The following is a 65,146-nucleotide window of genomic DNA, read 5'->3' as shown; positions in this document are numbered from 1 at the left end:
AGAGAGATTTCCAACTGAATGGAAGGGAACAGCCTGTTAGCTCATTGGTAGACTGTTAGCTTAGCTAGCACACGTACTCGACACATTCCCAACCTAAATATGATGGAGGGGAGGAGTTTCAAAGACACATCAGATATCACAGAGATTCCAGTAGAGATGAATGGACTTCTGGTTGACTTGCCTCGAGGCGTTAAGGTCAGTCACCTCAGATAAGTCCTGTGTTTCTCCTCTGAGCGGCACACAAAGTGAACGCTCCCTTTAATCTCTTTTGGGACGCTAAAGCAGCGTGCTGTTTAATGATGGAGGAGGGGTTTAGGTATCTCTCACACAGGTGATAAGACCTCTGCATAATTACTCACGCTGTACTTTGTGATGCAGGAGAGTCAGCTGTGAGTCTGTCACCATGAGCAGCGAAATCTGACGCCTGAGCTGCTGCTACATAACACATACATAAGGTTATGAAGTGTGTGTGTGTGTGTGTGTGTGTGTGTGCTGTGTGTGTGTGTGTGTTTGTCACAGTGTGAGATTTGAGAACAGAGCAGAAAAACAGCAAACTGTACATCCAGTCGGAGACAGCGATGTGAGGACAGTTTTGGGGTTGATGCAGCTGACTCAGCCTCGTTTGGCTCTCTGCTGCGTAACTTCATTGTTGAGTTTATGAGAGTCATCTAAAGCCAAAGCTTTTGCAGCTTTATAATTAAGAAGACACAACGTACATAAAGAAAAGCTTCATAGCCTGCTGCTCCATCGTAAAGAAAGTTCAGCCACTTTTTATGTGGCTTAAAGAGTGTTAAAGTTAATTTCCCTGTTCAAATCCTCCATTGACATTTTCACAAAGATCAAGAGATTGAAGCCTGTAACCATGACAACCAGCTACCCAGATATTCTTGACGATTAAAAAAATTGATTCTGGGCCAAAAATGGTGTTAAAAAACAGAGGAAAAGGCAAAGGTACAGGACTGTGAACATGTTATTTTTTGTCCACAGTCAAGGAACTACATATCCCACAATCTTTTTAAATGTAACTGTATTCCTGACAATGTAAAAAAGAGTGTTGTAGTTTGTGGTGCCTCAGCAAGAACAAGGTTATTTACATTTACTATTAACTAACAAGCTCCCCTGTTAGTGAAACCATCAGTTCGCAATCTGTGGGAAACATTGCCATGGTAACAGAGAGCTCCACCAATCAGAGACGTCGCTGGGACACTAGGATCGTGGGTAGTGTAGTTATTTTCCCCGATATCGTGAATAAACCGTGTTGTTCTTAAGGTCGATATCAGATGAGCGTGTGTCTCCTTCAGGAGCATAAACTCAGGGAGCTCGTGGTCATTCTACCTGTGATGGTTATGACATCATGGCGAATAATCACATGCACTATGGAGATAATGAACAGGACTGTTGAGCCCTAAAGCACTGCTCAAGTTTTAGGCCTTATGAAGATTTGTTCACAACTTCCTTCCTGTCCCGCAGACAGTTGCAAAAGCAACAAAACCTCCATCAGGCTGTGAGAGAGAGAGAGAGAGAGAGAGAGAGAGAGAGAGAGAGAGAACGAGAGAGAGAGAGAGTGAGAGAGAGAGAGAGAGAACGAGAGAGAGAGAGAGAGAGAGAGAGAGAGAACGAGAGAGAGAGAGAGAGAGAGAGAGAACGAGAGAGAGAGAGAGAGCGAGAGAACGAGAGAGAGAGAGAGAGAGAGAGAACGAGAGAGAGAGAGTGAGAGAGAGAGAGAGAGAGAACGAGAGAGAGAACGAGGAGAGAGAGAGTGAGAGAGAGAGAGAGAGAGAGAACGAGAGAACGAGAGAGAGAGAGAGAGAGAGAGAGAACGAGAGAGAGAGAGAGAGAGAGGGAGAGAGAGAGAGAACGAGAGAGAGAACGAGAGAGAGAGAGAGAGGGAGAGAGAGAGAGAACGAGAGAGAGAACGAGAGAGAGAGAGAGAGAGCGAGAACGAGAGAGAGAGAGAGAGAACGAGAGAGAGAGAGAGAGAACGAGAGAGAGAGAGAGAGAACTGAGAATTAAACCGGGACAGAGCGACGGGAGAAAATTAAGGGAAAGTGATTAAAAGACAATTAAAGGTGGAAAGACGGAATTAACCTGCAAACAGGATTTTAAAGTCGTGGAGTAAAAAGGAGGGCTGAGGAGCGAGTGAGAGAGGAGAGAGAGAGAGAGAGAGAGAGAGAGAGAGAGAGAGAGAGAGAGAGCGAGAGACACTGAGTCACAACAGGAGAGAGAGAGAGAATTAACTTGCAATCAGGCCTCTCTTTAGCTGCAGTCAGCCACAATCAGCGGCCATATTAGCATTTAATTAGAACGAGAGCCACAAACCACGGCCTGCCGCTTCGCTCTGATTACCCCACACGCTGCTGTCACATCTGTGTTCTCTATGTGTGTGTGTGTGTGTGTGTGTGTGTGTGTGTGTGTGTGTGTGTGTGTGTGTGTGTGTGTGTGTGTGTGTTTTTGTGAGTACATGTGTAAAATCATTACGTGTTTCAATTTGTGTTTGAGCATTTTGTGAATGCATGAGTGCTTCTACAGGATTGTGTTTGATACCATGTATGATTCAAGCCAGAGTGTCAGCGTGTGTGTGTGTGTGTGTGTGTGTGTGTGTGTGTGTATGTGGATGTGTGTGTGTGCTAAGTATAGGAACATTGATGGTCAACAAGTCCCAGGAGATGAATCACAACTCCATACAAGTGATATTTGCAGCGTTCAGCCCTTCATCTGAGGGTTTTTGGAGTAACTGTTCATTTCCATATAGTCCATCGGGCGCTGTCTGAGGAACAAAACCATGCCGCTGACGAAACGCAGCGTGCACAGACTATGTGGAAATAGTCAGTTTAGGGCCTTTCAGATTGTGTGAGTTGGGCACCGCTCTCAAACCCATTCAGTGTTTATGTCGGGAGGCCATTTCTTTAAGCTTTTTTTGGAGGAATAATTTGCACCAGGTTTGAAAAACAAGAAGCAGGCAACATTTCCATGTAAAACAACGGCGTCATCGTTCTGTCCGTTTTGTGATGAGTGCAGCAGAGAAGACAGGAAATTAAAGATTGGTAAAGACATAAAACAAAAGGTCCCAGCTCAGGTGTTAAACAGGGAGATTCTGTTTTACTGTTTGCACTTTTTCCTCGTATAAGAAATGAGAGCACACAGAGCACAACTCCTGAGTAGTTCATTGACCATCGTCAAACAAATCGTCCGGAACGTTTTGCGGGATGAACGTCGCTGGTGTATTGATCCTCAGCGAGGTGATTGAAGGTGGTTTGCAGTGTTATCAGTTAACTCAAATCAATAAGTCGATTCTACTGACAGGAAAAGAACAATGTCACAGGTCACACTCAGCTTCAGCGTTTCAGCTGTATGTAACTCAGACCCCTAGTGTTTAAAATGGGTACTTCGGTCCAAATTCCATTGTAGAGAGCTGTCTCCCCCCGACCCCTCCTCTCTAGAGTCGATGCTCACGCAGGTTGCCATGTGGTGGACTCTGAAGCTTCAGTGTTTATCCAGCTCTGCATCGGTCTGTAAACCTTTCTGCGTTCTAACCTCTCTCCATTTTTTAAAAACATCTCCAATATTGATCCTAGTTTGAGCACGTTTCTGCTCGTGGAGCTTATTAGAAACATGCAGAGGCTTTTAGGTCGGGTACAATCACTTCTATCTGAACCAGTTCTCTTGCCCGCTTCCATCACTGCAACACCTGTTGGTTTGACCTGATAACTGCTCTCACATCTGGCAAACTGAGGGGCGTCCAAAACTGCCGTGTAGGGGGGTGCTTTAAAACCGCCTACCTTCTCTGGTCCAAACAAATCCAGAGCATTCAGGACCAGAATCTGAAGTTAGAAGGTGGACATACTGGCTGCTGCATTGTTGTCAGAGAAGCCAGCACTTCAACATAGCATGTTTCCTTAATGTCTGATCATATAGTAAGGTCGCTTCATCATTTCACTCTCTACACATCTCACTGATTGGACCTTAAAGTCGTGGCAGGTGTTTGAAGAATAACAACAGGTGGTTGCAGCCACGCAGTGTATTCTGTTTTGATGATGTGTATGAAAAAGAACCATGACGTCCTGCTGACCATGCTGCGGCTGCTCTCTCTCTGGTGTGTTTTATTATGTAAATGTCGATGATGCAACAGGAGCAGTTAAGCCTGAGCTGTAAGGGGCATGGTGCAGAAATGAGCCGTCTTTCCAACCTCACACCTTCAGTTTCAGTCCCCCCCCCCCCCCCGCAGAGCTGCAGAGTTCATTATCAGCTTCATGTTTTCAATTCATCTTTAAACTGGATGTTAATTTGAAACACGATGATCCAAACCTTTGACTCAGTTTCCATTACTGTCCAAACCCCGCTCCTACTCGAACCCTGGCGGCCCTCTTGGAGGACTATAGTACATTAGGCCTTATGAAGATTTGTATTCGCCCATGTACCTCTGTACATGGGGCGCATGCAGTAACCACTAGGCCACCGGCGCCCCACTGTTATAATTCCTGACTTGACATCACTCAACAGTTGAACAGAAGTTTTTATGCAGTGATTAAAAACGTCTCAAAATACCTTTAAAAAATGTAATTGACACAAAAGATGTTGGTAGTTGATTTGTATCTTTGGATCATTCCCCCCCGCCCTACCCTCTTTCCTCTGGTACCCCCCAGGGGGTCAGAAACCTTACTCTGAAAAACACTTCTTTAGAGAATGTACTGAATACGAGCCAAAACGCCCGTCTCTGCCTCGGGCACTTCAATCATTAAGTGCTGCTTGACCTACATGGAGGTACTTCTGGAGTGCCGCAGGGGGAAATATTGTAAGAGGGGGGTCAACACAGGACGGTAACGCCATATAGGGGGCTGCATGGCTAAGTCTGGGAAGCCCTGTGTATAGGGGGCGCTCTGCTCGCGCTCAGGTTGTCCTCGGTCCATCACACCGTGTAATAGCGGATTTGGACGTCAGCGGAAACTGAAGTTACCGTTAAAGTAAAAAGGAGTACAGACACAAAATTAACCAGAATGCATTGCTCCAAAGCCCGCCCCCCTTGGCCTCGCTCGGCTGTAAACTTTGACCTCTGCTAAAATAGAAATGAAAAGCTTCCACTAAGCACAACAAGTGGACGTCTCCACAGAAAAAAAAGTATTCCCGCATAATAAGACAGAACTTTGCATTAAAGAGAACAGCCGTCCCTGACATCCTGTGTTTGTTTTTCCTCAGCAAGAACACAGTGAACCACTTCAAATGTGTCACATACACATCTAAACGTATTAACACCTCAAACCTACAAACACATTTCTCATCAGAAAACCTGTCATCTGTCAGCGTCCTCTTCAATCTGTATCAGAAAGACTCCCAAATGTTCCCGGTAGGATTAGTATTAGAGAGGACATCAGGAGTAATGTAATGTAGCAATAAAAGCAGAATGACATCATCTGATTTCTTTATCCTGCAGACAATCTCATCACTGAACCCTGACATAACCACACAGGTCGGCAACATACATGCACCAAATACACGTCTGAATGACTCTAAGGCCTTTGCTGTTTATCAAACAAGCCGAAAGCTGTGATGACAAAGAGAGCTTTCACACCTGCAGAAAACTCCTGAAAACCTCCTAAGGTTTTCATGCTGAGCGTCATGTGTGAACACAAACAGCTGAATGTTTCTCTCTTCACCCGGAGCTTCTCCTCCAGCCTCCTCGTATTTATTCTGCAGAAAGTCAGAGTGAGCTGATGTGAGAACGCAGCAGGATATAATCAGGAGAATTCACCTGGAGCGAGTGGGAGGGGGTTGGTGACTCAGGAGTGACACCTGTCAATCAGGTCAGCTACACTCCTTATTGTGAATAACTCTTATCCTTCATCAAATCAAAACTGATGAGTCATCAAAACATTCACCCCTTGTACAGTGTGTGTCGATCGAGACATGAGATAATCAGACCTATTGGTTTTTTGTACCAGGCTGTAAACATGTTAATCTCTGCTGTAAAAACAGGCTTTTTAGAATGGGTGTGTCTGTGACTTCCTGTGCTTCTGCAGCCAGCCTCTAGTGGACACTCGAGGAACTGCAGGATTTTACACTTCAGCTTAATTTTGTTGCATAGATCGTGTCAAAGATACGTCATTACACTCTGATTGGGATGAAACGATAACTCACAACTCAGTTAAAAATGAAAACAAATACAGACAATTCAAATCGATTTACAAAAATATATGTGGAAATACTTTAAGAAATTATCAGGGGGCCTTTTAACATACGTTTCAGTTTCATTAGTTTTAGTTTACAACCTCAATATTGCAAACTATAACTCATAAATATAAAGAAGAAAAGGTAGTTTTGTGTTTTTATTGTCAGAGAATCTTAATAAATAAATCGTTTTTATTCTTATTTAGAAAACTGTCAAAAACCCTGATGAGCCTTAGACCATGGTGAGGTCAGTGCGCTGCTACAGCCGCCATGAAAACAACAAAAGCGTGCGTAAACATGACAGCAGGACTTTGCAGGATGCGCTCATGTTTCAGGTGATTTACTGACGGAGGCGTCAGAAACATCCGTCCTACAGCGGGCAGGTGACAAACGACATCTGCATTCTGTCCCATATTTTATGTATGACTCCATCAATCTTTGTGTGCTCTTAACGTGCGTATGTGTATGTGTGATTCTTACTCACCCCCATCGTCCTCGTCGAAGGAGTTCATGCAGGGGAAGTAGATGGCGAGGGCCTCGAAGGACGCCGACAGGCTGATGCGGCTCTGCGACCTCTCCATGTAGAGGCCCGCTGTCGGGCCCGGGTCGGCCGGCTTGGCCAGGCGCGGCTGGGCATTCTTCACGCGGAGTACGGCGCGCGGCGTCTTGGATGGCTGTCAGCTGCCCCCCACGGCAGATCCACCTCGAGAAGAGTCGAAAAACAAGCACCACCCCCCCCACCCCCCCCTTAGACGCTCGCACCGAAACAAAGCGGTGCTCAAACTTCAGATTCTTACTCTGCGCTTCTTACTCGACTAAATCAACGCTCTGGTGCAGAATCATCCTCCACCAATGAGTGTCTTTCTTTCTGCTCGCTCTCCTCAGATGATCAAACGTTGTAGGAGATGATGTCTTCGTTTCTGAATCTATCTGTGGCAGTGCAGCGCAGAGTTCAGTCGCTCTCTTCCTGTCATGTCGTCTCTAATGTTCACACTCTTGTTTCTCTTCTGTTCTGCTGCAGACGCTCGTTAACATCCTCCTCGTCATCCTCACAGGTCCAGCTGATCTACTGATGGACTTCTTGTTGTCTGGGGGAAAAGTCTTACCCTCTTCTTCTTCTTCTTCTTCTTCTTCTTCTTCTTCACCACGCAGCTACCAAACCTGCTCCTGCTCTCTTTGTTTTCCAGCTAAAAACTCCCTGAACTCTGCACTCTGCATGTCAATCTGACCCCCTCCGCCTGCTTGTGCATTCACCGCTCGGCTGTCTGCTCGTCCTCAGATCCTGGTGGAGGGAGGAAGGGAGGGAGGAGACGCTGCTGACTGAATCAAAGCTTTCCGTTCCTGTTGCTCGGCGCTGTCGTTTCCTCGTGCTTTGACATCACAGAAGCATCTCTTTCCCCACAGGTTAACTGACTTTTAAAAGCCTGGGAGACGTCGGGTTGCGGGAGATTTTGTACAAATCCAAACCCAGGTCAGCTGGGGGAGCATCAGTCGCAGCAACAGATGCAACCGGGGAGCAATCTGTTGCTTCTGCTCTGATGTGCACGGTCTTGCAGGCGACGCACTTCTCTAAATGTTCTTCTCAGTGTTATGTCTTCGTCCTGTGTCGCTCTGCCGCCGATGCTCTGCTGTTCTGTCTGCTCCTGAGAGAACGAGCGAGAGAGAGGCTGCTCTGTTTAACAGCTTGTGTCTGAGTGGACTCATTCACGGGCGAGCTGTGTGGAGAGCGAGAGAGAGAGAGAAACAGAGAAACAGAGAGAGGGAGGGAGCGGGGAAACAGAGGGGATGGAGAGCAGACTGTTGCTGGCAGCTAAGCCAATCAGAGTGAGGATGAGGGAATATGGGTGTGGCTTTGGAGATGTGGAGGCAAAGCAGGGCAGGGCGAGTTCACAATGTGTGTTTGTGTTTCTTCATCTCCTAATGTCGTTCAATATCGATGCCCTGCGACTGTGTCCGAGTCAAAGATCATCTGAAGCCAAGCCAACAATCCATACTGAATGTTTTTTTTTTTTTTTTATCAAAGTTTATGATGCTGGATATTTAACCCACAGATATGAAGTCCCACTTTGTTAAAGCAGCTGTGAGGAACCATCATGCATCATGCCCTGGACTCATTTGCATAGAATAGAGCTCTGGTCGATTCTTTGTCAAAACTCGCCGCAACGATCCCAACATGCACTGCGCGACTGCCTCTGCAGCTCTCCACAGGAAATTAAGAGAAAGCGTTGAGACGCTATCCGTCGTCGGGAACAGTGGAGCCGTACTGAAATGAACAGATATAAGTTAAACCGGTGATTGCATGTTTGTCCGTCCATAGGGTGGCGTTTGTATGCCTGCTTCAAGTGAGGTTGAGGTTGTTGTCCTGATATAATGTGGGCGATTTAGTGTCTGTATATAAGAACCACCGCTGACCTCTGACCTTTGACCTCAGCTTTTTGTGAAAACAGGTACTGAGGTGAATGTTTGAGAGAGGGATCTAGTGGTGCGATCGTGACCAGAGTTGTTATGATGGATCTGACAGTAAAACTTAATGGTGTGAGTGTTTGTATCCTTCTGAATATTACCGGGTTACAGCGAGGGTCGAGACAGTGTCGTGATGATGAGTATAAAGGGGAAGGTTGCCATGAATCAGATGAAGGTGCAATGGTTCCCTTTGCGGTAAGAAACCAAATTGGGAGGCAGGAGGAGATTGTTATTGTCGAATACGCTTAATTTATCAAACAAGCACGTGGAGCGAAGCGATGTGGCGCCTCTCATCCTGAGTGTGATGTCAGGAATAAATCACCGCTGTGGAGAATGTGGCTGCAACTGTTGACAAAGCAACACCTCATAACCTTTACTCTCTGATTCTCCTCTGAGGCCGACGTCCTCCTCCTCGATGTTAAACTTTGATGTGATCGAAGGCCTTTTCTGCACACACGCTGAGAATCCATTTATCGACGGCCGAGCTGGTGGCAGTGATGACAGGCATTCATAATAACGCCATGGATGTAATCAATATTCCAGCTGATGTTGTGGTTTGCTGATGTAGGGCAAACAGAGGCTTCAATATTAAATGGGCCGTTTGCTTTTTTTTATTTTATTATAACAAGACAGAAAATACTTTTTAGGTGACGACAGTGACGAATGGAAAAACAGACTCTCCTCCCTGAAGGATTCTTTCTGGGCCATTTTTGCCTTCATTAGACGAGACAGCTGGAGAGAGACAGGAAATGTGGGGAGGAGAGAGAGTGAGGGATGACATGCAGCAAAGGGCCGAGGTCGGATTCAAACCCATGCCCGCTATGACGATGACTCTATCCTCTATACATGGGGAATGCAATATAACCACTATCGTCGCCCCAGATGAGAAAACTTCAACAAAAATGTCTGAAATACAGGAGAAAAGTATTCGATGTTAGTTAAAGGAACATGATGGAGGATTTAGGTTGGGTTTGTGCTTTGGCGCCCACTGACGGTCTGCGGGTGCAACTGCACCGTCTTAAACTGCCCGGTCCTCCCCGGTGTGCATTTGTTGACAAGCAGAGGATGGCGACGCCTACAAAGACGTCAAGAGAAGCCAAGGAACCACGTCGACTGACAAGGTTCAGTAATATTACAGGAATTTCGCTTTTTCCGTTGTTTGCTAACTGTGTAGCATGTGGAGTATGTGTTGCCATGACGACAATAGGTTGAGATAGGTTTGGAAGGTTACGCTTCAGTCTGTTCTGAATAGAATCTGCAGGGATGTAATCTCTGCTGTCGGACTGTTGCTTTCCTATTGGCCGTGAGACAGATCATGATACCTTCCCTCTGAGCAATAGTAAAACCAGTTTGCAACCGTCCAACAGCGACATATGCAGCCAGGCTTTTTTGAATGGGTGTGTATGTGACTTCCTTTGCTTCTGCAGCAGCTTCTAGTGGACACTCGAGGAACTGCAGGATTTTACACTTCAGCATCGGCTCCATTTTTTAAAACATCGGAGGTTGCTGCTTGATTAAAAGTAAAAGTAACTTTGAAACAGTGGTTTTAAGTTGGTCAAGTTCCAGGTTGATGCTTCAGCAGGAGGAGGTTAAAGTATTTTGCCTGATGCCTGTTGACGTGCCTGTAGGAGAGCACTCACTTCTGATTGGTCTTCAATAACTTGTCATGAACTTGTAAACGCTGACACCTCCTCTGTTGAAGAATGTAATCATTGCTTTCAGAGTGTCGTTCCTGTCTGTCTACCTCTTCAAATAATTTCTCTCTCTCTCTCTCTCTCTCTCTCTCTCTCTCTCTCTCTCTCTGCTTCGCTCTCTCACCCCTTCCTTCCGTCCTGCCTGCGTCTTTCTCTGTTTTGTCTTCCTCTTTCTGCACTCGTTGACTCTGTTGTTTTGGTCTCCTTCTGTGATGCAGAGACGGGAGGAGGAGAGCTGTGTAATCAGCGCTGCTTCACAGGGCTCCATTCATCTCTCTGCTGCTATAGACAGAAGCCATAGGACACACACACACACACACACACACACACACACACACACACTCACACATACACGCGCATAATCAAAACAAACACACTGCACAGTTAGTGGAATACAAAGACATGCAGACAGAACAGAGAAGAGCAGCCTCAGCAGTGTCGGACCACGTGTTTAACATCACTAAACCTCGCTCTGAGCTCTACACTGCACAGCACAACACAACCGTCTTTTCTAGTTTTTGAATGAAAAGGATGTTTGAGTAGATGTACCTGTCGCCATGTGTGCCCCTATCTGAGGGCCTGGAATCAGGCGTGGTCATGTTTATTTTGGGTTTAATGCTGTCTCGAGGAAGCTGTCCGACATCAACCTGTTCTGAGTCAAAGGCAAAGTGATCCCGCTTTTTTAAAGGAGCATTCTTAGGATTTTTAAAATGCAAGTGTAGATGTACCACAATGCAATTTGCGATGCGCTGCCACGCTAGTTAATGATTGGGTTTCCACAGCGAGCGCCGCGGTCGGTCTCTGGAGCGTGCCAGCTGCGCCACTATGCTCCGCTCCGTTTTCAAATACGCTGCGAGTCTATTTCCGACGGAGTACGCTGGACAGAATATGAGAATCCAGACAAGAAGTGAGACAAGAAAAACGCACAGAGCGTCCGCTCAAACGTATGCCACCAAATCATCCTCAGAAAGACAAAGCAACATGATGTTCTATGGTTGAGGGATGAAGGAGGTATGTCCAAAGAGAGCGGTTTGATCTGCTCTGAGAGTCACAGAGTAAGTCTTATACTGATTCACGCTGCTCTTGCTGAAAAGACGCTCTACAGTTTCAATTGGTCCACACCGTTTTGTCACACATTAGTTTTAGTGATGACTTACTTGTTCCTGCTAAGAGGATATTTTATATAAAAAGATTTACCTCTCTGTCCCCTTGCCTTCAGCCTCTGCCTGCTCACAATAATCCTGCTTTGTCAGATTTTTTCTCTTGTATTATTCCTGCTTTAGAAGCGATGACATGCAGAGAACAGAATCTCTCTGAAGTGTCTTACATCATGTACCAACATGCAGCGCCGTGCAGACAGAAACATTTATAAAAACATCAGCTGATAATGAATCCTGTAGTTTGTGATTTCATTCTTTGTGCAGAAATATAATCTCTTCTGGAACCTGGTGGGTAACATTTTCTCCCTCACTGGTTTTTTCCGGCTGCTCGTCGTCTGATTTGGCCTTTCTGCTCCTGTTTGTGTTTCTCCCCGGCTGCTACCTGGTGATGTTTTAAAAGCCTCTTTACACGGCGACGCTTCGGCCCCCGTGTGCTCTGCTGAGTGCACCGTGGTCAGTGAAGTGCACCGCTATCGTGTTGACAAGCCCCCGGCCCGCTCGCTGTGAGCATGCTGTCCAAGCACACCTTATCACAGACGCACTGACCTTTTACCACACGTAGCTGCCTCTGTCTCTGTCTGCGCCCGGCTCGTGTCACTGCCTCCCCTCCATCTGCTCCTCCCTCAGACTGTTTCCTCTCTACCTCTCAGTTTTTCTGCTGCTCTCATCAGCCGTCCTTCTGTTTACTCATTTCTTTATTCATCTGCCCACCAGTTCTTCTGCTGATTCTCTTTTTGGTCTGTCTGAATCTGATCTCCACCTCTGTTCCTTCCATCTCGCTCATCTAATTTTTAGTTTGTTGACTGATTTGTTTCTCTTGATTGTTTTCCCTGCAGTTTGTCACATCTGACAAAAATCTTCTATTCAACTCTACATCACAGATCATCTTTATGTGTCTGTTTATTTCTCTTTAACTACATCCGACATTAAAGGTCAAATATTCGGTAAAATCCTCTTCACCATGTTTCTCTAACTCTAATATGTGTCTCTAGTCCATCTACAAACCCCCCAATGATGAGAAAAGTCCATCCTCTCTGTCTTTTACCTGCTCCACTTTTCAGAAAATGTGTGCTCAAACAGGCCGTTTGGAGATTTTCCCTTCATGACATCACAAAGGGCAGTAACCCCTCCCCCAGGTGGGTGACACTCCCACAGCTAGGTGTTTGTTCTGCCCTCTGAGTCTGCCTTCTCACCGTAAACAATAGGACATGGAGCGAGAAAGACCGAGTACACCCAAGCCCAAGAGAGGGGGCGTGGTCAGACACAGCTCATTTACATATTTAAAGGTACAGACACAGAAACAGCCTGTTCTGAGCAGGGCTGAAATAGAGGGGTTTATAGACATGATCAAATACAGGATCAGAGTGGATTTAGAACAAGAAACTTCACACACATGTTTTGAGGAGCTCTGAGACTTATTTACACTGGTTAAAGAGAAGGAAAATATGTGACCTTGTGCACATCTTATCATCTCGTGAATTTTGCTTTAATTTTTAGTTTTTAAACCGAAATAACGTTCATTCGTTCTGACATCATGTTATCCATCCATGTATAGAAATATTTCCATGCAGTTCATGAAATTGTATTTGCAAAAAGTCAACAAAAAACAGGAGAAACGTTTCTTTGAGTAGATCACATTTTAGCCTCGAGTTGAAGCATGTGAGCTCAGCGTCAAAGAACAGCAGGTCACAGACATCGTTCAGTTGTGTAACTGCAGGTAGAGAGCAGCAACTCTGACATTTCTGTGGGAGAAAATGTCATGGTAGCACTGCAGGTAAAGACTGCCTCCACTTCCTGTTTGAGACAAAAAACAAACTGATGATCAGAGTGACTTGAGACAGCGGTTTCTTATTTGACGGCAAAACATTCAGAAAACACAAAGAGATACTTATTGAAGATTTCTGAACAACGAATCAGTTTAAACGATGTGACAATATAGGAACCGTGTCTACAGACGGCTCTCACAACCGTCTCATAGCGCTTCTCACCAACGCTCATTGTTGCTAGGTTACCGAAGTTAACTCCTCCTTCCCTCAGTGATGTCCTTTAGGTGTGTTTTAGCTCCTTGTGTTTAATGTTTGCTTCAATTCAAAGAAATATCACCAAGAAAACCAAGAGACAATGTAAAGGATTCATGTCCTCGACGTGACGTCAAGTCTGCTTCCTGTTGGAAAAGCGGTTGACAAACACCGGCGGTTAGCTTGTGCTAGCGTGCGATCCAGCCCTGGATCTCGCAGGTGTCCGATCATTCTTCCCAGTGTGCTCGCAGCGCCATTATGTAGAAGAGTAATGCTCTTGAACAATCAGGCAGAGACTATGGCTTGTGAATTGAGGATCTGTTTATTTCTCTTAGAGAAGTTATTTTATAGCATCCCAATCATCACACTGGGCAATTACAACATGTGTGCTATATAAAGACCACTTCCTAGAAGTTTCTAGTTTCTTGGCCGGACAAACTGGTCTATAACCAGGAAAGGGCGGGTGGGTATGTGTGTACGTGTATCAGAACATGACCTTATGACCTGGCTAAATTCAGGGGTTAGATAACCATTGGTTTGTGCCTGTTGCTTACCAGATTGTGTATTTCTATGATTCAACCTTTCAAACTAAAACAGTACAAAGTGAAGCTGCTCCATCTTCCCTTCTGGGCCTCCATACATGTGTGGTGGTGACTGTGTCTGCAGAGACTCTGTCCTCTGACTGGATTTTACTCATCTGCTTTGTTCTGATTGACTCTGGACGTTTCTGGGTAGGGAGCTGGTGTGTTTCCTCCAGCCAATGACAGCGCAGCAGGTGAGTTTAGGAGTGGATACAATTCAGTGATTGGACGCCATTCAAACCGGTGAATAAGACGGACGTGGACGTAGCAGCAAAGAAGAAAAAATATAATCAAAGTGAGGAGAAAACACCAAGCGGATAAAGCTCGTTCTAAAACGACGGTGAACCTTGTGTTGTCTTTTACCTGTGGACGTGGAGTTGGTCTGCTTCCTGTTGGACAGGCAGGTGACAAACAGGCAGGTGCTAGCGTGCGTTAGCTTGCAGTGTAGGTACAAGCAGTGAACGTACACACTACATCCTGCAGGGGGCGTGGCTTCTGGGGGCGATGAGTCCAGGAGGAGGGGCCCAGTTTGATTGTTTACAAACATTTCTACTGACTCCACTTTTAAAATGTTTGACGATGGACAGATTTGTTTGCTGCACTCTTTGTGGAGATTAACAAATCATCAGAACACAGCTGATAACCAGGAAGTAATCATGGTCGATGTGTTCTGCCTGTTTTTGTTTTCAGACAGTTTTCATGACACAAAAGCCTGCTGGTACCTGATTGGTCGACACTTCTCGGACTGATAACATACCCCAAACTGACACAAACATCTCGACCCCGAGTGCACATTCTTGATTAGTGGAATAGTGTGAACCAGTTCTTATAGGCTTTAATCATCGTATTGTTGTCTGTGTCTGCTGCGGCTCACATCCTGCTCCTCCTGCAGAGACCTGAAATAACACGTTAAAGACACGTCTATAACGCCAGCCATCTGAGCCTGACCTGGCGGTGAGATCACGAGAGGGCAGGCAGGTCACGTCCATGCTGATTGCCCATTTGGCTCCCTGCCCGCCCCAAAACAGGGGACGTTGCCAAGGCAACTGCAAGCTGCAAGAGCAACGTCAGAACCGGCTGACACTGATGTGAGATGACAAGACCACCCGGCGAGGAAAAGGAGAGAGAGCGAGAGAGCGAGCGAACGGAAGAGGAAGGAGAATAATTAATGGGCCGCGTGTTTAAGGTGACAAAATGTGAGAAGAGACGAAAGACAGATGACAAGATTTCTGTGAGGGGGTCTCACGGCATTCAAAGGGTTTTTATTTGAAATAACTGTAAGCTCACACACACACACACACACACACACACACACACACACACACACACACACACACAGAGCCATGTAGTCCACTGAGATTATGCAGTTGAATTTGTGTTTTTCCATCGTAATCCCGCCTCGCTGGGTATTAACATTCTAACTTTTTTTTATTTGGAGCGGAGCGGGTCTGAAGGTTTCTCCTATGTTTTAAATCTATAATAAAATCACATTTAAAAAAAAAAGATTCTCACATCCTTTATTTTCCCCTCGGCGTCTTTTGCTCCGTCTACTTAATGGAAACAAACATAAGGCAGCATCTCCTTCAAGTCAGAGCTCTTTAATCTCGTCAACATTTTACGTTTTGGATTAAAAACCCTCTAATCTCTTGTTATACATAAAGATGCAGAATGCGTCCTCGGGAGGTCTTTATTTTTGTATACGTTTACAGATTGACCAATCACGTATGAGCAGTCTGAATGGAGAGCCAAAGCAAGAGGAAGACACTGAAATGACATCCCGTCTCCCGTCAGCGGTAACCAGGGTCGACGTCCATGCGCCCTCCCAGGAATTGATTTAAAACATATTCACATTTGATCAGAAATATTTAATGCATGCAGCGCGATATCCATCACTTGCATGCTGTTAGGACACAATGAATACGTTTACATGCACACCATATTCCTGTATTAATCGGAATAATGACAATATTCTGATTGCATAGGAGTCATGTAAACACCTTATTCCAATTGTCATAACCCGATTAAGCACATTTTCCGATTATTAAAAACCCGAATAAGACCCCTGGCATATGCCTGTATCAACCCGACTACTGGGTCATGTAAACGCGTTAGTCGGAATATGCTCTTGAATATGCCACTTAAAGGACTTGATTACTTCTGCGCATGTTCAAAATGGCGAGAAACACGCACAAGACATTACACTTTTGGGGCGAGGAGGAGACAAATTTATGTATTCAAATAATGAAAGAGTTGAATATCATGGAATACATAGATGGGCGAAAGCACCGCAATAGTGATATTTTTAAAAGAGTGTGCAACAAGCTTAATGAAGCAGGTTTTCAGCGTACTATTGACCAGGTGAAACATAGGTGGAAAACCCTGAAGGCGGCTCAAACCCAGCCAGTTTCAACTATTTGAAACTGGCTGGAAATTCTTGGACAGAGACCGTTGGCGATGGCACCAGAGAATGGAGTTGATTTGGGCTCTCAATAACATGTACCTGTAGCCGAAGGTGACCCAAGCACATTTGATGCTGAGGACAACGATGTAGGTAAGTTGGATAGTTAGCTAAAGTGAATGTATCTGAACAAGTTCACAAGCAAAACCTGTTGTCCCCCAGCCGCTGTCGTCTGAGTTTTGTCTAACGTTATTTATTTAACTGTAACGTTATAGAGAATGGAGTGGACCCAACACAGCCGACCACTCCTCTGTCTGAAGGTGAACCGAGCACAAGTGCGTCAGGTAGCCGTAGCAGCACACCATTTGAGGCTGACGACAATGATGGTAAGCAGTTATGTTACAGGTGGTAACATCAGCTGATGTTAGCTTGATAAGTTTTATTTCACGTTAGCTAACTTTGTTTATTGTAAAAAAAAGTAATGTTATTCTACCTATTTATTGGTGGGCTAGCTACCATGAGTTCCTAAATTATGTTTTATCTATAGGTATGGAGAATGGAGCAGGTTACCCTGCTACACAGCCATCCACCTCCACAGTGCCTGTTCGGGGTAAGATTTCAAAATGTTATTGTAATGCATTACATTAGTAAAGCTGTATAAACAATATAACAACTGTAGATTCAATTAATGGGTTAGAACATATAGTAATGTTATTTCATCCTTGCTACAAAAAGAGTATTCTAATAGTGCCAGCTGCTGTTTTTCTTGTCTAGGTATGCCAAGACTCAGAAGGCCTCAGGGCAGTGCTGGACTTGCTCAGCATCAAGACTTCCTGGAAAGGATGCAGCAGACACAAAACCAGTGGCTGGAGCAGCAAAGAGAGCAGAGCCATGCCAGGGATGAGGCTCTCATATCCCGACTACTTGCTGAAAGTACCCGCTCAACAGGAATTTTAGTCAACCAACTTCTTAAGGAGCTTCCTGCCCCAGCCCACTCTACAGCCACATTCCCAGCCTATGTATCCTCCACCACCTGAGATGTATCCAAGGTACAACACTTACCCACCTGACAGCCACCCTGTGCATCAGCCTCCACCACATAACCCATACCCAAAGACGCCTCAGTCTGAAGGTAATGCAGATGACAGCAGTGAACCAAGATTCTATCAAACCTTGTAGGTAGACAGTTGTTTTTGAGTCTTTCACAGTTATTTCGTTAAGACATTTGTTAATGTGGGTTTAAATTTTTGTTTTATACATGATTACACGTTGCACTTTTATTTTTTAAAGAGGACAGTTTATATTTAATTTGTATTTGAAACAAGTATTGGCCTGTGTAGAAGTATGTAAACAAGCTTTTTGTACATTGTTACAAGTTGCACTTTATTCCTGATGAAGGGGAGTCGCCTATTTTATATGAACAATTCATATTTTTGTATTTGACACAAGCGTTTGCCTTTGTAGTTGAAATAGGCCGCCAGTTAGAAGTACGAGTCAGCTGTTTAAAATAAAGCTGTGCCATTAACCAGTGACTCATATGTTGTCTTTCTTTCAAAGTGTACATTTAAAAAGTAGGTAACCCCTAACTGTGTGTGCACCCACTGTATCTAACTGGTGCTGGTGCTTATGCATATATTCCAAAACCTCAATTGTGTAACAGGATTTTATTTTCCAAATTCCACAATACTTCAAATCCCATTGGAGGGCAACATATACATATTCAAAGTATAAAAAAACACAACTGGTCCTTTCAGGAAAAAATAAATAAAAATGGTTTAAATCTTTTCTTCAACTCCACACTTCCTTTCCCTATGAGAAGGGCTATGTATCCTCTTGTCTTTATTTCTCTCTGTTGTTACCGTCAATTTAAAAGTGACAGTTTTCTAAAGATTGCATATCTCCTAACAGCGCCTATGGAGGGGAAAGCGTGCAGCCATGTAAGTGGTCACTACTCGTCTGACAGACGTGGCATCAGTATTGCAGGTAGTATTGGCATGTGGCACAGGCTGAGGAAACTGCCTCTCGAGTGCTGCTGCTTCCACTACCCATCCGGGATGGACCTGCTCCTTTTCTTTCTCACAAAAGTTGTGCAGTGCACAACAAGTATCGATCATGAATGGTGTAAAGGTGAAATGGAAATTGCTGCGCTTTAGCAGGACTCGTCACCTGGACTTCAGCCTCCCAAAGGCTATCTCCACTGCTGTTCTGGCGGAGCTCAGATAGACGCTGAACGACTCCTCTTCTGGTGTGAGTCTGGGAGACTGTGGGTAGCCCTTCATGAGCCAGGGCATCAGTGGGTATGCAGGATCTCCGAGTATGAAGAAATCCATGTCCTTCCCTTCTATATGCACAGGTTTCTAAAATGAGATATAAGAATATGAACGGGAACTTTATTTGAACTTTTGATTATAAGTCCTTCATAATAGTATCATAAATCTGGTCATAATAATTTTTGATATCCTTTATCAATCACTGAGGGAAATTATAACAATCATGTCATGGCGTGCATACAACACCTGTTATCTGACAACACTAATGAAACATGACACAGTAACATTTAAGTTACATGTTAGCACCTATGCCAGATATGATGGGGTCAAGTAAGTGTTACCACATGAACATGCTGTAGTACACAAAGTCTCTGCATACATACCTTTGGAAGGAGGTGGGCGTTCTGAAACAGTTCAGAATGCATCCATAGTCTCCGCGGGGCTCTGGTTGGTATCCATGGCATAACGCGTAGAGCTCCATTTACCATTTCCTCACGTTCTCGTCGGCCCCGGTTGAGGAGGTGAATGAGAACAAGTGTTCCAGTCACACTTTGATGGAGCAGTGATACAAATATAACACAGTATAGCGCAAAAGCAAGCATCTTGGACTATTTGGCGGAAATGCCAATACAGTAGGCCTACGTGCGAAAAGAACGCCCCTCGATGACGTCTTGTCAAGACGCTACTACTACGGTTTATTCAGAATATGCTGATTAACATATAAATGGGAATATTCCAGTAGCTCAGCACTCTGCAGAGCATGTAAACACCTTTTTCAGAATATTGTCTTAACCAGAATATGGACCTTAATCGGAATATGGTGTGCATGCAAACGTAGTCAATGTGAGTGTATTAAACATGACTTGTGAGCATCAATGAGGGGCGTGGACTCTTAATGACTCACTGTTACAGAGAGGAAGGCCAACACGATCTTCAAAGCTCCAGCATCAGCTTCAAACTGTTCTACCTGCTGCCACGGGACAGACGGTACCTCAGCATCTCAGCCTCCTCTCAGTGAAGAGGACTTTTCTTATGTGAAGGATCTTTTAGGATTTGGAGCTCTTACCACTGACTTTAACTTACCATCAGGGAATCCAGGAAACAAAACCTGACCACATCCCACCCCAGAGACCCTGAAGCGGAACATTTTGAACAGTTTCCATAAAAAACATAGCTCAAGACGAGTATCGGTTTTATTTAAAGTCTGGAAACACAAAGATTTCATATCCTGAAGACTAGCAGACAGTAAGGTACGCCTTACACACCACGCACTGCTTCTCATGTATACAGTGTGACACACACACACACACACACACACACACACACACACACACTGACGTAATCGTGTCAGTCTTGCTGGGTCTCTGGGGTCCATCCAGGAAGAAACAGACGGCTGAGCAGCCAGAGGTAAAGACCTCCACTGAGCTTCAACTGTGTGTGTGTGTGTGTGTGTGTGTGTGTGTGCGTGTGTGTGTGCATGTGTGCGTGTGTGTGTGTGTGTGTGTGTGTGTGTGTGCGTGTGTGCGTGTGTGTGTGTGTGTATTATAGAAACACTATATCCCCCTCTCTCTGTGACAACATGCTGTGTGTTCATGTGCAGACGTGGGGAGGCGTCAGATAAAGAAGTTATGTAACGGAGACATGATGGATCACCAGGTAAGCCTGGACTCTGTGTGCGTGTGTGTGTGTGTTTGTGTGTGCATGTGTGTGTGTGTGTGTGTGTGTGTGTGTGTGTGTGTGTGTGTGTGTGTGTGTGTGTGTGTGTGTGCGCGCTCAGTCAGGGCAGATCTATCTACACAAGGACAAAAAGTCAACGATCAGATCTCTCTCTGGCTGTATGTTGTGACTTACATGAAGTCATGTGAGATTTTAAAAGATGTGAGAGATTTGACATTTTTTAAATTTAAATTTATAGGAGGCCATTAAACATGTTCAACGTAACACGATTCTGCAGAAAAACGGCTACTAAAAAACCAGATGTAAACTCAATAACCACACTTGTGAAGTCATTGAGTGTAAACAATATATTTCACATCAATTCATTACTCTATCCATCGATCCTGCCCGGGGTCGCGGGAGGCTGCAGCCGATCCTGGCTGTCATTGGGCGAGAGGCGGAGTTACACTCTCGTCGACACCTAGAGACAGACAACCAGCTGCACTCACATTCACATCTACGGACAATTTAGAGTCACCAGTTAACCTGGGCGGTGTAGCGTATTCTAATTCAGGGCACCAGCTTAAAGTATAAGCATAAGATAATTAACCTTAGTTGTAGTAATAAATTAATATGAATCTATCTTATATGATCGGAGCAAATGCTCACGAAGTTTGAAAATACAGAGACAAAGTACTGAAATTTTAAGTGGGAAGTTTAATAAAGAAAATGGTGAACAAAAGATATATAAATGGAGTAAATATGCAAAGGATATAATTACGACAGTGATACTGACGTGACAACGTAAATAAGAAAATGTTATGTATTGGTTTCTAAGTTGAAATGGGGAAGTTCTTATGTAAGAGTAACGAGGTAAAACGCGATATCGTTTGAGTGATTTAACTAGGTAAGGATTTTTAAAAAAGAGAAAGGGACTTAATGAATTTGGTATAAAAGTTGATTTAGAGGCTTTGATTCGGATACGACAAGCTTTGCTACACACCCACTACTTAATCAGAACGCTCCTTACTATGAGTAAGGATCGAAGATGCCGTTGGTGATAGCCGTAGCAAAGCTGGTCGGAGTTGATGAGTGAAGTGGGGTGATGAATAGCACAGCAGTCCGGTTGTCGTCCGTTGGGTCCGACTCTCAGCGGCTCAAAGCGGAAATAAGTAGACCGGTTGACATTTTGAGGCAATCAGTCAGGGAAGCGGGCGGGAGGGAGGAGGTGGGTTTGGTGGATAGGTAGAGCTGGGTGTCATCCACATAGCAATGGAACTGGATGTTATACTTACGGAAGATATGGCAAAGAGGAAGGAGATAGATGATGAACAGAAAGGGGGCCAAGGACAGAACCCTGAGGAACACCAGTAGTGACTGGAAATGGCTGGGATTTGAAGGTTCCGAGTTGAGTGAACTGAGTGCGACCAGAGAGATAGGATGAAAACCAGTGTAAGGGTGTGTCAGTGATTCAAATGGAGGCAAGTCTGTCAAGGAGTGTGTGATGGGAGATGGTGTCGAAGGCTGCACTTAGATCAAGGAGGATGAGGATGGTTAGAAGTCCGGTGTCAGCTGCCATGAGGAGGTCATTAGTGATTTTTACCAGTGCTGTCTCTGTGCTATGGAGGGGGCGGAAACCAGACTGGAACTGTTCATAGAGGTTATTGTCAGACAAATGAGTGTGAACCTGAGATGCAACTGTTTTTTTTGGCCGAATTTGGGGTTATTCCAGGGCAACACGTTACAGTGTGTGTGTGTGTTGGCTGCATAGAGAGGATCTGCAGCTACATCAAACACACTGAATACTCAGCGTAGTTTTTAAGACTGTTTGATTAAACATTTACTCGCCCTGTGGGGTTGGCGCTTGGCGGGTGTTAATGTCTGACCCTGCCACTGCTGATACGTTGTATGATTTAATCTTTGACCACATAAAATCGTAAACTCAAGTCAAACTTTGTCCATGTACTCGCGCCTCTCTGTTGTTTGTTGGTTTTGAGACCTTTGTGACGTCTTTTCATGTAATGCAGCATTTATTTCTTCTTCTAACACGTCATCACCAGCGTCTCTCTCTGAACGCTGTGATCCAACATTTGAGCTTTACTGTCACATGTTCCCTCCAACAATCATCAGCCTGACGTGGTGGAGGGTCCAAGTCCCTGTGAGCTGATGTCCCTCCTCTAATGAATCTGTTCAAACGGTTAAAGTGTTCAGTAACGGACATGTGATGTTCATCAGGTCGTTAACCTACAATCATTAACCCTGTGTTCTCCAGAGCTCGTTGGATCTCTGATTCTAACTCCTCTCCGACCTGACGGACGAGTCAGAGACGACACTGATCCACTGGATCTGAAACGTTCAGGTTGCAGGTTTAGACTGGACTTAAAGAAACACCTGAAATAATCAGAATAACTTTATAATGACTGACAAAGACAAACTCCTCCTCTCAGGAGAGAGACTCCTCCATGATGACTTTTACAAGATCAATAAAACACAACACGAGTCATAAAGAAGGATTCAGATCAAGAAACTTTATTGATGATTACAGGAACAGGATTCATACTAACCAGATATTTTAACTCTTTGTTGTTGTAAAGAACGTAAAGCGTTCAGACTTCAGAGGACGTTTCATCCTCTGAACATGAAGATGGTAAAGAAATATGAAGTCTTCAGGTCTTATATTTGACATTTCAAACATGATAACAAACCCACGGAGCCGAACCTTTACAGAATGAAGCTCCAGAAAGACTCTTACTCAGAACAGGTGATCGAGCTACCTGTGGACTGGGAGCTACAAGATTAAAGGCAGGGTTGGTCATTTTAGAAAACTAGCATGATTGAAGTAGCATTTCCTAAGTGCTCCATCTGCACCCCCCCCCCCCCTGCATAATATCCCATATGCTCTTTTTGTAAAGTGTCTCGGGATAACACTTATTATGAATTGGCGGTATACAAATGATGATTGATTATCACCATGGAAACTCAGTCACACAATCAGAGAAGAAGATTCAGAATATTGTAATCATCAAGATGCTTTTTTTTAAATCTACAGCCACAGAGATTCACTGGTTAAGTCCTCAGTGGGAGTTCTTCTCTCAGTTCTGATGCATGCAAACCGTTTCTTAGTGAAAGTTTGTGTTGGTGTCAGACTGACTCTGATCCTCTGCAGTCTCTTCTTCACTCAGAGAACAGGGACAGACTCTCCCCCCCCCCACCACCCACACACACACACACACATACACACACACACACACACACACACACACACACACACACACACACACACACACACACACACACACACAGTGTCCCAGCTGTGAGTCCCTGAGTTACACCAAACAGATCTGAGCTCTGTGACAACCAGCGAAATCAGGACGACACAGTCACAGAGATCTTCTCTGGTAAAATCTTCAGTGGGAGTTTCTCCCCAGTGCTAATGATTGGAAACATCCTCTCAGTGAAAGTGTGTGTGAAGGTGTGTATGTGTGTGTTAGTATCAGGTTCAGAGAAGGACAGCTTTCCTCTGTTACAGTCCAGAGTCATTCTGATCCTCTGAGGCTTCTTCTTCACTGAGAGAACAGTGTCTGGACGTGATGAGGAGAATGCTTTGTATTTACCATCAGTGAACCATATGAACCATAATCCAGACAGTTTTTTTCCCTTCCTCTGTACAGACTCTGCTGACACACCCAGTTCCCAGTCTGTACTGTCTCCAACCTGGACGTCCCAGCTGTGAGTCCCTGAGTTAAAGCCCTCAGAGCCCAGGACAGAGCAGAACAAATCAAACCTCTCTGGATTATCAGGAAGCTGCTGCTCCTCTCCTTCTCTCACACAGGTTAGAGCTTCAGACAAGATGAAGTCTGGATGAGCAGTGTTTGGGTCCAGAATGACCGGAGTGTAGGAGACCATGTCCTTCATCTTGTTCCAGATGTTGAAGCTCAGGTTGCCCAGGTGTTTGGCCTGGTCTATCAGAGCTCCTGAGGGCAGCTGTGGATCCTCTAGCAGGGGGCGCTGCTGGACTCTTTCCGCTGCAGCCTTGTAGTTTTTCAGGAATGAGACGTCTGCAGCTCTCAGCTCGTCCTCTGTGGCTCTGATTGTGTCTGACAGAGCTGCTATCTCTCTGCTCAGAGCCTCCACCTCCTCCTTCATCCTCTGACTCTTCTGCTCCTCTTCCTCCCTCAGTGCACACAGCCTGGCCTCCTCTTCCTCTTCTAGAAACTGGTGAAGCTTCTTAAACTGCTCCTTAATCTGCCTCTCTGTGTGTCGGGCTTGGACCTGAATGTGTTCTGCTGTTTGATCAAACTCCACTTTAACTCCTTTAAAAACATTTAACTTCTTCTTTACCGGCTCCAGAGTTTCCTGAAGTTTCTTCTTGTGATCGTGAGCAGCTTCATCGATGGGTCTGATTGTGTGTTTGCTGTGTTTTTGTGAATCTCTGCAGACGAGACACACCGGCTCCTGATGGTCCAGACAGAAGAGTTTGAGTTTCTCAGAGTGCAGACTGCAGAGATCCTCTGAAGCTCTCTGATCTCTCTCCTGCAGAAAACTCTCACTCAGGTTCTTTAAAGCAAAGGTAGGAGGTATTAATTCCTTTGACTGTCTCCTCTTACAAACCGGACACTCCTTGTTCTTCTTCTCCTTCCAAGATTCCTCCACGCACTCTCTACAGAAGCTGTGGCAGCAGGACAGGATGACTGGATCTTTAAAGAGCTCAAGACAGACCGGACAGCACAGATCTTCCTCTAACTTGGACGCCATTTTATCTCAGAGTCACGCTGAACACGGAGACGAGTAGCTGGGAGTCACTCCCTGTGACTGACAGTTCCTTCGATCTGTATTCTTTATTCTTTTTAATTTCTCATCTGGTTTGTGGATTCAGTTTCAGGTAAAGGTGCAGATATTCCCAGTATCCTTGTATTCCCAGTATTCCCTCATGCAGCGGTCTGGTTTTGCTGCGAAGGTGTCAGTCCTTCATGCCGTCTCGTTTCAGTGACGCAGAATAACAACCCTTTTCCAGGTTGTCTCAGGTGTGTCAGGTGAGGGGGAGGAGATTTATCACTACAGCTTTATCAGGGTCAAAGTTCATAAAAGAACTTTGAGATCATTGTTGACCAGAGGTGTCAAAAGTATACACATTCATTACTCAGGTAGAAGTATAGATACTAGGGTTTAAAAAGACTTCTGTAGAAGTTGAAGTATCAACTCAAGCTTTTTACTCAAGTAAAAGTGTAAAAGTACTGGTTTCAAAACCACTTAAAGTATAAAAGTAAAAGTAATGTAAGGGGAAAAAATGCCATTAAGGACAAAAGCTTAGGCCGCGCCACAGGGGCCTATAGTGCACTACCCCACCTCCCACCCAAAAAAACATTTTTCTAAAGGCCATAATGACTATAATGTTATATTAAAATGTTAATGTTGAAAAATTTGGGATGCACCTGTTTCAGCCACATTTATGCCCATTGAAAATGAACGCATTTTAGTACAACGCAATGTAACAAACACTTTAGACTCAATCCTGTATGTACAACAACTGACACACACACACACACACACACACACACACACACACACACACACACACACACACACACACACACACACACACACACACACATCCAACAACCAGAGACAGTAACAGAGTGATTGGTTGTGTGTTTGTGTGTGATGCAGCGTGGAGCTGTACGAGGTGAGTCGCTCTGCAGCACGTGAAGTGTGCAGCTGTTTGTCTGTGACTGTGTGTGTGTGTGTGTGTGTGTGTGTGTGTGTGTGTGTGTGTGTGTGTGTGTGTGTGTGTGTGTGTGTGTGTGTGTGTGTGTGTGGGTGTGTGTGTGTGTGTGTGTGTGTGTGTGTGTGTGTGTGTCCCGGTGAGCGAGCCAATATCGAGGTGACATTGATTTGTCTTTGAGGCTGAGATGCTCGCTCCCTCGTGTCTCGCCTCCTCTTGTCCTCCCCTTCTCTATTATCTAACCTGTTTTTCTCCTTTCTTCAACCCCCCCCCCCCTTCCACTTTTACTTTCTGCAATCCCTGCTCGCAATGAAGACAAATGTGTTTAATCTCACTAAAGGGTAAAACGTGTAATTTAACTCTAAATGAATCATCTCCTCCTCAGTGTGAGTTGGGAACAGGAGACTGAGAGTTTAGATTTTATTTAATGTGAGAGGCAAAGGGCTGCTCATATTCAGACACGTCCTGTTCATAGACTGTAAATATTACTGGACGAACCCTGACCCGTCTGTTACATAGGCAGCAAATGAGTCCAATCGACGGCCGCATCCATATTGGATTTGCAGTCTCAACCTAACTTCGGATCAACCTAGCAACAGCAGTAAGGCGGGACCGGCGGGACTTAAACTCTGCCCATTCAGCTCGACGTCAGCAGTCCACTTCACAGCATAGCTAACAGCTACGGCTGCTATCATCCCCTATTCCTGCTCATCCTGAGAAAACTCTATAAACAGTAAGTTAACTTTTAACTTTTCTACAACACAGTTAAAACAAATTATCTTCAACCCAAATATTTAATTAAAGTCTTAAAACTACACTTTTTTAAATATACAATTATGGTTATTAGTTATTTGTCAGAGCAGTTAGACTTTGTCCGGGTTAGCAGAGCAATACATTAACAAAGTTTTATCATAACATGTAAGAAACATTTTGAGGCTGATCTTTACATTTAAATCCTCACATTGAGCTACAAATCATTACTTGGGTGTAAGAACATATTTAAGGATAAGAAGTCTGTTTTAAAACGATAAAAGACGAGAGCTTTGGCGTCTTTTTTCTTTTCGTTGTTGTTGATAAAACTACTGTTAGACCATCGACTGTAAATAAATATGTGAGACATCCAGAAGAAATCAATATTACAAAGCATACAGTTCATGTGACTGTTCTGACAAAAAGAGGAATGTCTGTGTTTTATATTTACTGATGTCAACAGCGATGAGGTGAACATGACAATTGAAAAATAATTATTTAGTATTTATTATAAGACATTTGTTTTCTATAGAACCTGTGAAGTCATGGAGTCTGTGGACAGTGTCAGCTTCACACCAAAAACTTTAAGTATTAGAAAAAATAGTGTTTAAGACTGGCATCTATTATTAGGAGTTGCAGCTACCTTGTTCAATATTATTCCTGCAGATGAGACTAATAACAAAAAAAACACCCTGAGCTGTCACATGTCGTTAACTGTACAGTTTGTCTTGTCTGAGGCATTAATTGAACATTTTTATTTCTTCTATAGACAGTTATTGTGAATAACACTTATCTTTCATCAAATCAAACGACCCCCGTACAGTCGATCGAGACATGAGCTAATCAGACATATTTGTTTCGTACCAAGCTGGGTACTGGGTAGGTCGGAGGTTGACCCTTGGTCCTATTACAGTATAATAATAGACTTTGTTTGGCATGGACATCACAGATACGTTGGATGCATTGTTTAAGTGTTTTTATGATCTGAAGGATATCACTATTAATCCATGGAAGAGAGTATTTCTTGGGTCTACTTTTCCAGGTTTTTGTGTATTTATTTAATAATTCACATTTCTTGCTTGCTTTCTTACCATCAGTGTCATGTTGTGGTCCGAAAGGCCAGTGATGAGATTGTATATTTTTGTTACTCTCTCTGGTCTATTTGTAAAAATTAGATCAATAAGGGGTTCAGTCTTTCTTGTGATTCGAGTTGGTCTATCAACCAGCTGTTTGTATTTAAATTTCTCCATAATTGGCTTTAATTTTGATTTACCACTTTTTTCCAGCCAGTTAATATTAAAATCCCCCAAAAAGATACATTCACAAGAGTTGTCAACAACAGAAAGAATTGTTTGTCTCCATCATGTGATGGAGGATTGAAAAGCACAGCAGTATTATATTTCATGTTAGGAGAGAGAATTACATTCAATCCCATGCACTCCAAGTTTGAATTCAGTTCAAGCTCTAGGCATTTAAAATGCTCCCTAATATAAATTAAAACACCCCCTCCCCTTCCCTTAACCCTATCTCTCCTGTTGCATGTGTATTCTGGTATGTTAATAAGGTCGGTAGGAACATTGGGATTTAACCAACTCTCAGATATACACAAAAAAAATCAATTTTAGAATCAATGAGTAAATTAGTGGATGTAATAACCGGCTGGAGAGGTTTAGACACTTTGGGTGATTCTGACTGCATCGGGCTGATATCTTGCAAAGTCTGATTGGCTGCTAGGCGGAAAAGGGGCCCGGGATTTAGATGGATATCTCCCGATAGTAGTAGCAGCAGTAGTAGTATTATTTTGGCTGTTCTTCCGCCTGATTGTAGTTGTGAGTACTGGCTTGAGCACCTGAGCACGGCCATCCTTAAGAAACCGCGTGAAGACTGCGACATAACCAAATCCAAAGAAATTCAGTTGTGATTTTTCAGATAAAATGCCCAGTGGATCGGTACCATAGTGAGGATGGTGCGCTTTTGTGGCCTGAGTCTCAGGTGCATTGCTGGTGACTAAAACAGGCAGCAGTAGAAGAAAGCCACAGGTGAGAAAGTATAGGCTGGTATTGCTTTGTCCATGTTTACCTTTGCTTTTCATGCACAGTTTTCAAGATAACATGCAGAAACTTTAAAGGCCAGAAAAATATCTTCCAAAGCAGGCCTAGATAAAAGAGATTAAAAACAACGTTAAAAGATTTCTACACACGAGTGGAGCCTGCCAAACCACTCTGAGCAGCTGCTGCCATCTTGGAAAATCAGATTATCTATGCCTGTATGGTAGATTTTGTATGGTGAGGAAATCATTCTAAAGGACCAGGATGTAAGCCAAACAGGTGGAGGGAAACACACAGAGAGGCAGAGAGAAAGACAAGAAACACTGAGGATAAGAACGACAAAATAAACAGGAAACACTAAAGACCGAACTATGAAACAATCAACACAAGGAAAGACAATTGACTAAATAACAAAACAAAACAAAGAATAAACTAACTAAACAAGAGCAAACCACCACACCAGGAGCAGAAACGTGCTCAAACTGGGATGAATATTGGAGATGCTTTTGATAAATGGAGAGAGGTTAGAACGCAGAAAGGTTTACAGACCGATGCAGAGCTGGCTAAACACTGAAGCTTCAGTGTCCACATCATAGTGCCGATGGTTGCGGATTAGATGTATAAACTTTTCTTTTTCCTCCATTGTTGTAGCGACTCTCCGATGTCGTCTCATCCGGTCTCATCACCACACAGCTCTACACTGCCCCTAGTGGTTACATGCCTATTGCATCTTGAGGACGTGTAGCGTTAATTTCTGAGGACGTGCACAACCAACGCTCCAAACCACCGCAGGGTAGGCAAGGCTGACGTCATGCATTCCCGTATGCATGGTTAAAAGCAGTGTTTCTCAACTGGTGGGTCGGGGCCCAGAGGTGGGTCGCAGAGCCATTTTCAGTGGGTTGCAAATGTCTGCCTGGAAAAAAAAGTCTGAGAAGCACTTTTTTAAAAATGTTTGTTTTGTCCAGTTTCTTGCTTATGTCACATGTTTTGTTCTGACTGATGTCCAAACTGCACAATTTTTCAAGAAGTGTTATACACTTACATAAAACATCGATCTGCTGCAGGAGGAATCCACCTGGGGAAATCATGTTTCTTCCATCCTTTGACTTCCTGATTACAGGAAGCAGCGTTCTCATTTACTGATTGAGAAAACCGATGAGTGAAGACGGATGATAGTTACCCAGTTAGAGGAAAGTGCATGAACTGATTAGAAGACCAGAGTCTTGGAAGTGGGTCAAGAGAGAAATCCTGAAGACCAGATGAGATGGATTTGATCTAATCAAAGATTGCACCTTTAAACGAGGACCATCGACTCGACTTCTCTCTTTTACTGCTTTACTCTGACTCAGATAGAAAGGGAGTATACCGTCAATATGTGTGTGTGTGTGTGTGTGTGTGCGTGTGCGTGTGCGTGTGCGTGTGCGTGTGCGTGTGTGTATGTGTGTGTGTATGTGTGTGTGATGGTATTGGAACATGCTTGCTCCTGCTCCTCCATCTCACGGTGGAGAGTCCCATGAGGCTGCAGGTTCAATTCCTCATTGCGGCCGCTCAGTTGCTTTATCACTCACTCGGAGCGTGTGCGTGTGCGTGTGCGTGTGCGTGTGCGTGTGCGTGTGCGTGTGCATGCGTGTGCTTTTGTAAATAATGATTTTGCAGCCTGGTGACTGAGTGTGTGTGCATGTGTTCAGAAGGAAGGAAACGCAGGAGAGTGAGGGATGAAGAGTAAAAGAAAACAACAGGACCGTATGCAGGAGAGAAACATTTGATCGGCGCTGCAGGAGAATCATAAAAAACAAAGTGAGTGACGGACGAGCGCTGCAGCGGCGTCAGTGCGAGTGTGAAAATGTGGAGAGCGCCGGAGGCAGCTGGAGAAAAATCACAAACAAGAAACAGATTTAGAGAAATCAAATATGCTGCTCAACACTCCAACCATCTGCTCCCCTCTCAGGCAGGTGAATCACCAGATGAATACATCATGATTGTTGTTTCATTGGAGCGCAGATCGTTTAGGATTCAGCAGAAATATTTAAACCTTTATGATCACAACATAAACGAACAAACTGTAAAACTTCTCGAGTCGATTTGTCAACTCCCTGTCAGTTATTTTTCACTCATATTTAAAAAGATGTATTTTTAACACTTCTAAGTTTATTCCAAGCGGCATCTGGACTCGGTGGTCTGTTAAAAACTTTGTGTCAATGAGTGCCTATTCATAGCTTTCAGTCACATGACCCTTGCAGACGCCATGAGGGGAAACAAAGCTTTGAAAAGTGGCGGCTATCGTTGAACTCTTTATGGAAATGCAGCGCAGGCTTGTTGCATACGTTGCATGTTTTCTTCACCTGACAACCACCATCTGTGCACGCCACGGCCCGTTAGCGGCGCTATAGTTGCCACTCATTGCTTCATTTTCCACAGCAAACATGGCAGTCTGTCGTCCTGGATTGTGCCGGCAGAGCCACAACGCTCTGCTCCGTCTATTTTTGATCGAGCCCGCTGCAAGAACATATCAAGCTGAACACATCGACCCGGGGAAAAAAAGACAATGGACTCCCCGCCGTATCCCCTCTGATATCTCTGACCTCCTGGATCTTCTTCTCTTCAAATAGCTGGAGTCGAAGCCTGCAGAGGAAGCCCGTCGTGTCATTAGTTTGGGTGATGTAAGTGGACGCTCTGCGCTGAATGACGAGCTCTCCTCTCCCCTCTCTCTGGAGCTGACAGCTTAATGAGCTGCTGTGAAGGTAAATCATGCAGATTAGAGACACAAATTCAATAAGGACGGCAGTGACCATTTAGGCTCCCCTACTTTGAGTCTCCACTCAGAGACTCTGAGAGTTCAAACACAGAGAGAGAGAGAGAGAGAGAGAGAGTAATGGACGGGTTACTTTGTGTCTCAATGCTCTTTGTATTTAAAATGACTGTTTGAGTGCTTTTGAAGGACGACCAAATCTCATTTCTTTAAGATCAATTTGTGTTTTTAATTTCAACTTTTATCAGTGGCTTGTTGTAAGGTCGTTAAAACCTTCTTTTGGATACCATCCATCATCTATACCGCTTTCCCGTTTGGAGTCGGGGGGGGGGGGGGGGGGGCCTGGAGTCGACAGACAACCAACCACACTCAAATTGACACCTACAGACAACTTAGAGTCAGCAGTTAACCTAACGAGCATGTCTTTGAGGAAGCCGGAGTACCCGGAGAGAATCCACACATGCACGGGGAGAACATGCAAACTCCACACAGAGAGACTCCTGACAGACGGGGATTCAAACCAGGAACCTCCTGGTGCACTGTGCTGTCTATTTATGAGCTCATGTCAAACAAGTAAAAAGTCAGTTTGGGCTTTCAAGACAAAAAAAGAGACAATCAGACCAGGCAGGAGACTTTGGGGGTAGGCTATGGACCAGTGGTAGACCAGAAGGTTGGGGGTTCAATCCCCAGCTTTTGTTGCAGATAACGCTGAGTTATATTCAGCCGTTAGTCGGTTCAGAGACGATTAGACTTCCAGAGGAAAAACTGGAAAAAACGATGCATTCAAAAAAGGCTTTTCACCAAGCGGCCTCAGGAAGTGACGTCCCGCTATACTAGTAAAAATGAACCCCACGTCGCCATGGTAACCAAACACTGACACAGCTCAAGTGAGAACATCTCTATCGGACTTTACACCAGAACTTAGCTGGTACAACAAGAGTAAGGCCCTTAAAGAGTTCAGCAGAGACCTGAACTATGTCTCGCTCTGAGGTCCCTCAATTGTCAAAGGGGGCAATAAAAAGAAACCACATCACTGAGACTGCAGCTCGTCACAGCCCACACACTGAAAACATGACATCACTGAGACGCCATCACTGCTGCAGCCGAGCTGTTAATGTGCGAGAGAGATATTTAAAGAGACAAAAAGAGAGAGCGCTCTCTGTTTCAGTCAGGAGGGAGGAGGAGGTGGAGACACAGGCACAGATGGAGCAGTGTTTGTTTGCTTTGTTTGTTTGTGCCAGAAGCCTTTTTTTTTTTTTTTTTTCTTTTTGCAGTTGGCAGGCATTAAACCCCGACAGACTCCATCAGTGCTACAGAGTCCTCCCAGAGAGCCAAGTGTACAGCAGCGAGCATGGCAGTGAAGAAGAGAGTCTTCAACTGATGTGACTGCTGGACACACTGGATGTTCAAATATCACTCACTTCATCCCTCACCGGCTTGGTTCAGAACGCAGTTATGCAAACATTTTAAATAAGTGTTAAATAAAGACCCAAACGCACCACCAACAACACAACCCCTCACAAGATAAACGTATGTTGGTGTAATCACAGGATGAGTCTGCAGAGGGCGCTAAATGGCTAAATCCTGCCATAGTCCCCCGATATGAAACCAAGAATTTCACCAGACGGCTTCAAGCTTCTATGTGAGCCGCTGAAACCTCTTACATAGACTCTCTTCTCCCAGCTCTGGATAGCAGCCCTCCCCTGGCAGCCCTGCAGAGTTCTGCCCAATGGGAGGCTTCCAGAGAGCTGGCCAATCAGGATGACGTGGGCACAAGGGGGAGGTGGGCCTTACAGACACAGCAGCTGAGAAAAACCGTTTCAGGCCGAGGCTGGAAAGAGGGGTTTTCCTGACACCAGGATCAGATGAATGAGGAGGTTTTGAGCTACATCATGCAAACCTGAACCCTGGTTTCCTGGGGTGTCTCTAACTGGGTGACTTAGCTAACCAGTCATCAAACTGGGAACTAGTTAACCCTTTAAGTAGCTCGAAGCAGAAGGAAGGTTCCTGAAGACACAGTTCATGGAGAAGGAGGTGAATTTAATGGAGACGTGTGCTGCTCAGAAGTGATAACATTTCTGGAAGTGCACATTTTTTAACACAACTTGATAGACATGTTAATTGCAGGAGTAACAATGTGGAAATTCTGTTCGCTTCTGTGCCTGAGCCACAGACTGTAATTATGAATGTTTGAAGCCAGAGTGACATCCCCCATCGATGGCGGTCTTCATGTTGGAAATGCTGTCTCAGCCTAACTTTCAGTCCTTCATCAAATCAAAACTGATGAGTCATCAAAACATTCACCCCCCCCCGTACAGTGTGTGCCAATCGAGACATGAGCTAATCAGACCTATTTGTTTTTTTGAACCAGGCTGTAAACATGTTAATCTCTGCTGTAAAAACAGGCTTTTTTGAATGGGTGTGTATGTGACTTCCTGTACTTCTGCAGCCAGCCTCTAGTGGACACTCGAAGAACTGCAGGATTTTACACTTCAGCACCTGCTTCATTTTTCTAAACCAGAGGTTGTCGCTTAGCCTGAACACAGATGATTGTGTGACAAGCCCCTACGTGATACCTTGGCAGCCTTCTATGTATTGTGTCTTAATTAGAATCTTCACACAGCAAAGATCCAAATAGATTATCTCTCCACAACCCACCAAACACAGAGATGATCAACGCCTCTGACAGAGTCACAGAGAAATCAAAATCAAAGATGCACACAAACTGAACTGAAGTTTCATTGGTTCTGATGATGACACTTTTATGAATGATGAACAAACAGCTGCAATCTGAAGCAATGACAAGGGATGCACCCCATCAGTGTGTGGTTGTGTGTGTGCGGGTGTGTGTGGTTGTGTGTGTGTGTGTGTGTGTGTGTGTGTGTGTGTGTGTGGGTGTGCCCTCTTACTCTGCTAATGAGTGCATGTTCCATACAGCAGGTACAAAGGGACAGCAGGTCCTGTTGGAGCAAAGGAACATACCATCGAGTCAAGGACACAGATGCTGCCCGACTGTTCCACTTCCACTGAATCACACACACACACACACACTCTCTCTCTCTCTCTCTGAACATATGAAGTTCTTCTTTTTATTTGATAAATCAGAAACTGTGCCTTCCTGTAGAGTCAGTAAAACCCAATGAGACTAAGAACTTATTTTCCAAAAAGGGCGACCTGGCCGAGACGGTCATCAGCACAAACACAAAGTTACAGACAGAGAAACAAAGAGAGACAATGTACAAATCAGAAAAACATTAACTTTGCATTAAGAGAGATCCAAGTCAAATCTGGGAGTAGTTCAGTCGTTCTTGCAGTCGAGCTAAACACATCGACATCCTGAAGAATCTGCTTCCGGGTCTTTCATGTCAGATTTAAAAACCTCTAAGGTCAGCAGCTCCTTGAGTTTCAAGTCATTCTGGAACATAGAGATAGATAGATAGATACTTTATTGATCCCGAGGGAAATTCAAAGCATCCAGTAGCAGGTTACAAAGACATGACATGAAACATTTGTTACAAATTAACCACAAAACCGACGCCCCCCTCCCATACATATATATTAACCAGAAAAAAAGAATACCCCTAGATGAATCAAAACCCCTAGAATAAACTTAAATGTCTTAAAAGTAGGAAGGTTTAGAGGAGAAATAATAAACAGAGGAGAGAAGGCACAGAGACCTGGAACATTTAGTGTGTGTATAAAAGAAGCATTACTGTGATCAAGAGCCACAAATGCAACGTAAATCTAGTGTTCAGCTCTGTGTGTTTGCTTTCTCTCACACACAAACACACACACACAAACACACACACACACACACACACACACACAAACACAAACACAAACACAGACACAAACACACACACACACACACACACACACACACACACACACACACACACAGGACTGCTGAGGGCTGCAGGTTGGATCTGTACGAGGTATTAAGTGTGCAGGTTGGGCAGCAGATGAATGATGATCCCCGGGAGCTTATCGAGGCTTATAACCTCTCTGTTGTTGTTGCTGTGGTTTCTTTTAATGTGCAATGCAGGGACTGCAGGTGAGCAACTGATAGGTGAGCTGAGGACATCTCAATGATAGAGAAGCATGGTTACAGCTGCACTGAAACATTTCCTTCTTTTCAGGGCGAGGGTTTTTACAACATGTGATGATATATCAGTCCCTGCTAATGGAGGGTCAGCGTTAGTTTGCAGTTCCCATTTACGCCATAGACTCTACAGCGAGGTCCTCATTCAGGGGCTGCATCCTTTGGAGGGCGCGTTTGAAGACTGATTACCTCACTTCATCTCATAGAAGAGCTGTCACTTTTCCAAGTCTCCTTTAAATGTGAACGCCTTTCTCCAACAAAGGATCCATCTGGTGCATCCTGAGATTCAACACTACATGTCTGTTTGTGTCGCTGTGTTTAATGTGTTTGCGGTGGTAGAAGGGGAGACTTTAATTCTGCATGCAGTGCACTGCCTCTGACTGCAAAACGGCGTCACCTGTACAAGACGTCGGAAATATCCTTTAGAGTCACTTCTGTGTAACACAGAGATGAGGTTTTAAACCATCTTTCCACGATTCCCCCAGATCAGCAGCTCAGGTTTCTTACCTGCTGATCGATGCTCGTTTGCTGCCAGATTGCCCGTCGTTCCAACGATCCAGTCGAGCTTTGCTTCCTCTTTGAGTTGAGGATTAATACCTCCTGACTGTGTTTAGCGATGCCAGCTCTCAGCTCTCGGGACGCTGAGACCAGCTGGTCCACCACTTCGGTCCAGACTGGAATACTTCAACAGCTATTGGATGGATTGCTGTGGGATTCTGCACAGGCCTTTACTGTCCCCCGATGATGACGACATTGCCAAAGCTTGTTAGCTTTGTGGAGAGGTAAATAATAAATAAAAGAGGCTGTTTCAGTGGGTGGAGTGGAGTGTGTGCTTGAAAAAAAACATACACTTTACTTAAAATCAGCCACACTATGCGACACAGATCTCATAATATTGGTACGATCACTTTCCACTTTGAGGAAAGAGGGAGTAAAATGGAACAAAAAAAAAAACATACTTTGTGACAAAAAAAAATCATAATCTGTCTTTTTGTGGGGACTGTTGCACGATTGAATACTAGCTACCTGCCTCCCCATTATAACGAAAGAGTCCTTAAAGAATAGACCACCGGCAAACCTGACCATGACTGAGCGCCAAAACCACAGAATAACACCTACGCCTCATAAACTTGTCATTATGAGCAAGTACACATAAAGTATGGCTTTAGTTCTTGGTCTCAAGGTTGAAGGAATTTCTCAAGGAATTTAAGAAAGTTTGTAAGAGGGGGTCCCCGCCTGAGGTTAATGCTCTCTGGGGGTCCCCTGGGTTAGTTGACAAAACTGGTCGATGATTCAGACCAGAGCAAACGCACTAGAGGTGTGAAAAAGCACTTTGAGACAAGTTCAAACTCCTTATCATACTATAAACTGCAGAAGAAAAGCAGCAGGAGGCAGATTAAAAAACATTCTCCCATCACAGACCTCGCCCGAGTGTGTGTTTGATGTGCTGCTGTGTGTCATCGCTCGACATTGGGCTGCTTGGATGTCGTCTAGAGGAGCGTGTTCAGCTTCAAATGGCAGCTTTAAATCTCACGCATGCCGGAGTATCATTTCCATGACAGGCTCAGTAAACAGCGGTGTGCTACCGTAATGTAATAGCACCCGACTGCTGCAGAACACTGAGGAGACTTTGTGTAAACATGTAAAGATATCTACGGGACATGAACTCACAAAAACACAGTTATTTAAGTGAACCCAACACAGTTTGGTTAAATAAAAACATGAATTCTGAGCTTGACGTTGATGAAGGTGGTTTCACGTTTTGGATTAAATGAAAGAGTAATGAAAAGTGCATGTAGAAAAGAGGAAACTTGGGTCAGAGAAAAGGTCATTTGATTCAGACCTCGTCTACATGTAGGTGGGTATTTTTGAATATGTAGCTTCTTCTCTGCGTTTTGACCTTTTGTACACAAACATCGTTTCAGGTCTCTGTAAACTCTCCTTTAGTAAAACTCCTTCCAGGGTGAAGATGTTCAGAAACTCTGTTTAAGGTGTTTCTGTGTAGACGGGGAAAACAGAGTTTTGTTCTTGTTACGTCACGCTGTGCGCCGGTTTCTCCTCCGCCATTCTCCGACGTCATTGTGCGACGCTGTCTGTGATTTGTGCGATGGCAGACGTAAACAAACTAGCGCTGGTGCTAATGTTGCTAACTGGACTTTTTACATGCTCACACATACACACACAGTTACTCTCCCGCTATGTGGACGAGCAGATACGCCTGATATTGGACGACGGAGGACACTGCTGCTTCATACAGCACAATGATGACACAAACCCCGCCCACAACGTCTGCGATTTCAAACGAGATTGGTTGGTAGTACAGAGTTAACACAACTATCAACGCTGAGGTTTAACCCCCCAGTGTTAGGCAATTCACACAGTTCACACAATCTCTTAATTGTTTTAAGATGTCTACAGACACTCGTCTCATAAACTGCTGCATATAATCACATTTTAAAGATCTTTTATTAACCTCGATATCCGGTCTTCTCCACCGCTCTGTTATGTCAGTGTTTCTCTGTGCATGCATAAATATCTCCTCCTCGGATAAGCACCGTCTCTGGGGGTCTGAAACAATGAAGGTGGCTCGGCTCGGCACCATAAATAGCTCGCAGGCCGTCGTCATTTGTTGGTGTGACATTCTCTCCGTAAAGGTCAGATGTTGCAGATGTTGCGGGATTCATTCTTCTCATAGCCGAGGTGCTGCTGTTCTGTGTCAGCGCCTGCGGCTAGGCTTGTTATTTCAGTTTGATTTGTGAGATCTGATTCTGAACGTCAGCCTTGATTCAATCTGCGTCTCCGCATGTCCACACTTGGATTGGAAATAACGTCTCTGTGGCTGCTGGGAATCTTTAAAAAGGAGCCTGCGTTATCTTGTCCAGATTTAGATCTCTTCTTTATGTTGTCTTGAACATTTTTAACTGGAAGTCCTCCAGACTGTTTGGAGCGGGCCATTTGAGGTTTTATAGTCCTGATAGTGACCGTGTGCAGGTGTGACTGGATGAACGTTTCAGAACAAAATGTGAAACTGTCGCTGTAGATTAATTAATAGATTAATTTAAATTAAATTACAGATTATTTTTTGTGATTATTTGCTTACCTCATTGTTACATTTTAGTTTCATTGTATTGACTTATGTCATATTGTGTTATAATGAGTTATTTCATTATGTTGCATCATGTTGTGTTGCAATATGTTGTGTTGCAATATGTTGTGTTGCAATATGTTGTATTGCATTGTCTTGCAATGCCTCGTGCCAATTAACGTTTCTTTACATTTTCATTGTGTTACTTTATATTGAGGTACATTACGTTTCATAATGTTACATTACTCCATGTTTCCTTAAAGGGATACTTCACCTGTTGAAACATGAATCTGTATTGACATTGGGTCATATATGTACTAGAAATGTGAAATACATTTTGAAGTTGGTGCCTTCTTGGCCGAGAAAAGGCAGAAAGTGTCTTTTTGGCTTATGTGGATGAAAGACACCAACTCCCAGAATGCACAACACCGCAGGCCACTCCCACTAAGGTCCTCTATTTACAGACATTTACTACAACACATACGGCCGTTTCCTCAACTGATTCTGAGATTTCTTCCTGCTTTTAGATTCTGGGATTGAGGTCCCACCCACTGATCTGTGATAGGTCTGTAGCTCCCCCCCCATGGGCGTGTTGAAAACATGAGGAACTAGCGATGTAGTTTCACCCCCGCCAAGCAAAGCAGGCTCCGATGATGCAAAATAACAATGTTTCGGAGGCTCCTTTTCAGACAAGAAACACAGAGCTTTCCCGTCTCAGTGGAAAATGATGGCGGGATGCACGAGCATTCAAAAAACTGCAATTTCCGGTCGATATTAAAGAGAAAAGAAAAAGACGACGAACAGCCAATCGCGTCGCAGGAATGCGGGTAGGCGGGCTTACAGACCTTTGGAGTGGAATGGAAACTCAGGCGAAATGAGCGATAGCGACACTGACGAAAACGCTGAGTGTACCAGCTCAAAGCACAGAGAAAACATCGACGACAAGATGACAAGAAAGGTCGCTCAGCTTCAGGAGTTTAGAGACATTTTGGCTATTTAGAGTCCGACACACTCGGTTAACTGTGTCGAAGACAAGTGCAGCTAAAACAGCGACACCCCGAACCTGTTCCCCCATTGGAAAGAATATGACACGTTAGAAAACACTGAAGGAAATACAATTCTACAATTCACTTAGCAGACGCTTTTATCCAAAGCGACGTACATCAGAGAGTAAGTACAACACAAGCAAGGATCTAGAAAAAGGGGAACAATGTCAATAAGAGCAAATGATCAGCTTTGAGTCTGATTGGACACACAGGTGCTGACAGCAAGTGATCACAAAGCACAACATTGATGGCAGTTCTTGAGAGCTCTAATCAGTATAGAAACCATCTTATTAGTCGTCGTTATCAAAGAAAAAACCATCGTCATCATCATCAATAATATGGAGACCATCATCATTAAGTTAGTAGGTATTCATGAAAGAGCTGGGTCTTTAGCTTTTTCTTAAAGGTGCAGAGGGACTCTGCAGATCGAATGGAGTTTGGAAGTTAATTCCACCACCAGGGGGGCGACAGAGGAGAAGAGTCTAGTCAGAGACTTAGGACCCTGTTGTGAAGGTTGGATCAGATGCCTTTCATTGGCAGAGCGTAGTGGGCGGGAGGGAGTGTAGACCTGAATGAGAGAGTTACAGTAAGGAGGAGCAGTAGAGTTTTAAATTTGATGCGAGCAGTAACTGGGAGCCAGTGTAAGGAGATGAACAGCGGAGTGACAAGAAGGAAATAACTGTCCAAACGTCATAAACGAGTGTAATGTGGACAATATTGTAAATAATATAAACATGCATGGTGTGGACCCCAGCGGGCCAGTGAGTGTGACTCCCCAGCAGCAAACTGTCATATTAGTGTTTTCTAGCTCTGTGCTCTGAACTTATGATGGTGAAATATCTATCTTATAGTTTGTCATGTTCTGACAATAAAGAATAATTAAACCATAATGAACCATCTGGTTTCTTCAACTTTCCCTCAGGAGCAAAAATCAGCTTTTAAATTTGAAAAAAAAAATTATTGACAATTATCGATATCGACTGATATGACATTTTTCAATCATGATAACATTTTTAGCCCATGGCCTGTTTTTCAGTGTAATGTAAACTCTCATAACTAGTTGTTCTAAGTCTGAATGCTCTAAATTCCAGTTAAGGCGCTCTGTGGACGTGCTGCTTCCATATTTTGAGGTTTGTCTAATTTTGGACGAGCGTCTCTGTCCCATTAAAGTCTTTCCTGCCTGCAGGCGGCTTCTCTCTCTCTGCTGTGAGGGGAAGCAAACGTCGTTCAAAAGTCCTCAAACGATCCAAAATAAAATGACCTAATATGGTGAATAGAAATCCACTTTCAAAATATGCAAAGTTAAAGCTGATAGTTTAAACTTCTACAGGTAAAGAAGGTCAGGATGGCTGGTAGAGCTCTGTGATTGGATCAGGTGTTTTCTGATTGTGTTGATTACAGACACTGAACGCATCATCTAATCAATGACGCTTGCGTCTTTTTGTGTGACCTGGAAGTGTGAAGTGTAGCATCACTTCCTGTAAGTGTTTCAGCCTAGTTCAGAGAGAAAGTGGAGCGCGGCCTCAGACACGAGATGATCTAGAAACAGAAACTGGAACTCAGACTCACAATTATCCTCTCCTTCACTCTGACTCCCCGTCTCTCTGTGTCTCCTTCTTCTTCTGGCGGTTCATTCTTTCTGTCCACATATCGTCTTAAGCTAAGAAACCACTCAGACGTATACGATTAAGATTCTAATATTAGCCTGTACGTATGGAACAAAAAGTAAAAATCAACTAACAACATCATTTGTAAAATCTTTTGAAAATTAGATCTTTTGAGATGCTTTTAATCGCTGTATTTCAAATTCTGTTCTACTGCTGATCGATGTTAAATCAGACGTTTTTTACTTTCTTTCAAAATATGTATCCATACAGGAAGTACCGTACCCTTATTTGAAGGCTCCATGTCCAACTGGTGTGTTTTTTTTCCAGGCAGAAAAGCGCTGACTGTGCACTCGGGAGCGTTTGCCTGAAGCGTTTGTGCGCTGAGGATAAAAGCGCTGCACGTGCGTTCTGTCTCCATGACAACAGTCTGTTGTAGTAGTAGCAGCGCCGCACGAGGTGGCCGCATGTTACAGCAGCTCCTGCCTGTAACAGGGTCTTTTCCATATTTTTTTAAATTATTCTAGCTCTTTTTTCTAGCTTCTTTTTCATTTATTATCTATTTTTTTTGTACATTCTTTAACCATTTAATTGTACTGTGTTCACTTTTTGTCTGCAGTCTTTGCTCTTTGCTGCTGTAACAATGTAAATTTCCCCGTTGTGGGATAAATAAAGGATTAGCTTATCTTATCTTAATGCCCGCTGTATGACCGACACTGCTCCGTTACTTTTTACTGCATGTTTTACATTTGAGATCGTTTATTTCCCGATCGGACACAGAGCGAGGAGGATGTGGGTACAAGACACGATCTGTCGGCGGGAAAACTACGGGGAATATCAAACATTTGGAAAAGAGCGCCGGTGACGTCAACAGCGCCTTTCTGAAATTAAGAGAGAATTTCAGCTCGGGGCGGAAAAACAACGCTGGGTGCTGGGCTTTTTCTCGGGGCGGCCGCCTGCTGCTGCGAACGCTCTCCTCATTGAAAACAAATTTACACTTACACTCAGAAAAAAAGGCTACATGGACACGGGGCCTAAGGCAGTACAACATTTTCAAATTAAAAGCATGACAAAAACAGTTTGAAATGCAAAATAATAGAATCTCAAAACATTTCTTTGAATGAGATTAATCACAATTAACTTCTGAAACTGTGTGATTTACTGAGATTTAAAAAATGAAACAGACAAATTATTATGACGCTTTTATTATTATTATTATTATTATTATTATTTTTAAATTACACATTATTTGTTGTACTAACTTCAGAAAAGAGAGAGAAGAATTATTTCAAACAGGGCAACGTTTGGATCCATAGGTTTGGCTTGGGGCGTTTTGATCAAAACGTTGCTTAATGTTGGTGACCAGAAAGACACACACACACACACACACACACACACACACACACACACACACACACACACACACACACACACACACACACACACACACACACACACACACACACACACACACACACAGTCTAACATGATTGCCCCTCTCCTCCATCTGCTCCTCCTCTCCTCTCCACTCCTTTGTTTTGTTTTCTGCTGAATCAGCAGGACCCCGGCTCAGTATTCTTGCCGTCTCTCGTCCCCGCAGATTTCCCAGAAGGCCGCTGGCTCCGTCCTGAGATTAAAAAGCGCGGAGCTCCAGCTGTCCCTCGGGGGGAAACGTGAACACACCCCGAGTGACTACTATGGTTTCTTTCTTCCTCCATCAGAGATGCTGTGACGGTTTATACCCCCCCGACGTGAATAATTAGAACAGCACGACCACAAATCCATCTTTAAAATCTTGTTTGGTCTCATGTCATCTCCCCTTTCTCTCTGCAGGTCCTTTGTGTCTCTAATGACCACAGACATGTAGTGAGTCTTTTTCACTTCGTTATTTAGAGTCTAATCACTGGAGCTTTTGCAACCTTCTCCTCCTGCTAATTTCTCTCCCGCCTTATTTTGCAAATGCCTTTGTGTTTGAGCAGCATGACTAGAAACATGCTTTGCCTTACAGGTGTGTTCAGCTTGTCATTCTTGCAAGTTTTGGCACTTTAAAGGTCACATATTCTCCTCCTCTTCAACCAGTTTCAACCAGTTTCAATAAGTCTCAGAGCTCCTCAAAACATGTGTGTGAAGTTTCTTGTTCTAAATCCACTCTGATCCTGTATTTCATCATGTCTATAAACCCCTCTATTTCAGCCCTGCTCTGAACAGGCTGTTTCTGTGTCTGTACCTTTAAATATGTAATTGAGCGGTGTCTGACCACGCCCCCTCTCTTGAAGGCCTTGGGGGTACTCTGGCTTTCTCGCTCCATGTCCTATTGTTTATGGTGAGAAGGAAGACTCAGAGGGCAGAACAAACACCTAGCTGTGGGAGTGTCAACCACCTGGGGGAGGGGTTACTGCCCTTTGTGATGTCATGAAGGGAAAATCTTCTGGCACACATTTACTGAAAAGTGGAGCAGGCAGAAGATGGAGAAAAGGGACTTTTCTTATCATTGGGGTATGTAGACACACTAGAGACACATATTAGTGTTAGAGAAACATGGGGAAGTAGATTTTACAGAATATTTGACCTTAAACTGGCCGGAGTCTTGCCGCCCTGTCACATGAACAAATAGAGACATCATGGAAATGATGCGTTTTTGTGACAGTGTTGAAACGTCTGCTTGCATCATGGCCCCCAGAGCAGCCGCACTGTCCGCAGCGGCGCTCCTAGCATCAAGGACAAAAGTGTTTGAATTCAAGGTAATGTGTGAACACAGCTGGTCAATGTGATTTCACTCTGTCATTATTTTCATGTTATTTGGAGATGAAACACATCGTCAAACAAACACACACACACACACACACACACACACACACACACACACACACACACACACACACACACACACACACACACACACACACACACACACACACACAATGATTCCTCCACCACGACCGTCCTCCTGTGGCGTCTTTAATATCCTGTTCTATTTCTGAACACAGCCAGTCACCCAAAATAAACAGAACCTGCTGCTCGTTTGACTCATCCTCCACAAAGTAAAGCTTCATTAGTGACAGAAAACTGCAGGAAAATTTAACTTTGTTTGTCACAGGAAACATTTGATCCAACACAACATGCGTTCACATGTTGTTTTTTTTTGCATGCACATGCAAACACAAACACATACATTTTGTACACACTTTAACTATGACAGAGAAAAGCTCGGCATGGGGAGAACAAGAGATTCTTACGCACATAGAAACACATTTTATAAACACACGCTTTCACACCTTGAATCATCACAGAAGCTTCCAAGAACCCGACAGGAATAGCAATAATCCCCTGTTTCTCATTGGTCCATAAATAACGCTTGTGTTCTCGTTAATCTGAGGAAGCATGAAGGAGACAGAAAGAAAGAGATGGGCTGCTCACAGGACGACTCCTGCATCATGGAGCGTCTCTGGCTCTACAAAAAAAAATGTTTTCATAGACTTCAGTTTGAACTCACTGGCCTCAAACACAATCACAGATAGACGTTTCAGCATTTAAATAATTCAAATATTACTGCAAAAAACTACAAGTGTTGCACATAGAGTGGCTATGAGAAGTAAAAGTAGTCTCTGGATCTTAAATGAAGAATGTGCGACTTTTTGATCCAGGAGGGTTTGTAAGTGACTTCCTGTGCTTCTGCAGCCGGCCTCTAGTGGACACTCGAGGAACTGCAGGATTTTACACTTCAGCATCGGCTTCATTTTTCAACACCGGATGTTGCCTCTTGGTGTTTGTTTTTTCTTGACTTGAGGTTCGTAAAGAAATCTTTAAAAAGTGATAATTGTGTCAGATGTGGTTTTGTGTTTTTTATGTTTTCAGGTCGTCGTCCGTACGCAGCTCTGTCCGCTCCAAGTTCATCATATTCGTCAGAGGCAAGTCCTTAAAAATATCAGGATGTGAATGTCCTCTCCCTCTCTCTCTCTCTCTCTCTCTCTCTCTCTCTCTCTCTCTGTCTCTCTCTCCTCCCTCTCTCGCTCTCTCTCTGTCTCTCTCTCTTTCTCTCTCCCTCTCTATCTCGCCCACTCTCTCTTTATCCCTCTCTCTCCCCCCTCTCTCTCTCTCTCTCTCTCTCTCTCTCCTTCCCTCTCTCTCCCTTTCTCTCTCTCTCTCTCTCTCTCTCTCTCTCTCTCTCCTTCCCTCTCTCTCCCTTTCTCTCTCTCTCTCTCTCTCTCTCTCTCTTTATCCCTCTCTCTCCCCCCTCTCTGTCTCTCTCTCCCCCCCCCCCTCTCTCTCTCTCTCCCTCTCGCTCTCTCTCCCTCTCTCTCTCTCTCTCACAGTGACTGATGGTGCTGACAAAACCCCCCGATAAGGGATTGAACCTGCCCTCTCCTGGGATTTTATCAACAGGCTATTGGAGCAGAGAGACGGGGATCATTAACTAACATGCCTTCCACATACAGCCTCTTGTTAGTGCCTCTCTTTGGTCCAAATGTTCTTCCTGCTCTTGTTTTAATATCTGTAGATATTACCTATGGTATTTTGACCTTCTTCCCCACCCGTTCTTTTCTCTCCACCTCTCTCTCTCTCGCCCTTGTTTCTCTGAACTGCTCACCTCTTTACCTGTGATTGTGTTTGTAAACTGTGACTCGATTGATTTTCAGTAGATGTGTGTCTCCTGCTCACAGCCCCACAGCTCCACCTGAGTTATAGGACTTCATAACGTATTGATTAAAGCCGTTGTCAGATTGATTGACGACTGCAGAGACCCGACTCCTGCAGCGAGGCGAGGTGGGCTCATGCACTCGGACAGAGTCGACCTTAACCCGTGTGATCATGTTTGTTTTTTATATTCAGAGTTTAGGATTCGACTCTTGTTCACGAAAAAATGCATTTTTGTTCCACATTGTGTTCATCATTGAGATCAAACATGAACAAGCCAGAGCGTCTTTATGATGAGTGTTTACATCCACTGAAACTTTTAAATCGCTGCTTAAAACACGCCTCTTTGCGTTGGCCTTTGATACAAGTTGACATTTTATCATCTTCCTATTTTAAAGAGGACATATTCTCCCCCCTTCTCCACCTTTTCAAACAGTCTCCTGTGGTCTAAATGAAACATCTGTGCTGTGCTTTAGTCAAAATATAACATGAATCAAGCACCAGAGGAAGCTTGTGACCCTGTAGAAACCAGCTCTCTCAGAACTCTCCGTTTTGGTGTGTGTGTCTCTTTAAATGCAATGAGCCCCCTGAGTTTTCCCCGAAGACATCACTCGTTCGCTAGCAAGAATAAAAAATGAAGGACCTGTGCAAAAGTTTTGTTCTAGTCTGGGGGGGGGAGTCCATGGGTGGAGATATCAGGGGAGGGGAGGTGATTTTTATTTTTTTTACCAGAATCCCACTGTGACATAACAAGGAGAGAACATTTGAAACAGAGCATTTTTCTCTGTGTTGTAAGACTTATGCAGACCACAAACAAAAGGACTGAATGGATTTATTTAACATTTTGTGGGTCAGTAGACACTCAGGTTACCCAGATATATGTTCAAAAACACTAAGTGGATTTTTCATAATATTTCTGCTTTACAGGGGGTAAGAAACGAGATAACAAACTCCACGGCGGTTATCAAGTGTGTTGATGATGAGTTGAGCTGTTTCAACCTCATTCCCTCTGAACTCTCCTGGACTTCAGTCAGCTGTGAAACAGATGAGAGAGACACAACAATGAGAGAACGAAAGCGAGATGAGCAGCTGCAGAGGAGAGAGGGTTTCATTTAGTTTGAATGTCAGCAGCTCAGGATGACTCTTGTGTGTGTCTCCTCCTCTGCTTCCTTTCTGCTCTTATTGTCTCTCTCCTCCGTCCCTCGCTCTCTCCCTTTTTCTCTGGCAGACGTCCAGACTCGCTAGTGACTGAACTGATCAGCTTACATTTAGGTCTCTCTCTCTCTCACTCTCACTCTCTGTCTCTCTCTCTCTCTCTCTTTCTCTCTCTCTCTCTGTCTCCCTCTCTCTCCCTCCCTCTCACTCTCTCTCTCTCTCTCACTCTCTCTCTCTATCTCTCTCCCTCCCTCCCTCTTTCACTCTCTCACTCTCTCTCATACACACTCTCTCTCTCACTCTCTCTCTCTTTGTCTGTCTCTCTCTCCCTCCATCTCTCACTCTCTATCACAAATTTCCCTCTCTCTCTTTCACTCTCTCTCTCACTCTCTCTCTCACTCTCTTTCTCTATCTCTCTCCTCCCTCCCTCTTTCACTCTCTCATTCTCTCTCTCACACACACTCTCTCTCTCTCACTCTCTCTCTCTTTGTCTGTCTCTCTCTCCCTCCCTCTCTCACTCTCTATCACTCTTTCCCTCTCTCTCTTTCATTCTCCCTCTTTCACTCTCTCACTCTCTCTCTCTTTGTCTCTCTCTCTCTCCCTCCCTCTCTCACTCTCTATCACTCTTTCCCTCTTTCTCTTTCACTCTCTCTCTCTCTCTCACTCTCTTTCTCTATCTCTCTCCCTCCCTCCCTCTTTCACTCTTTCACTCTCTCTCCCTCCCTCCCTCTCTCACTTTCACTCTCTCTCTCTCTCTCACTCTCTTTCTCTATCTCTCTCCCTCCCTCTTTCACTCTGTCACTCTCTCTCTCTCACTCTCTTACTTTCTCTCTCTCTCTCTCACACTCACACACGTTGCAGTTGCGTGACAGCGAGGCAGGTCACACTCGGCAGACACACACGCACACAGAGGTAAAGGCATGACTTGCATGCACATGCGCAGACGGACGGACGGAGAAGACACGGCGCCACACACTCTCACTGGCTCTCACACACACACACACACACACACACACACACACACAAGTGGTGGCGTGACTTGAATACACGAATGCAGACAGACGAATTCACACGCTGACTTTGGAAGGTGCCAGCAGGAGGCCTTCAGATGGTGCAAAGGCAAATTGAGACATAAATCATTTCCTCGGCGGGGGGAAGATTAGAGCTCCAAACAACAGCAGCTTCCACCTCAGTCAAACACTGATACAACACACAGACAGTTTACGCTCCTCTGCATACACCCACTGTCGCCCCCTGCTGCATGACTGGGACATTTTAAAGGAGGAGACAAAAAATGATAAAAAGGGGGCTGGACTTTGATTAAAACCTGATCAAGATATTTATCTCTTTTTACTCAATGCTGTCTTCCTCCTCCACTGACCCTCTCTCTCCCACAGGTGCTGACAGGAAGTGACCAGAGGCAGAGCTCGGCATTGACGGCTGTTCTTTGGAGTTCTAACCAGCATCAAAACCATCCTAAATATCATCATCATCATCATCATGAAGGTCGTAGGTGTCCATAAAGAGCTGGGTCTTTATCTTTTTCTTAAAGGTGCAAAGGGACTCTGCAGATCAAATAGAGTTTGGTAGTTCATTCAACCACCGGGGGGCGACAGAGGAGAAGAGTCCAGTTAGATTCTTAGGACCCTGTTGGGAAGGTTGGATCAGATGCCTTTCATTGGCAGAGCGTAGTGGGCGGGAGGGAGTGTAGACCTTTAGGTTTAGGTAAGAAGGAGACATTTTGGCTGTTTTGTAAGCGAGCAGCAGAGTTTTAAATGGGAGCCGGTGGAGGTAAGCTTACTCTGTCTCTTGACAAATTATTCAGAAAATATATTCTATAGAACAATTGTGTCCTTCCCTTGCAGTTGACTCCTTCATGTGAATTTCAGGGGAGTTTGTCATGTAGCACTGGAGGAGAGAGGAAGGCTTCAGTAGTGGAGGCGTGGCCAAAGAGCACAGCATGGCCGTTTTTGAAACCGCCTTCCTTCAAACTGCTACGAACAGCTTTGGACAATATTTTATAGTGTACCAAGTCCGGCTGGTTTTTGAAGCTGTTTTCCAGCCCAAAAAGTTGATTTAAACTCCAACCTACCACTGACAAGGCAAATAGCCAATCATAGTTCAGGGGTTTGGGGCGGCCTATCAGATTTCTAGGGTGGCCCTGGCAAGCCCTTGGCTCCACCCCTGGCCAGGTTGCAGTTTTGCCTCCTAGTCTGACGGATGAGTCAGCGGTCCTTCAGCGCCGCACACTACGTTGTACTTAGCTTCCACTCTAGTCAGTCATTGTGTTCACACAGGGCGCGCTGCGGTCCGTCTCCGGCGCGAGCCACCAACTGCACTGCGATCTGCTCCGTTTCAAATACGCAGCGAGTCTATTTTCACCGGAGTGCGCTGCAGGCACGCGTCAAGCTGGACAGAATATGACAGCCCGGACAGGAAGTCAGACAAGGAAACGCACAGAGCATCCGGTCAATTTCAAAATAAAACACAACATACGGACTCGCGATCATATTTTTCATCACTTTATCAACATTACGTCAAAACAGGCTCAGAATTAACAACAATGCATCCTCAGAAAGACAAAGCAACGTGTTTTTTACATGTTTTTCTCGTAATTCCCGCGGGATCTTGTAGTTCTCCTGTGATGTGTCATGGGTGCGCTGCTCTGCGCTGACGTCCCAGAAACGGATCCAGTGTGAATGGGCGCGAGCCGTCTGACGGAGCAAAACCGTGGCGCTGATGGGCCGCGGCGCGCACGGAGTATGTGTGAATTGCTGGTTAGCGTGAAAGAGACGTTAATCACCTGACTCTAATAATGTTCACAATCACAATCTGTAACTGTCCTCTGACTTTCCACAAGGGAAAGTGTTTATAGTATATACCTAGTATTATTTTATCTCGTTTGTAATTTCTTGCTTTACTTAATTAATGTAAATATATTTGTTTTTTTAATTTTTGCTATTTTTACTAATCATACTAATGTTTTTGAGCTGCTGTAACAAAGAAATTTCTCCCAATGGGGGATCAATAAAGTGTATTTTTATCTTTAATGAAGTAAAATCTTCCTTTAATCATAGCAGCTGAAGAAGGTGTCTGAGTAGAGTCATCTTCTTAAGCAGTTGGGACGGACCCTCCTTCTCTTTGGTCTCTCAGCCCTCCTTTCCTCCTTTAACCTCTCTGGTGAACGCCATGGCTGCAGAGCGGGATGTGAGGCGACATCAGAGAACGAGAACCGACAGCCACGGAGGAGAGAAACAAAAGGCTTATGTCTGTCTCACTGCCCGTATCAGCCGGCTCTTAAAGGCTCTGCCGTGAACTTCTGCAGACTTCCCCGAGGATTTGTCGAGAGTCTGCCGCTCTGAACAGGCCCATAATTTACCGCAACAGTGGCGTCAGTAAATGAAGACGCTGGGGACACATCCAAAAGACTAAAAGCTTAGCGAGCCCAACATTCAGAAATGTGAAATTAAACCTTCAGTTGCTCTCTGGTTGTTCGATGTGCATCAAAACTAAATTGTTAAAGAGAGTAGAGGACGGGTGGAGAAGAGGAACAACATCAGGATTCAAACTCAAACATGTCAGATTTATGAGAGGGAAAAGAATACAAGATGTCAGCACTCAAATGTCCGTCTTTATTGACTTCCAAGTATCCAAACTCTCTGATCACAACAACTAACAACAAAAAGACGATCTCACAGTCTCAGGGGACGGTCAGATAGGACGCGGTGTGCGCTGCCCTCGCTGTCGTGTGCACTGTAATGACCCGGCTCTTTTTTTATTTTTTATTTTTATTAGGTGCAATAGAGTGACAAACTGGTGACATATAAATAACAAATGAGGCACAAAAAAACAAACACCGGCTCTGAAGGCCGGGCAAAAATGAGGGAAACATACGGTTTTAACTAAACGGTGTAAGGTTTATTACAAAAGGTTTATTACTAAAGGGGGTGCTCTGCACTCCCTTTAGGTTTGAGTATGGACTCTGGACTTCAGGGCGCAGGTACAGGATGACCACGATCTCTCTCGTCTGACTGCAGGGGATTCCTGAGGCTTGTAGCACATAACGTAGTTAGCATGGTGATCATGATTAGCATGCTAAAGATAGCGTCCCTTCATCGGATGATCTGTGAGGTATGTGAGAAGGACTGATGGCTCTGGTGTGTGTGTATGTTTGTGTGTGTGTGTGTGTGTGTGTGTGTGTGTGTGTGTGTGTGTGTGTGTGTGTGTGTGTGTGTGTGTGTGTGTGTGTGTGTGTTTGTGTGTTTGTGTTTGTGTGTGTGTGTGTGTGTGTGTGTGTGTGTTTGTGTTTTTATGTTTGTGTGTTTGTGTGTGTGTGTGCATGTGTGTGTTTGTGTGTGTGTGTGTGTTTGTGTGTGTGTGCGTGTGTGTGTGTGTGTGTGTTTGTGTGTGTGTGTGTGTGTGTGTGTTTGTGTGTGTTTGTGTGTGTGTGTGGTGTTTGTGTGTGTGTGCATGTGTGTGTGTGTGTTTGTGTGTGTGTGTGTGTGTTTGTGTGTGTGTGTGGGTGTGTGGTGTTTGTGTTTGTGTTTTTATGTTTGTGTGTGTGTGTGTGTGTGTGTTTGTGTGTGTGTGTTTGTATGTGTGTGTGTTTTTTGTTTGTGTGTGTGTGTGTGTGTTTGTGTGTGTGTGTTTGTGTGTGTGTGTGTGTTTTTTGTTTGTGTGTTTGTGTGTGTGTGTGTGTTTTTTGTTTGTGTGTGTGTGTGTGTGTGTGTGTGTGTGTGTGTGTGTGTGTGTGTGTGTGTGTGTGTGTGTTTCTAGCCTTCAAATCAACTTGCTTTAAGAATGTGATTTTTTTTTTAGGTTTTGTCTTTATTTCCATTTTGTTGACATTTCCATGCATTATAAATATCTCTAAACTTTTTCCCTCTTGTATGAACTTCCTGTAAACTATTCCGTTTTTGTCTCGAGGACACGTTAAGCGTCTAAAGAGTTTTTTATTGTTCGTCACACATCCCTCCCGTCCTCAGTCCCTCAGCGTGATGATGACATCATCGTCCTGTCCCTTCCACAGCATCTCGCCCTCAAAGTCCACCATCTTGTGTTTGCGGCAGCGCAGCAGGATGCCCACCACCTTATCTGAGATCTTCACGTATCGGTCAAAGAGGCGCCCGAAGCTGATGACGGTCCTGCCCTCTTTGTCCTTGTAGTTCATGTCTCTGATGATCCACACCATCTCCTCCATCTCTCTGTGGATGTGCTTCTGGGCCCGGTCGCCCCTCTCCGCCGTCTTGGAGCCGTCTTTGGGTCGGCCGTAGCCCGACTCGCCTTTGCGTACGCGCTGAGCCATGGCGTATTCATGGTCGAATTCCTCGCTGAACGGGTTCAGCTTCTGGCCCTCGATGTGCTGCTGCGACCACTGCTGCCAGCGGCTCTTGATGTCATTGGTGGTGACGATCTTGACCTGAAAAGGAAAGACAAAAGGGCATGTTACCCTCAGAATAAAGTCAGAGTCTTTACAGTTCTACCAGGATTTTATCAAACCAGACCCTCTTTGAAAAGTCAAATCAAGTCTGACAAAACCATCAGATGTTCTCTAGGTTGTCCTGGACTTTTGGCCCAGACACCCACCAGAGAAAAATCTGCTTTCCACAGACGGAGCGTTTAGCGTTTCATGAGATACAGGTACTTTACTTTACTTTCAGTGAGGATGTTTCCATGGATTTCAGTATCCTGGGTTTGAACATATTTTTGTGTTTGTGCATGTAAACATCAGATCCTGACTTCAGAAAGCAGGATAAGCCCTTATCCGGATTTAGAGAAACCTGATTTTTTTCCACCTGGAGAACTCTGAAAGAATTCAGGATTCTTTGTCATGTAAACGCCTTAACCCCGTTTTCTGACAGGTGCCGACCATCTGCACAGACGCCGCCTCAGCCAAGTGACTATACAGCACAACAAACATGGCGGCGGCAACGAGAGCGTCTTATTTCTGGAGCGAGGAAGAAAGTGACTTTTGTCTTTTTGCATCTGCAACCTGGTGGTGCGAAACCAAAAATAATCCACAGAGGTCTTGTGTTTCTCAGATTTCTAAATGTCTGCAGTTTGGGTTGTAAACATCACATGGCGTCTGCACCAATAAGACGCAGTGATCATGAAGCAGGATTTGAGTATTGAGCTTGTCTACAGGGAGATGAAGAACCATGTTTCTCTGAGTCCAGGTAAACACCAGATCCTGAAGATGATCAGAACCAGGACACTCGCTAGCTACTAGTGCTACTGCCATATTGTATATTTTGGAGCAACTGTAACGATCGAATTTCCCTCTGGGATTGATAAAGTATTTCTGATTCTGATTCTGTTTTTCTGCAGAATGCCGTAACTAACTTTCCTCTGCACAGACGACTGAAGTCACATGACTGATCACCTCCAACACACGAGGTCACGTTGAAGAGTCGGATGCAGATTCTTTTGGATTAATGACCCGCAATCTTTAAATAAACTCTTCTCTGCTCGGTGCACCTGATCCCCGTCTTGACCTTTTGCTATGCACCCGGAGACATTCCCCATAGAACCCGCTTTATGTTGCTCCCATGAAGCACCGACGTGCATGAAGGCTAGAGTTTAAGACCCCGCTGGAGGAACCCAGGAGGAGGATCTGTAGAGTTCCTCTTTAAGTGCACGCTTTGCTGCAGCTTTTATTTGATCCTCTTGCATCCTCTCTGTAAAGCCTCAATAATCAGTACCTACTCACTCCTCCTATACGACCTCGTCTCCTACCCTGACCCCTCCTCCTCGTCTCCTACCCTGACCCCTCCTCCCCCTCAGCTACCCTGACCCCCCTCCCCCTCACCTACCCTGACCCCGCTCCCCCTCTCCTACCCTGACCCCCCCCCTCCTCTCCTGCCCCCCCCCCCCCCCCCCCCCCCCGTACTTTCCGCAGCTTGCCACACCGACAGATCGGTGTCATCGTATCACTTTGGAATTCACACTTTAAAAAGTGAGGACATGTCACAGAGGGAGCGTCCACCAACCTCTGTGAACCCTTAATCACCTGATCAACGTCTTTCCTGTCCTATATCAAACCCACCCTGTTTATTTTGTATTTTTACATTAATGCAGTATGCTCATTTTTTTGATAATCACAGCGTTCTAATATCTGTCTTGACTGAGAGACTGGTCCTAAACTGGAAAAACAAAATCCTGTTTTTGCAGTGAAAAAAATCACTCATGTGACTTTGACTTCAAATGTATTCTATTTGTTCCGTCAGCACTCGTCCTCCTTTTTGTAAATAATTTTTTGTGTGACCTCTATGCCTTTTTCTTTCAGAGACAGGACAGTGGATAGGACAGAGAGAGTGGGGAATGGATTGCCGGAAAGAAGCCCAGGCCGGACCTGAACCGACTTAAGCCTCCGCACATGAGGCGCGCTCACTGACCACTAGGCCTCCGGCGCCCCCTCGTCTCCCTTTTTTTTAGGGAACAGATTCCATGAACTGCAGCTGAAGAGACAGATATTTACGTGTCCTGCATCCTGTAGCTGAGTGTTTGTATTGGTGTATTGTATATAGGTCAAATGTCACCTGTCACATGATCCAGCACACTCAAACACTCAATGCTTAGCATGTCGTTTTAAAATTTCTGCGCAAAATATCTAATTCAAGTTTATTATGAGCCACATACACCTAACGAGTTTGTATGCGCCTTCATGTGGTTCTGCAGCTAGCCTCTAGTGGACACTTGAGGAACTGCAGGATTGCTGCTCTTTGTTTTCCTGAGATCGGGTTTTAAAGGTTGATGCACAGACTGACATGACACCACTCTCTGATGTGACAAATATTATTAAATTGGCTGATTAGTAAAACCACAATCAGGCCAGAAATAACTGTCATCCCTCCTTCTTCTTGAACATCACACAAACCCACACATGCACAAATAAATCACAGAATGGTCTGTCTCATATTTCTCCTAGCCCCCCCCCCCCCCCCCTCCCCCCACCCCCCCCTGTGGTTCCACCTGAAGGTCAGGTTGGAGAACACGTTGCACCACAGCCTCTCTGTATATTTATTTATTTATTCCATTGCTCTGCTGTCGCTCCAGCTTGTGTCTTTATGAGTGTGAACCCGTTCTCTCTCTGACGACCCCCCCTCGGCATTTTATAGCCCAGATTTTTACTGCTGATGTTACTCAAGCGCCCTATAGTTTGGTGTCCGGTTCCTGCAGGTGACATCAAAGGGACTTCTGCTTGTATATCGGAGCTGTGAGACCGTGAGACTGACACGTGTTCTCCTGTCCTGTGACGAGTTTGAATCCGGGACGAGTGGAAACATTTTGTGTGGTCGTAAGAAAAGAAAACAGAAACCTGTAAACGTCTGTCATGTCTATATAAAGAAGAATTAAAGAGCGGTTACACAAAGTTTATCTTCTGGAAGTTTAGGTCCTGATCGTCTGACTTGTTCCCGTCATCATCAACAATAACTCGACAGATCTCCTCTCATCGTTTACAGACGAAGAAGAAGTGTGAAAGCTTGACAGATTTGAAGCGTCAGTGATTGAACGACCTTTTCATGAGGACAAATTCATAAATTCTGCTCCCTCTCGTCGCCCCCCTCCCTCTTTGTTTTGTTCATTTAGTTATTTTTAAAAGTCAGTCTGTAAGGTCACACGGTGACATCTTAAAATCTAAATCTACATCCTAAATATCTCATTTCACAACAACCTCACTCAGCTGACAAACATCTTATTCCAAGACCGTACACGCACAAAAAATCTAAATCTTCTATGAATGCAGCGAGCAAAGTGTACTCGTTGAGTGTCTTGAAATGAGATCTCGATGTCTTAATTAATTAGTGCATTCTTAAACATGCAGTATGTAGCGTCCGCCACCAGGGGGCTCTTAATCAAAACAATTACAAAAGAGGACGTCGAGGCTGAGGGGATTTGGGATTCCTGTTTATCGTTCATAACGCGTAAAAAAGCAGAACTTCAACCTCTGAAATAGTCGCCAATATTTCAGCCAACAGATCAAACTATCGTCGTCGTAGTTCCGTCTCTTTGGACGATTATTTATCCACGACCTTTACATGAAATCGGCTACTTCGGTGTAGCAAATTATTTTTCCTTTCAAAGGTTGAAGCTGAAAAAAGATTCCTCCATCAGTTTTAATAACATCTGTGTGAGAGAAACTCTACCTTCGGCCGAGTCGTGTGTTTCTTTGGAAGGATGTCATTCTGCTCGCTCTTCGGCTCGTTGTCGCTAAGCCCCGCCTCCTCTCCGATCCCGCTGTCCTCCGTGTCGACGCTGCTGCTCCTCGAGCCGAGCTTCTTCTCCTGCAACATCAGCCTCCGGTCCTGGATGACTCCACCTCCTCCTCCTGCGTTCTGCAGCGCTCTCATTTGGCGCCGCCGTGTCGGTGACTCGTTGCCCAGGAACGGCTTGTTCTGCTCCGGACCGGATTCCATTTTCCCTTTGATTGCGCTGATCAAATCGCTGCTGCTGCACTCGCTGCGTTTAGGCTGGATGGACTTTGTCACCGTGCACGCTCTGATTTTACTCCCTCCGGCGTCGCTGCGATCGGCTACGACGACTCGCGGCGTCACCGTGAGTTTGACCACGTGGTTTTGTTGTTTTTCGTCCTCCTCTTCAACGGACGTCGGCATCCAGCCGCTCGGGATGGCGTCCTGCTTCTCCGAGTGGTCGGTGGCCCAGCCCTGCCAGCTCTTAGCCAAGTTAGCCACCATGGCGGCGCATTTTATCTTCCGAACGGCGCGTTTGAAAGCCTGAGGCTCCGGAGGGGGAACAGTGGAGGTTCCTCCGCTGCTCATGATGACGAGGCGCCGGGAGAGACGTCACCAGGAAGCTGATGTGTCCTTTGTTTTCCAAATGCAAGGCCGTGTTTTAGTCCTTTTTAAAAATGTCTTTGTCTGAAAATGTAGATGTTTAGGTGATTCAAAAAGAGAAAAGAAGTTTTCTGATTTAAATTAAAAGTGTGTCTTTAAGTTCCAGCTTGAATCTTAAACACTCCTCACATGCGATATCTTCCCAGATGATCTCGGGTGTAAAATCCGTCCGTCTCAATCCTTTATATCCGCGATGGATGTTCAGGGAAGCATCCGGAGCTCTGGTGGCCGTCAGTCGGTCAGTGGGTGAGCGTGTCGGTGTGAAGAGTGCGAGGACTTTATCTTTAATCCCTGCTGAAGCCCCTCTGGCTCCACGGCCGCCTTTAAATAGGGACGGGTCGTAAAGGAAGTGATGTCACAGAGAGTCCACGTGAGACAGGAACGTCTGGTGTCAACACTCGTCTCACGCACACACACACACACACACACACACACACACACACACACAGACACACACACACACACACACACACACACACACACAGGCTGACTGAGGAGTGGAATTTCTCTCAGTGGGACGGGGGGAACAGGTGTCCAGTGTTTTTAGCTCAGAGGTTTCTGCCCTGACACGCTGCCTTCAGCCTCTGAGTCAGCCTGCTTTAGGTGATAGATGTGTGTGTGTGTGTGTGTGTGTGTGTGTGTGTGTGTGTGTGTGTGTGTGTGTGTGTGTGTGTGTGTGTGTGTGTGTGTGTGTGTGTGTGTGTGTGTGTGTATGGGTGTTTGTGTGTGTATTTATAGGGATGTTTTCATGCAGATACAGTACTAGTTATGCTTTGATCATCTCAATCAGCTGTGTGAGACTCGATTTCAGAATTGTGGGTCACTCACAAAGCATCCGGAGTGACTGTGTCTGAATGTCTGTGTGTGTGTGTGTGCGTGTGTGTGAAAATATGTGAGGATTGGATTCTGGATTAAGGTTCAGTAAATGTATTCAAGTGTTTCCTTTCTTGTTCTGCACTTATCTGAAGTTTTTCCACCTCCGGCTTCATTCATCGATTATCTCTGAATTTTGTTTATTCGGGGTTTCGGCCTCTTGAGGTTTTCATTATGAGTCTAATTGTGTCTTTATTATAAGTCAGTTATTTCTGCTTTCAGGGACATGACTGCAGCACAAGTGGAAACAGTGTGAAGAAATGAAGTCTATCTGGGTCGTAAAATGAACCAAAAAACAACAAGAACAGAGATAGAAACAAAACCTTGGTGAGAAAACAACCCGAGCTCTGACGTAAATATGAGATGAAAAGTTGCGAGTATAAATTAAAAAGTAAATATGACGGGAGATAAAAAAGTAAATATGATGGATTAAGAAGTCAAAGAACTGGTGATAAAAAGTCCAAACATGACACAAAGCGTTGACATTAAGAGAGACAGAAATGAAAAAAGAGCAAGAACACCAAAACATGTTGAGATAAAGTGTCAAAAAATGTGATATCAATATCAAAATTGCTATAAGCTCTCTACAATGTTTAGAATTTAGACTGCAATACCCATTTTAAACACTATGTGTCAGAGTTACATACTGCTCCTTTAAGATGGTACAAAAATACAAATTAAAAGCATGAAAAACTTTTTTTGAAATGCATTGTACAGTCAGAATGAAGGACAATGAAATGAGAGGAAATAAATTGTGTGCTCCACTTCTTTTAAAAATATATTATTGTAATTGTTAAAACAGATCTAAGAGAATGTCTGCTAATGATGTTTGTCCCACGTTAGTCCTGATTTAGAGCAGACAGTGTGGGAGGATGTGGATGTGTGTAAATGTATTCTGCTCTGTTTGTTTGTGTCGATCTCTAATGACTCTGTTTGTGTTTGTAATGAACAAAAGGAACAAAGTGAAACCTCTAATGAACCTGTTTGTTTCTCACTGTTTATTCCCCAGTCATTTCCCCTCTTGTGGGTTGTTATGTAATAAACCGAGTGTGGTCCGAGTGTGTGTCTCATTAGTCACAGCTCTGATCAGCACAGAGGGAGGTGTATTTAAAAGCAGCCCAGTGTCTGCTGATTGACGGGCAGAATGACGGGCTGAGAGATTTATCGTGAGATTAAATGATTAATGAGCTGTATCCAGGCATTAGTGATCATTAAAATAAATTAAATGAGTTGTTTCAACAAGGAAACCTGAAATACTTTCTTATTATTAATGCTGAAATCCTAATAAATATTCATCTCTGTGTAAAAGTCACCAGAGAAGAACCGAGCATCAGTTTGTTTTACTGGTCCATCCATCCGTCCATCCATCCGTCCAGACAACCATCTGTCCATCCATCCATCCATCCATCCATCCATCCATATATCCCACCGTCCATCCATCCATTGGTCCATCCGTCTGTTCATCCATATGTCCAACCTTCGATCCATCTGTCCATCCATCCATCCATCCATCCATCCAACCATGCATTCATCCATCCAGGGGGTAGTATGGCAACCTGTAAAAGGTGCATTGATGAGTTCACTGGTTCTTGCTTTCTGTCTCCAAGGCTGCAGACCTGCTGAGCAGGCAATGAGGAGATGAGACACACCTGCCCTGGGCCCGATGTGCCTCATGCTTACATCAGAGCAGCAGTCGGGAGACTCAGAGACTCCTCTGACCCACAAATCTTTGTTTTTTTTGTTTTTGTCTTTACAGTACAGCACATCTCCACACACCCACACCTTACACAACTGACTTTATAGATTCTTCAAATCTACATAAAAATAACCAAAAGAGCCAAAACACCCACCCAGCCGTACGCTCTCAAAATAAACGTTTACAAACCAATCAATCAATCATTATTTGTACAGTGCTTTACGAAAGAGCAGGTAGAAGGCCTTAGTTATGTTATAGACGAATAACGGGATAGTGGGGAGATGGGATAAGATGCAGGAAGGATTTCTCCTTTGTATTCCTCTTGTTCCTGTTCCTGTCACTTCTTTACTGCTGACGTGGAGGTCGGAGCAGGTCGCGCATGAACGAGGACGGCGGTGGTTGAAGGACGACACAGTCTGATGGTGGAGGCTGGGTGTCAGGGACGTCAGGTGGTGGTAGAGCCCGAACACCTCGCTGAAGGTTTGGGGAGCAACGTCTACTCGAGGGCCCGGTCTCGGCTCCTGGGTCACTTGGTCCACATCCAGTTTTTTTTATAAACAATCTTTATCCGTATGACTTTGTCTGGATTTTATTCCTGAATTAAGACGTCACACGCTCGACCGCATAAACTAATGAGAGGTGGTAGTTTATTTATGTAAGAAACACACAGCAAGTTCTGTGCACCACCTTCATAATGAAGTATCTCTCTCTCTCTCTCTCTCTCCCCCCCTCTCTCTTCCTCTCTCTCTCTCTCTCTCTAACTCTCTCTCTCTCTCTTGCTCTCTCTCTCTCTCTCTCTCTCTCTCTCTCTCTCACTCAGAGCTGGCAGACAAAGCTTCATACGTGTTCTGAGCGTTTAAAATAACCCACCGGAGGCCGAACCGTCACCAGCTCAGGTTTCAAACCTGTGTGTGTGTGTGTGTGTGTGTGTGTGTGTGTGTGTGTGTGTGTTTGTGTGTGTGTGCTTAAGTTTTCCATCCTCACGCCAGCAGCTGCCTCACGTGCACGCTCCCACGGCCCAGAAATAGACGTGCCTGGCAGTTGAAGCATTGAGAAAATTGTGAGGACTGAGTGTCATGATCAGAGTATTTAAACCTGATTTAATCAGAGCAAAAGTTATTTTTACATTTAATATGAACTTTGAGTCACTCGCTGAGTAACAATATAACGTGTTGATCCTGACGAACATGTGAAATATGTTTGATCACCTGCAGCACACTGCGTCTCTCAGGCTGGATACACACGGGACGATTTTCAAATCTTAACCGATTAAATAAAAACATGGAGGTTTATAACAGGCACAAGATCTCACAGAATCTCACGTGATCAAACGGGACTTCAGAAGAAAACAAACAACGGACGTGGTCACTTCACGGTGATGCAACATCTGTTTGGTGACACTTCCGGTTGCTCGCTCTCATTGGCTGTTGCAGGTCTTCCATCAGAGGCAGCTCGATCTGGAATTCATTAAAATCAAACATGTTTGATATGGGGCTGTCGCCTTACAGTGAGGAGGTTCAGCGCTGTGATTGGCTGGTGTAGCCCCGCCTCTCGCCCAATGACAGCTGGGATCTGCTCCAAAACGATCGTATTGACGCCAAACACTTGAGGATCATTTGGACACTCGGTTGTGACACGCCGTGAAACAGGCCACGTCTCCCCCTGCATTAGGCCTTAAATCATCTGTCGCGTAGCCAGCCTTATGGTATTTCGTCTGTTGTATGAAGCTCTGACAAAGAAAAAAAAAGGTAACAGCAGGAAAAGTATTTATTGGATAAATAACGGGGCGCTGACAGCCAAGCGGTTTGGGCGCCCCCCATGTGTGGAGTCTGTTGTCTTGTTATCCTACATATTGGTTCTAACCCTAACCCAAAAAAAAAATCCTTTCCCAAATTGTTCAAGTCACCTCAGGAGACAGGAAAAGGAATCTAGGAAAGGAAGAGGATCTAATGACTCATTCAGCGTCTGATCACTGAGGTCATTTCTCCTAAAGCGTGTTCTGATGACAAACTGCTATTTGTGTCACAACAGAACACAGTTTCTATATTTTGGCTGTGTGTGTTTATCTCTGTGTTTGGATGACGTCTTTTTCTGTGCATGCTGACGCCATCGCTGCAGGATGGCGGGCGGGCCAGGAGAGCGATGTCATTACTTTGCCTGTTCCTCTGGATGAGCAGAGAGCGGGTCCTGGCAGAGAGAGACCCCCACACTGCGACCGCACACACACACAGACACACACACACACACACACACACACACACACACACACACATTCTCTGGCACATAACCTGGAGCTGAATCAACGCAGCTACATTTCTCACTGTTAAGATAACGTTCATAGTCATACATGCAGGCAGACGGTGCATGAATGTGGCGTCCAAATCTCACTGCGAGGAGACAGATTGGAGACCATGTGTGAGGCAAACATTCCTCATGCTGCTCATGGTGGCCATGACATCATTGGGCAGCCGTGGCGATGAGCAACATGAAAAAGAGCAACTGTCCCTGAATTTCAACTATTTGACTCTTAAAACTGGACAGCGCGTCGTCTCGCCTCAAGTGAAGCCAAAATCTTAGAGGTCACATATTCTCCTCCTCCTCTTCAGTGTAAATAAATCTCAGAGCTCCTCAAAAACATGTGTGTGAAGTTTCTTGTTCTAAATCCACTCTGATCCTGGATTTGATCATGCCTATAAACCCCTCTATTTCAGCCCTGCTCAGAACAGGCTGTTTCTGTGTCTGTACCTTTAAATATGTAAATGAGCTGTGTCTGACCACGCCCCCTCTCTGGAAGGGCTTGGGTGTACTCGGGCTTTTTCGCTCCATGTCCTATTGTTTACGGTGAAAAGGTAGACTCAGAGGGCAGAACAAACACCTAGCTGTGGGAGTGTCACCCACCTGGGGGAGGGGCTACTGCCCTTTGTGATGATCTGTTTGAGCACACATTTTCTGAAAAGTGGAGCAGGCAGAAGACGGAGAGGATGGACTTTTCTCATGATTGGAGTAGCTGGTTGGTTGGTTCCAGTATTAAAAATGTTGAAAAAAGGATTTTCTGAAATGTCAACGGAGGATTTGAACGAGGAAAATTAATTCTGTAACGACGGCTGTCCAAAAAAGTGGGCGGTCACTGTTGAGCCCTAAGGCCCTGTGTCCATATGATGTTTTTTTTCCTCCATTTTTTTTGAGCACTTCATGTTAAAAATCATTAAACTTTTAGAAAAGGTGCTGGTGACACGCTCCGGAGACGGACCGCGGCGCTCACTGTGGAAATAGGAGAATTGACCAGAGTGGCAGCGAACTTCGGCACCGCTGATGGACTGCGGCGTGCACGGAGTAGGTGGAAATTTGCAAATTTGCATACTCATGTGGGGTCTGCAGGTCTTCAAGGAGGGAAAGGTCTCCTCGTCGCTCTGCACTGAGAGGCTTAGCTTTAAGTCTTGGTTATATATTTGTTATATTTGGGTTTTGTGTCGAGGTTAGGTGGGAGGCGTTAAACGCTGCTGCATATTTAACTTTCATTTACGCCATTTAGCGGGCGCCAGAGGACGCGGAAGTGGGACAGCAGCAGATCAGAGCATGAAGCTGCGTTCACAGGCGCAAAGAGCCCGAAATAAACCTGACAGGCGTTCTTCTCCTCTGTACTCCTCGCTCTGTTCCCTCTCGACTGTGAGTCTGACACAGCTGAGTCACACAGACAGTGTGTGTGTGTGTGTGATGAGAGCTCTCAGGTGTGTTATCACCCGTCTGAGTCAAACGACAAACCTGAGAGGATCAGTCAGCTTCAGTCTCATCTCTTTGAAGTGTGTGTTCTTATTTCCTGCAGTATGCCCCCGTCCTCCTCTACAATCTCACACTGATTCAATTAAACCTCACAGACAGACATCGAGCAATCAGAGCAGCGTCCTGATAATAATGCTGCTTCATTACTTTCCCGTCTTTCTCCCTCGCTGTCTTTCTTTATTCTAAATTAAGAGAAACGTTTTCTTCCTCTGTCAGCGTGCAACAATTACCGCTCCGTATTGTATTCCTCGTCGCGACCATCTGCAGAGGCGGCCCCTCGTCTTCTTCTTGCCCTCTTTACACTTGCCATCAGTTCTGCACAGCTTGCCTTCTCATGGACCTCCTGCTGCCGTTTGGATGATAGATCTGAGGAGCCGCTTCTAAAACTTCCACACGTAGAGTGCATCATTTCCATCGACCTTCTCTTCCTCGTCTGCCTGTTTCTCTGCTCGTCCCTGTGTCACATGGTGAAAGATAATCATGCGAGCGTTTGTTTATAATCTCATGTGTGATCTGTTTGACCTCTACCTGCAGACGTTTATAGCACACACTGCAGACGCAGGCCATGTTTGTGCGTCAGTGGCTGATTTCACAGTTCAGCGGGGATCGATCAGCTGGGTCAGAGTGGACGAGGTGAAGGTCAAAGTTACTGTGAGCATAAAATAAGCTTGTTGTCTACAAAGACGCCTCTCTGCAGGGTTGGTAATCTGTCTCAGAGCGGCAGCTACTGTTAGCATCTTTTAATGAAAAGGCAATCTGCCAGAGCAGACACGTTAAGTCTTGGAAGGAGTAGAGTCGCAGTTATCAGAGCTTAAAGCCAAACAAGAGTGAAAGTTCACAGACCTGTTAGTCCATACGTTTACATGCAGTTAGAAAACGTCAGTCTGACTAAATCTGGACTCTTCAGATGCATGTAAACATGTCAGTAAGTTCTCAAAGTCTGGCTAACACATCTAATGTGGAGGGAGATCGATGTAACTCTTACTGGAGTAAGCGTTCTGCAGAGTCCCCTCAGAGTTCATTAAGTTGTGTTCAGGGACAGGCAGAGGTGCGTCAGGGTGTTTCAAAGGATCCTAAGATGGTTTGAGGAGCTTTTGCCAGAATTGGAAATCGTGATAAGAGAGTGTGGGACGACATGCGAGAAAGGAGTCTCAGGTCGAACTCACGGCTTGAAAAACTAACTAATACATACTTCCACATAGTTCATGTGTGCTGTCTGTCAGCGCTGCACACTATGGCCATGTTTGCTGCCACTCCAGTCAATGCTACTGTTTTAGCATCAAACGCCGCAGTCCGTCTCCTGAGAACGACCCGGACAGGAAGTCAGACAAGGAAACGCACAGAACTTCTGGATAATTTCAAAATTAAACACAATATACAGAGTAATGCTCTTATTTTCCCTCAATTCATCAACATAACGTCTAAATTGATACAGAGTGAACAACAAATCATCCTCAGAAAGACAAAGCTAAAGATAAAGATAAACTTTATTGATCCCCCATAGGGGAAATTACTACTTGGTGTTTGCACGTTTTTTCTCTTTATTCCCACGTCATCTTGTAGTTCTCTGATTTTGTAGTTCTCTTGGGATCTTGTAGTTCTCCTGTGATCTTGTAGTACTCCTGTGATCTTGTAGTTCTCCTGT

The 65,146-nt window shown here is 44.7% G+C and overlaps 3 protein-coding genes across 3 annotated transcripts in view; all 3 read right to left on the bottom strand.

Annotated features, from left to right (window-relative positions):
- Positions 1 to 8,287, bottom strand: part of rims4 (regulating synaptic membrane exocytosis 4) — a 29,159-nt gene extending 20,872 nt beyond the window's left edge. The window contains exon 1 of the mRNA XM_065955255.1: positions 6,647 to 8,287. Within this exon, the coding sequence (XP_065811327.1) occupies positions 6,647 to 6,743 (97 nt within the window). The 5' untranslated portion in view covers positions 6,744 to 8,287. The remainder of the gene's footprint in view (positions 1 to 6,646) is intronic.
- Positions 8,288 to 22,910: 14,623 nt separating this feature from the next.
- On the bottom strand, positions 22,911 to 25,412 carry LOC109998345 (nuclear factor 7, ovary-like). The gene has a single exon (XM_020653140.3). It carries the CDS (start codon positions 25,155 to 25,157, stop codon positions 23,769 to 23,771), a length of 1,389 nt encoding a protein of 462 aa, XP_020508796.2. The 5' UTR covers positions 25,158 to 25,412; the 3' UTR covers positions 22,911 to 23,768.
- Positions 25,413 to 50,909: 25,497 nt separating this feature from the next.
- Positions 50,910 to 57,464, bottom strand: abraa (actin binding Rho activating protein a). The gene is made up of 2 exons (XM_020653141.2): positions 56,445 to 57,464; positions 50,910 to 52,717 (listed from the first exon to the last, which is right to left on the bottom strand). Exons 1-2 carry the CDS (start codon positions 57,075 to 57,077, stop codon positions 52,280 to 52,282), a joined length of 1,071 nt encoding a protein of 356 aa, XP_020508797.1. The 5' UTR covers positions 57,078 to 57,464; the 3' UTR covers positions 50,910 to 52,279.
- Positions 57,465 to 65,146: the final 7,682 nt, after the last annotated feature.

The sequence above is a fragment of the Labrus bergylta genome, chromosome 5, assembly GCF_963930695.1.
Source record: "Labrus bergylta chromosome 5, fLabBer1.1, whole genome shotgun sequence".
Classification (NCBI taxonomy): domain Eukaryota; kingdom Metazoa; phylum Chordata; class Actinopteri; order Labriformes; family Labridae; genus Labrus; species Labrus bergylta.
Note: the sequence above shows the minus strand (reverse complement) of the source record. Positions and strands in the feature narration are given on the sequence as shown.

Coding starts and splice junctions, on each gene's coding strand:
- LOC109998345 (XM_020653140.3), bottom strand. CDS start 25,157: ATGGCGTCCAAGTTAGAGGAAGATCTGTGCTGTCCGGTCTGTCTTGAG.
- abraa (XM_020653141.2), bottom strand. CDS start 57,077: ATGAGCAGCGGAGGAACCTCCACTGTTCCCCCTCCGGAGCCTCAGGCT. Junction 52,718..56,444: donor AACACACGACTCGGCCGAAG/GTAGAGTTTCTC, acceptor TTTCCTTTTCAG/GTCAAGATCGTCACCACCAA.